Source organism: Rosa chinensis, chromosome 6 (genome assembly GCF_002994745.2).
Source record: "Rosa chinensis cultivar Old Blush chromosome 6, RchiOBHm-V2, whole genome shotgun sequence".
Taxonomy (NCBI): domain Eukaryota; kingdom Viridiplantae; phylum Streptophyta; class Magnoliopsida; order Rosales; family Rosaceae; genus Rosa; species Rosa chinensis.
Genome location: NC_037093.1, coordinates 55990884 through 56042400, shown reverse-complemented (window position 1 = coordinate 56042400; position 51517 = coordinate 55990884). Strand labels below are relative to the sequence as shown.

Here is a 51517-nt window from a genome sequence, read left to right as displayed (position 1 = left end):
AAAATAATATAAATTCAAAATGATCTAAAATAGAGAGCACTGATACAGACGTATTTCTAAAGTGGCTAGCCAAAATGAATTTTAAGCTACTTTAGTTAAAATTTGACTAAAAAATGGCTAGCATTGCTAAAGATGCTTTAAATGAGTACACTATTTTTGATTTGTGAAACAATATAAGGTATGAGAAATTCTACAATGTGTTAACGTTAGAACTGATGGCTCTAGTTAGCTTTAGAGAATGGGAGAGAGAGAGAGAGAGAGTAAGACACAAAAAGTATAGTGGTTCGTCTCCCGCCTTAGTGGGACTACGTCCACTAGAAAGTTTAACTAGTGTGTTTGGGCCTTGTGGCCCAAAAGGGATTACAAGAGATGTAATGGGATAGATCTTTAAGTGGGAGGAGGGGTCCCTTTTATAGGTAAGGGAACTTCTCTCTTCTACATTTTCTTAGATGTGGGACGCAAAACCACTATTCTAGTCTTAGAAACCATGTTGGCAAGGCCGGGAAGGTGGCTTCCTGGCGAGGTATTGGCCGTTTCTGACTACCGTGGCGTAGCTTGGACATCGGGCTACGGGATGCATGTTGCAGTTGGGTCCCACCATGGATTGTGGACCCCCCTAAGAGGGTGTTACTTATGCTTGGTGAGATAGCAAACTAGCTTACTAGTAAAGGTATCTACAAGTCCCCAAGTAAGAGGAACTTCTTAGTTGGGGAGTTATAAACATAAAGTCATCAAGCATAAGTGACGTCCAGGCGGCGCCCAGCCCCTACAAGTCCCCAAACTCCTTAAACAAGAAGGGACTCTTTAACTTGTAAAACAAATATAGGAACATGCGCACATGGAATGCTTGTTGTATTGAGCAATGTATGTAAGTTGCACGGATATGCATTGGCATATACGAATGTACGATGTGCATGATACATGTTGATGTATATGTGTGAATGACGCCGAGTATGATCGATTATGACGTATAAACTCGAAAACGCGTATGGTTGTGTGAACATATCATGCATAAGCATATGAATTGCATATGATGTGCGTGGTGCTCACAAGAGAACAAACGAGGTCGAGTTGAAGAGGTTATGCTCGATGTAAGTTGCATGATTGCCATGAAGGCAAGCGTTTGTAATTCGTGAACGATGAATGCGCGAACGCTTTTGTTTGTTTGGTTTTTGCTCCTATTAATGGAATGCGAAAAGAATTCGATTTGTTGCAAACGACAAATGGTAGAAGAATTCAATGTTCCATTAACATGTAGTATGTCGAGGAGACATGAGTGTAAAGCTTGAGAATGCTGGAAGGCAAGAGAGTGAAAACTCGGGGATGTCGGGAAGGCTTGAGCCGGAAGCTCGGGGTTGCGGGGAAGGCGTGAGCGGGAAGCTCGAGGTTTCCAAGAAGGCGTGAGCGGAAGTTCGGGGTTGCCGGGAAGGTGTGAGTGGGAAACTCGGGGTTGCCTGGAAGGCGTGAGAGGAAGCTCGGGGTTGTCAGGAAGGCATGAGCGGAAGCTCGAGGTTGTCGGGAAGGCGTGAGCAGGAAGCTCGAGGTTGTCGGGAAGGCGTGAGCAGGAAGCTCGGGGTTGCCGGGAAGGCGTGAGAGGGAAGCTTGGGGTTGCCGGGAAGGCGTGAGCTGGAAGCTCGAGGTTGTCGGGAAGGGGTGAGCCGGAAGCTCGGGGTTGCCGGAAAGGAGTAAGCAGAAGCTTGGGGTTGCCGGGAAGGCATGAGCGGAGGCTCGAGGTTGTCGGGAATAAGTGTGCGGGAAGCTCGGGGTGTCGGGTAGGCATGAGCGGAAGCTCGTGGGTGCCACGGAAGCATGAGCGTGAGATCTTGTGAGCATGAGATCTTGTGAGCAGGAAGCTTAAGGTTGCCGGGTAGGCGTGAGCGTTAAGCTCGTGGGTGCCGCGGAGGCATGAGCATGAGAGCTCGTGGTGGATGGGAAGCTCAAGGGTGCCGGGTAGGCGTGAGCGTTAGAGCTCGTGAGGGGAAGCTCGAGGGTGCTGGGTAGGCGTGAGCGGGAAGTTCGAGGGTGCTGGGTTGGTGTGAGCGTTAGAGCTCATGAGCAGGAAGCTCGAGGGTGCTGTGGAGGCGTGAGCGTGAGAGCTTGTGAACGGGAAGCTCAAGGGTGCCGGGTAGGCGTGAGCATTGGAGCTCGTGAGATGGAAGCTCAAGGGTGCCGCGAAGGAGTGAGCACGGAGCTCAGGGGTGCCGTGGAGGCGGTGGGCGTTAGGTAGCAAACCTAATCTTTAACCCTCAAGCATCGGGGGTTAACCGCCGGATTAATGGCTGCCGTGGGTTGCGTTAACCGGTCCCTTTACCCTTTCCCGGAAGAGAAAAGTTTGACTGTAATGCTGCATAGCGGTCATTGTCATTATGAGGCGTTGCCTTACTGCTTGGCAGTTGGTTGTAGACCATAGACTCGTGGAGTCTAGACCCGTTTAGGTCTATTTCCCGTGGGGAAAGTTTGACAAAGTATGGTGTCCGGAGGCTAGACCATATGTTTGCATGAAGTATATGTAAAGTTTGTAATTGTATGAACAATGACAAATAAGTATAGCAAGTAATAATATATGGATCTTATGGCCATGTGACATGCATATTAGATAATTACAAGTGTGATGGTTGTCCATATAAAATTTAGGAGTAGCTCTCGATGAAAGCTATGAAGCATTGTGAACCTAGAGTTTAACTAAAGCATGCAGGATATGTTTGAGCGCGTCAAATTGTGTTCGAGCAAGTTAGGTGTAGTTGAGCGGGTAGGTGCTAGGTGAGCATGCGAGGCATGGCCCAAGCAAGTCGTGGCCATGCTCGATACCCAAGCAAGTCGTTATCCGAGCATGTTTAATTAAGTCATGAGTGTCACAATCTTCTAGATATGGCATAGGTTGTTTGAGTGTGACATGTTTATTTAATTTTTCAATTAAATAGAAGCATGGCATGCGTGTATATCATGTGCTTGTAATTAAGTTGCTAATAACATTTTTGCATTTTGTAAGCATGCTTAAGGATCATTGAGATCAATATTTGAAGCATGACATATCTAGCATGTAAGGCCTAGAAAGTATTGTCAAATCTACGAAATGTTGTAGGCATGCTCAAGAGTTATGAAAGCATGGCATTGGCGTGGCACTAGCTCAAATTGAAAGAGCGTAAAAAAGAAGATATAGTTACTTATCTCGTGCAGGTTTGGAGTAAGCCGGAATTGAAATTAAAACAACTGCCCAAATCATGTTGGAGTTGTCCAAGCATGACGCTCCATTGTTTTGGCGGATAAGTATTCCGATAATGTACGTCAACTCGTAGTTGCGGTTGAATGCTTGATAGAAATAGTTGAATTCCTTAAAACAAAATAGATGATTAATATATGGATTTGTAAAATCAACATCAATAATTTGCATATGTATTTTGATAAAATTGTAAGCAAAGTAATAATTGATGACAAATAACTTACATATATATATATCTATTTTGTTTAATAGTCATGTGGTTGTGTGCGTAGCACATGCATGACATAGTGGGGATGTTCATTTAATCACAAAGGATTATAAATATTGACAAGCTAGCTGGCACAGAAGCTAAGCATATGTATCTATATAGGCATATATATATATATATATATATATATATATATATATAGCTAACCACTTGATAACTAATCACAATACTACGGGGGGTGTATTGTATTTGGATTTGTGCAGACTTTTTGAAAAGTTCACAGACTCTTTAAAAAGTTGATAGACTGCTATTGATTTCTTAAAACCTGTGAGCCCCTGAAAGTTTTGTTTAATTTTTAAAAGGCAATTTCAGCCAATAAGATTTTCACATGGTGATTTAAAGTGAAGAAATCGATTTTGGAAATTGTTTTGGGTGTCGAGACCACCTATTAGGCCTTATAATTTAAGTTTGGGCCAGAGTTCTTCATTTTGGGCCTAGAAGGTTACTAAAGTTCATTGAAGCAAAAGATCGTCGAAGCAAATTTGGAAGGAAGGCGAATTGAGTTGAGGTGAAGATTTGAATTTTTAGTTTTTACGAAATTGAGTTTCGGATCTAAGACAGAGTTGAGAAATCAAAAAAGAAGTTGTTGGCGAAAAACGAATGAAGGAGCGAGCTCAAAACCCAACACAATTATTGCAGGGGTAGACTTGTCATTTCACCAGCACCCAAATCTGACCTAAGCCCGAGCCTTATCATTGACATGCATCGCCCACAGCCACCGTACATGACCACCACAGTTGCAACACTACTGCCCCTCTTCGTTCATCGATTTTCGACCATCACCTCGCCACACCGACACCACCGTCAGACTCAGCAAGCCCTAGAGAGCAAAACCCGAACCATTGCCTTAAGCTCCGACGCCGGAAAAAGTTGAACACACATCGCCGGAACCTGAGACTCTGCATGTCGTCGTTTTTCAATTCCTCGGCATGTTTGAGTTACTCGACTACCAGGGATGAAGTCAGCACCTCAAAGAGAATAACCCTCTAATTCCGGCAAGAGCCGCCGTACGCACCGCCGTCGAACTCCCAGACCTTTTTAACTAGGTAATTTCGTCCTCTCCCTTTAGCTTTGAGATTGATTGGAATTCGAGAATTGTCAATTTCCTTTTAGGGTTTTAAAAGAAAGTCAACAAAGAATGAATTGAAGCGAGTGTAAATGACTAAATGAGTACACTGTTTTTGATTTGTGACACAATATAAGGTATGAGAAATTCTATAGGCTTATAAAGAAATGTTATTTTGATAGTTGATACTTGATAGACAAAGAATGTGACTTTCCTATACTCATAAGAGTCACAAGTACATGAAGAGTTAAAGTCTCAGTTGGAGGATAGAAATATATAAAAAAAAACCTAGAAAAGAACGCGCCTCACGCACAACCTACCTTGTCCTTCTCCCCTTTTGCTTTATCACTCGTCCGACTGCGCTGCCATACCTGTGCGGGCCTCTGGCCTCGCTAGCGTGTGACGAGCATGGTCGGATGGGTCTTGTGTTCATGGGTTCCTCCATGGTTGAGCAACGAGTTCTTCTAGCGTGAAGATGACCAGGAATGGGTGGGCGGCTCGATGGATTGGAGACCAGATCGGATCCGGTCTGGGTTGCTAAAGGGTGATCGGATTTCTAGGTGGAAGCGTCACATGGTTTGGCATCGACTGGTGGTAGATTTGGGTAGTAGGAGGTGGCGGCGACTGGATCTTCTTGCCACGAGTGCAGTGGTGAAACTTAAAAGAGATTGAGGACATTGATCGGGCATTAGCGCGGACTAAGTCCAGATTTGTCCTACTCTTTTGGTTTTTAATGATAGGGATGCTAGTCATCACCGGTTGCCAACGTGGTGGAGGTGGTGGGAGAGTGACGCTGATCTGGTGGCGTTGGATTTGGAGGGTTTTGGGCCTGGTGTATCTGCTGGGTTTTTGGGCTGGTTGGTGGGCCTGGGTCACGTCATTAGGTTCTTGTTGGGCTGTTTGTGTTTTAGCTTTGTTGTGTTATGAGTTAGTTTTAATTTTTTCGTCAGTTTTGATTATAATAGAGTTTTATCAAGTTATTGTAGGGAGAGTCGAGCTGAACGCCTGAATGTCGGTGTGTGCACTCAAAGTGCCTTATCTGTCCTAAAGAAGTGGCGAGTCATTATCACATGGACGCAACCCCCTAGTGGCAAGATGAAACTAAGTGTCGTTGGAGGTTGTTCTAGTTGACAACATAATGGGAAAGCAGGTTTAATTGCTTTATGGCTTTGTATGAGCTTTATCTTTCCATTGTGTCACTTTTGTGAAGCAAATGGAGTTGCTCAGATGTCTGGTATGTCAACCCTTGCTAGTTGATGCATGTTTGAATATATAAGTTTAGTGGAGGCTCCTGTTATTATTTAGGATGTTCTCTCGTTGTTAATTATTCGGGTTTAGGCTTTATGTCCCCCCCCCCCCCCCCCCCCCCCAATTGTATTCAACAGTTTCATTAATGAAAGCTTGAGGGCAGCTGCACCGGCCCTTATTTAAAAATAATAATAATAATAATACTAAATAAAGAAAATAAAGTCACAATTTCTTAATTAGTATTATCTATTTTTCATATATATTTATACTACTCAGCAATGGTAGTTAGTCCGGAGAAAGTAGAAACAAGGTCATTTATGTGACAAATTTTCGCAAAACTTGGCAATTACTATGTAGGCGAAGTTTGACAATTTAGAATCCCAAATTATACTGTCGCCATGCACATGATTTCTTTATATATACAAATATAGCGATATAGATACCCTTCAGCTAAACGATATCAACTTATCAAGCACTACTGCTGTGGGAGTGGTCAAATTCTGCTGGGCCTGCAATTAAGGCGATTAACTCCGCAGTTAGTATGGCGTTAAATTTCAGTCATGAATGCGGCGATTATTACGACAATAACTACGCACAGTGATTATGATTATAAGTGCGCAATGAATGACTATCATAAATACGCAATGAATGATGGTTTATGATGGTTGTAAGTATGCAATGATTAACTGTTATTAGTGCGGCAATAATTGTCATTATAAGTGTGTAAATAAATGCAGCCATCAAAGCAGAAATAATGGCGGCTTGTTCCTGAAGTAAGTCATCACCTATATAAAGGAGGCTCGACGTCCAGGTAATCCATCGAATTCCAATTATTTCTACTCCACTATTGAGAAACATACTGACTTAGGCATCAGAGGGTTTTCTGCAGGTACCCCCCTCCTCCTCGAGCCGACGGTCAAACTCCAGGTCAACGCTTGAGGGAAGCTTCTCGATTGTTCCCAGGTCAGCTCCCACTCCAGTCCGCATTAATTGTTGGGTCAAACTCCTCTACGGAATTTTTCACCTCCAACAAGTGGCGCCGTTTATGGGAAACACTTATCCCTAAAAAGTGATGGCGGGAACTGCCCCCTGACGGGATTCCATTTTTGTCACTAAGGACTGGGAGTGATGGAATACAAGCCCCAAAGTGACAAAAGTCTGGGTAACGTAGACTAGCGTTTCCTTTAGTAATCATATTCTGACTTTTTCCTTTTATATTTGAAATATATTTGTGGTCAGTGTTATTGAAATGTATGTGTAAGGCTGGTGTCCAGAGTAAATACCCAAGGTCGGTGGCCAAGGAGAATAAAATGTTGTTGATCAGATTCAAAGGGAAATGGGGGCAATTCCATGTCTCATGCTGAAAATGAATCTTCGCCTTGAGGAAAGAATCGAGGCTGCTAGGGCCCGAGGAAAGATTCAGGGCGGCTAGGATGGCCAGGGCCCGAGGAAAGAATCGGGACGGCCAGGGCCTGAGGAAAGAATCGGGGCGGCCAGGGCTCGAGGAAAGAATCGGGACGGCCAGGGCTCGAGGAAATATTTGAGGCAAGATTTGAAGCAGCTAGAGAATGGAAATTTCTTCTTAGGACCAGTGTCCAAAGAGAAAATTTGGGGGCATTGTGGGAGTGGTCAAATTCTGCTGGGCCTGCAATTAAGGCGATTAACTCCGCAGTTAGTATGGCGTTAAATTTCAGTCATGAATGCGGCGATTATTACTACAATAACTACGCACAATGATTATGATTATAAGTGCGCGATGAATGACTATCATAAATACGCAATGAATGATGGTTTATGATGGTCGTAAGTATGCAATGATTAACTGTTATTAGTGCGACAATAATTGTCATTATAAGTGTGTAAATAAATGCAGCCATCAAAGCAGAAATAATGGCAGCTTGTTCCTGAAGTAAGTCATCGCCTATATATAGGAGGCTCGACGTCCAGGTAATCCATCGAATTCCAATTATTTCTACTCCACTACTGAGAAATGTATTGACTTAGGCATCGGAGGGTTGTCTGCAGGTACCCCCCTCCTCCTCGAGCCGACGGTCAAACTCTAGGTCAACGCTTGAGGGAAGTTTCTCGATTGTTCCCAGGTCAGCTCCCGTTTCAGTCCGCATTAATTGTTGGGTCAAACTCCTCAACGGAATTTTTCACCTCCAACAACTGCCATTTAGCTTAGCTAGGCACAGCATGCTAATGGCAGCAGAAGACAGAAAGGTGTACGGCGACCTTAATACACCGGACACCTTTAAGGTTTTGGATTGCATTTACAAGCAAAGCAAGCATAACCCCTGTTTTACTATGGCATGCAGTTGTTATTCAGTAATCAGCAGCATCCATGTTTCTGTCGAGAGTCCGAGTGTGACAGGCCAAAGAGTTAAATTGTAATCCGAAAAATACAGAAATATCATCATTGTTGATTCTCTGATTTTCTACACAATTTCTTGGAATTCTCTCTCTCTGCCTATCAGCAGTTTCCATTATTGAATTGGAATGTTACTGTTTAACTCATTGCAGTAAGTTTACTGTGATGTGAATTTCCAGTGCTCAGCTTGTAGCATGAGTAAATGGCAAACACAGACTTCAAACACCCAAAACAAATTGTCAAAGCTGACAAGCAAAGGCAGAAGGCATCGAATTTCACATGGAAGACGAGAGATAAAAGCTCAAAGGCGTACAACAAGAAGTTCTAAACACTCTGCTCTAACTTAATGGAGGAAATGAAAAGGCAAACACATATGATGCCAGGACACAGGTAACCATTGAAGATATGGGACTGTCCAGTAGTGAGCTACAGCAGTCTTTAGTGAGCTCTCATGGCAACGACTTTTTTCCAAGCAGGCCTTGCTGTGATATCAGCTACCCATGCGCTAACATTTGGGCGGCACTCGAACAGCTTCTTGACTTGTGTTCCCATTAAGTAGTCTGTGGTTGGAAGGTGGTGAAGATCTGCCAAGCTGAAGCAATCACCTCCCAAGTATTTCGATTTGCCCAGACGAGCCTCATAGACATCGAGAACTGTACCCAACTTAGCTTCAAATTCCTCCACGACTGTGAAGTCTGTGGCCAAGCCAAGCATCAGAGGTTTTATAACTAGCTCAAATGTCAGTTTTGAAGCTACTGGGTCGTATTTTTGAGCCTCCACCTCTGTCCACACTGATAGAATTGCCATCTTCTTTGAGTCTGGGAAAATCAGCGGGGTTCCCTTTGGAGCATACTCATGGGCAATGTATTGTGTAATTGCTCTTGACTCTGCATTTCACAAGGTGCAAATCTTGGTTACACAAACACAATTTTATATATGGTGTGTGAATTTGACGTGGCTGAGCTAAACACAAACTTACCAAAGAGCTGAAGATCTCCGTCTTCAAAAGCTGGAACTTGACCAAATGGCTGGATTGAATTGCAAACAAAGAAACGTAAGAACATAAAAGAGAGAATATGTCGAAGCAATTCTATCTTCATTTCAAGATACTTACATTGAGGGCAAGGAAGGACTCCTTTTTATGTTCACCAGCTCTCATGTCTATCGGAACAAACTCGAATTCAACCTCTTTCTCATAGAGGGTAGCCAAAACTCGAGCTGCTGCCGTTGAGAAAGGGGTTCCATGGACTTTGATGCCGGCCATGATTGTGGGGGTGTGTTTGGTTTGGCAGATGAACTGACAAAAAGATGTGCTTTGATTTGGACTCTGCTATGAAGCTTTGGATATATGGCCTAATATTTATAAGCCAGGAAAAGAGATGAATGATTCAATGCCATCCAATAGTACTTAAAGTCTACGGACAGCCGCAATATTTAATATTTAATATTCGGCCAGGCTCCAAGAGGAAGCATCTTGACAACTACCCGGTGGTTTCATATGCTCATGCATGATGCATCGCCATTCACGGACCCTCTCCCACCAATAATGTAAGTCAATAAGGACTAAGTCCTTCCAGCTGGGTTGCATAATCACACACGTCACAAGTAGTTTGACTAACAATTCCTGGTTAGGTTGAGGCGTGCATCTATCTTAATTCTTCTTATCATTTTTATATTTTGAGGCGTTAGTAAAGTTAGTTGTAACTGATCAAGGTACAATCGAATTCAATAGAGACTTGCAATTCAATTCTTGGAATTTTTTATCCCCTTTAAAGGTTCTGAAAAAAATCGACGGAGAATGAATTGAAGCGAGCATATTCTTCTCCACAATTGAAATGATCAAATCGTGTAAATGAGTACACTGTTTTTGAGATTTGTGAAATAATATTAGGAATAGGTTTATAAAGAAATGTTATTTTGATAGTTCATAGGCAAAGAATATGACTTCCCTATACTTAATGGGAAAAAAAATATAAACAGTACTCCAACTATGACCCATTCTAAATTTTCATACCTAACTTTCCGAAACTATCACAATGGTACCCCAAATAGCCAGCTCGACCCAATATATTTGTCGTCACTTTGGTTTTTTTAATAAAGGGGGGTTAGGGTTTGAGTTGGTTGACATCCAATTAAATTTGGGGTTGCTAGGTTGGTGATGTTATTAAATTTGTTTCCAATCTGGAAGTGTGTTCATTATATGGGGAGGATAATGTTTAAAAACAAAAAGAATGATTAAAAACAGAAACCGAAACCCAGTTAATGCTCCCTTAATGCTTGGTTTGGTTTATAAATGATGCTGGATAAGACAAACGTGTAGGTGAGAATGAGAATTTTTTTGTTTGCTGACATTGAGAATGGAAATTGTTGATTCTGTTGTAAATGATAATGACTATTCATGCAATAGGTATTGCTTAATGTATGCGATTGACAGACTCGTAATGTATGCGATTGACATACTTGTAATGTGCGATTGATTAGTATAGCTATTATGTATTGCCTTTTGTATACATGATGTAACCCTATATAAAACTCATGGTGAGATGAATACAATACAATTATCCAATTCTCTACAACACGTTATCAGCACGATACTCTAACCCAAGGCCTATCCAGAAAAAAATAAAACCCTAACACCCGAAATTTCTTTCACCAAAAACTGCCGCAAGCTCCTAGCCCATGCTAGCCATACCGTGCGCTGCTCCTGCAACCCTTGAGCACCCGTGTGCCTCCTACTGCCCCTGCAGCATCGTCACACGCCTGTTGCCCATGCAGCACAGCAGCACGCTCGTTCCTGTCCAGATCATCCTATGCACGCCTCGAAACATGTTGATCAGGACCTCAGATCAAAATCCTTCCTTCATTAAAGTTGTTCGTCTCTGCCTCTTCTATCTGACCTCCAAATTTCGGCCCTATTAGAGTCGTTTTGAGATTTGTACACCATTCGAAGTGGGAGCTGTTCAGAAGCGAATCTGCTCCGAATTTCAACAAGTAAGTTTTAAATATTAAAGTTCTTGCTTTCTAGTCTTTTAAATTCCTTTATTTTCTGCAAGATTTTCAATATACGAACATGGGTTCAATTATTTAATAAAGCGGAATTATGAGGATTCACGCTTAACGAACTAAGAGTGTTCATAATGCTCGGACTAAGAGCGTCGTAAGCAGCATGAAATTGTGATCATATTAAAACATTATTGTTTGGTCTAATCCAAAAAAGATTCTTGGAAATTGTTTTCTTGGTAGCATAGCTCGGAAATCTTATATTTTAGTTTTCGTGGAAGTTTAGCTCCGAAACTAATATATCTACTCTTCTTATTTTCAAGATGTCGAATGAACCTAGACTCGACTTTCCCATGCTTGACTCAACAGGTTCGGATTACCACAGTTGGGTAGCCGATGTTGAGAACCACCTCACTTCAAAGGGAATATTACCCATAATCCAGGCACCTAACTCGGATCGTGTGTTCGTGCGAACACCTACAAAGCATGCTCAAGCAGTTATCTTGATGCGACGCCATATGGACAAGGCACTCAGATTGGAGTATATGTCGATCAAGGATGCAAGAGAGCTATGGGTAGCGCTAGAAAAGCGCTTTGGCAATGTCCAAGATTCCCTCCTCCCTGACTTAAAGGTTCAATGGAACAATCTGTGCTTTGCTGATTTTAATTCTGTTGCTGAATATAATTCAGAAGCTCTTCGCCTACAGTCTATGTTGAGGTTTTGTGGACAACCTGTCACAGAGCAAGAGCTAATTGAGAAAACTCTCTCCACCTTCCCCGTTTCAGCCATTGTGGTATCAAAGCAATACCGCACTGAAGTCAATGCTGGACGGATCACGAGGTTTCATCAGCTTATCAATCTCATATATGTAGCTGAGAAACATGATAACATACTCATGAGGAATTATAATTCAAGGCCCATTGGAACTAAAAGCGTTCATGAGACGAATTATAATGCACCCAAAAGAGGGCGCAAGGAGCGGAACCCTAAGAATAAAGGATATGAGGGACATATGAGTCCATATAACCGCCCTAATAAGAAAAGAAACCGCAGGTTTGGTGCGGATACACGTGGTGGCAATGCCACACATGAGAGAGGTGGTCGTGGTATCCCTGGTCATGGTGGTGGCGCCATGGCTCGTGGTGGAGGCGCCATGGGTCGTGGTGGTGGCACCAACCCTCCTAGGGAACGCCCACAACGTGCACCTCAGTTAAAAGGAGGCAACCACAATGACATGTGTCATCGATGTGGATCAAGTGAGCATTGGTTCAAGCAATGCAAGGCAAGCGAGCAACTAGCTTCAAGATACAGGGACATGAGGGAGCAAGAAGTGTACCTTGCAGAAGAAGAAGAAAATGGTGGAGACATCCATCTCACCATAAAGGACTTCAAAGTTGACGATAAAGTGCAAAAGGATGCCGCAGACTTTGATTAGATTAGTCCTTTTATTTTCCAAGAATTTTTGTAATGGCAATATGCCTTAGTCAATAAATGACAATTGTATTAAACTCTTTCTTATGTGGTGCACCCAATGAAATATGATGTCTAGGAAAGTCAATGAGATTAATGATACTTAAGAGAGCCTCGCTCCACCAAAATCTCTCTATACTTTTCTGGTCATATTTGATTGGAGTTACCAAACGGATAGAGTGACTACAATGTGTCTTAGTTTGATTTTATTTTGGATTAGACTTTTTGGGACCTTTGATGTAATCATTGGCTATCTTTATTAATAAAGTATCGTATTATTATTCGATGTCATGGACATGTTTTAATTTCGAACTTTATTATTTTTCAGTATGCTTCCTGGAGAGTTGGAATGCCTTGTTGATAGTGGCACCACACATACTATATTGTGACATAGGCAACTATTTCTGGATGATGCCTAGTCTATCTTCTGTGACTACGATGGCTGGACCATCACAATTGATTCATGGTCGAGGACCAGCTCAATTTATGTTGCCAAATGGCACAAGTACTAATGTCACCGAAGCTCTATATGATCCTAGGGCTGGAAGGACCCTATTGAGTTTTAAGGATATAAGAGCCAATGGTTTTCATGTGGAAACACATTGTGAGAATGGACAAGAGTTCTTTTGCATCACCTCTAATGACTACGGACATAAACGAGTATTAGAGAAACTTATGTGTCGATCTAGTAGGTTGTATGCAACCACTATTTGAATTATTGAATCCAACCATGTCATGAGAGATGACTTATGGGATTCTGACACATATAGGCTTTGGCATGACTGTTTGGGATACTCAGGTCGTGATATGATGATCCGTATATTAAAGATTTCACACGGACATCCATTTTTCAAAACGAAAAGAAGTCAAAACCAAAATTCGATCCAAGGTAGGGCTGGCGCCGCCTACCCTCTGCAGCCCAAAAGTGGTATTGACGCCACCAATACCTCCTTGGTTGCTTTTTCTACTTCTAAAGTCAATTGTGACTTCGTGGCTCAACCGGATACTTCCCTGGTTGCTTCTAAAGCCCATCTTTCATTTTACAAAGCCTGCTCTTTAGCAAAATTAGGATCGAGACCATCCTATGCAAAGGACGTACACTAAAGAAAATATTCCATTCTTACAAAGAATCCAAGGTGATATTTGTGGACCTATTCAACCAACTTGCAGACCATTTAGATATTTTATGGTGTTGGTTGATGCATTGACACGATGGTCACATGTCATGCTATTGTCCACAAGAAATGCTGCATTTGCTAAACTCCTAGCACAAATCATTAAATTAAGGGCTCACCACCTTGATCATCCCATTAAGTCAATTCGTCTTGACAGTGCTGGAGAGTTTACATCAAAAATGTTTGATGATTATTGCATGTCCATTGGGATTGAGGTTGAACACCCTGTTCCTCATGTTCACACCCAAAATGGTCTCGCAGAAGCTGTCATTAAAAGACTTCAAATGGTCGCTAGAGCATTGGTTATGCGCACCAATCTCCCTGTTTCTGCTTGGGGCTATGCAATATTGCATGAAGTTGTGCTCATTCGTCTGAGGCCTACTGCCACTCAACCCTTTTCTGTGTCCCAGATGGTTTACTAGATATGAGCCTGATGTCTCAGACTTACGCATATTTGGGTGTACAGTTTATGTGCCAATTGTGCCGCCACAACGCATCAAAATGGGACCTCAAAGACGATTAGACATTTATGTTGGATATGACTCTCCAACCATTATTCGTTACTTAGAACCCTTGACAGGCGATCTATTTACCGCTAGATTTGTGGATTGTCACTTTGATGAGACAGTCTTCCCGTCGTTAAGGGGAGATAGGAACAATAATGTTCAACAGGAACGACAGGAATTATCGTGGTCTGTCCCCACTTTGTCTCATCTTGATCCCCGAACCGCACAGTCCGAAATTGAAGTGCGGAAAATTCTCGATCTTCAGAACGCAGCAAACTCTATGCCTGATGCGTTTTCTAATATCGCTAAAGTGACAAGATCACATATACATGCTGCAAACGTGCCTGCAAGGATTGATGTCCCTAAAAATCATGGACATGGCGCCACCCCTAGGGGTATTGGGCATGGCGCCTGCACCACTAATAGTGATGGCAATGTGGCTCAGATCGGGCTCCCAGCAAGGAAACGTGGGAGGCCTAAAGGTTTGATGGATTCTCGCCTGAGAAAGAAAGTGAGTTTGGCACAGAAATATCCATTAATCATCGACATAAATAACCTGTCTCATGAAGATATTCTGGATTATAGTTATGTCCAAGAGACATCATTGGGGGACGCTCCAATGTTAGAACTAATTCCAGGGAATAGGGAGATCTCCATGAATTACACTAGTGTACATGAGACGTTGAATCGAGATTCTATTATCCTTGATGATGTGTTTGCATATTCTATTGCTCAAAGAATTATAGAGCACGATGATATCGAACCTCGCTCCATTGAGGAATGTCAACGAATAGCAAATTGGCCTAAATGGAAAGATGCGATCCAAGTTGAATTGGATTCACTAACAAAGAGACAGGTATTTGGGCCTATAACGCTAACACCCCTAAGTATAAAGCCTGTTAGCCATAAATGGGTATTTGTTAGAAAGCGTAATGAGAAAAATGTGGTTGTTAGATACAAAGCCCGCCTTGTGGCGCAAGGTTTCTCACAACGCCCTGGAATCGACTACGAGGAGACATATTCTCCCGTAGTGGACGTTATAACGTTCCACTACCTTGTCAATTTGGTAGTTTCCGAAAAACTTAACATGCAGCTTATGGATGTGGTTACAACATATCTCTATGGGGATATAGATTCAGATATATATATATATATATATATATATGTGTGTGTGTGTGTGTGTGTGTGTGTGAAGGTTCCAAATGGACTTCAATTACCCAAGTCAAGTGGCTCTAAACCACGGAGCGCTTTTTCAATAAGATTGAGACGCTCACTATATGGATTGAAACAATCCGGACGGATGTGGTATAACCGTCTAACTGACTATTTGATTGGGAAGGGATATGTCAACAATGAAATATGCCCATGCGTGTTTATAAAGAGGACAAGTTCCAGATTTGCAATTGTAGCAGTTTATGTCGATGACATGAACCTAATTGGAACTCTAGAAGAGTTAAAGGAAACTGCTAAGTACTTGAAATCCGAATTTGAGATGAAAGATCTTGGAAAAACACAGTTTTGCCTCTGACTAGAACTCGAGCACCGTAGTGATTGGATTATGATCCATATACTCAAAAATTATTAAGGCGCTTTAATGAAGATAAAGTAAAGCCTGTGAGTACTCCCATGATCAGTCGTAGTCTTGAGCCTGAAAAAGATCTGTTTCGTCCAAGGGATGAGGACGAAGACTTATTAGAGGCTGAAGTGCACTATCTAAGTGCAATAGGCGCATTATTGTACTTAGGTCAATGCACAAGACCGAACATCTCATTCGCATTGAACTTGTTAGCTCGACACAGTTCTGCGCCAACACGCCACCATTGGATTGGCATAAAGACAATCTTTCGATACTTGAGAGGTACGATTGATATGAGCTTGTTCTATCCCTACAGAGAGAAGAAATAACGGAAGTGTGGGATCAGACTCCACAAGGCAAAACGCCACCTTCCATGCTCCTCTTCCCTTCCATCAAAATGACAACGATGTCTTGATGGGTTTTGCTGATGCAGGGTATCTCTCTGACCCTCACAAAGGTCGCTCCCAAATAGGTTATGTCTTTACCATGGGAAGCACTGCGATATCTTAGAGGTCTACAAAGCAGACCCTTGTTGTTACTTCCTCAAATCATGCAGAGATTATTGCTCTACATGAAGCCATGCGATAATGCATATGGCTAAGGTCTGTAGTTAGACACATTCGAGGAACTTGTGGTTTGAAGTCTACCACAAATGAACCTACATGCATTTATGAAGATAATGCAGCTTGTATTGAGCAAATGAAGTTAGGTTTCATCAAGGGCGACAACACCAAGCATATATCATCTAAGTTCTTTTACAATCAGCAACAACAAACACTTCTAAATATTGAAGTGAATCAAATCCATTCAAAGGATAATGTAGCGGACTTGTTTACCAAGTTGTTACCTAAATCCACCTTCGAGAAACATGTGAAGAGCATCGGATTAAGAAAGTTATCCGAACTCCCATAATTGTAGAAATCATGGGGAGACCTTGACATCAAGGGGAGGTATGATGTCTACATGTTCGATCTCGAAGAGTGAAGGATGTGTTGTGCTCTTTTTGCCCTTCGACCATGGTTATTTTTGTCCCACAGGGTTTTTGTTACCTGGCAAGGTTTTTAGTGAGGCAACGATCAAAACGTCATCACCGAGTTTGAGCGGCATAAGGGGGAGTGTGGAAGGATGTAGACTACTCCACATTCAAGCGCGTTGTGCTCTTTTTCTTCTTCGACCAAGGTTGTTTTTTCCCATAGGGTTTTTATTACTTGGCAAGGTTTTTGACGAGGCAACTTAGAAGCGCATAGCAGAGGCAACACTATTGACATGGAATATCCAAGGGGGAGTTTTGTAAATGATAATGACTATTCATGCAATAGATATTGCTTAATGTATGCGATTGACAAACTCGTAATGTATGCGATTGACATACTTGTAATGTGCTATTGATTAGTATAGCTATTATGTATTGCCTTTTGTATATATGATGTAACCCTATATAAACCTCATGGTGAGATGAATACAATACAATTATCCAATTCTCTACAACAGATTCAATGTGTTTTGGCCCATGTGTTTTCTGTGTATGTAGTTAGTGACATTTATTATTGCTACAATGTAGGTGATGACTTATTCACTGTGTGTATACATCATGGAGGCCAGTTTTATTCAAGGAATGGAGTGAATAAGGTTTACAAATGAGGGGAAACAGTGTATGTTGATGGGGTAGATAAGGATAAATTATCTGTGACAGGATTCAATTACTGGGCACATGATCTGGGATATTTAGGAGGGCCAATTGCTTACTGGTTTAGGATACCAGGAAGTGAAAGTGGGACTGGTTATTGGCCAATAGTGACTGATGCAGACTGTATCGACATGGTCCAGTTCATACCTAAGGTTGGGAAGTTAATTCATGTGTACATTGTTTGCTCAGTTGGAAGAATGTATTTGCAGGATTGGGAGTTAGATCACTATGATGATGAAATTGATCATTTGTCCTACTTTGGACATGCCATTAATGACTTATGGTTGGAAGATGATACACCAGAAGATGTAGAAGAGGATGTTCAAAAAGCTGAAGATGTTCAACATGAGGCCCAGAAGAGGTGATACTTGTGCCACAGACCCAGCTAGTTGGAAATGGGCCTGTAGTAAAGGAGAGTGTTGCTGAAGATGGTACTAGGCATAATGGGCTTGGCCCACAGGAAAGACAAAGAAGAGGCCCACCTTATAGGCATGCTTCCACTTCAAGGAATAAGGGTGATAAAGGGAAGGAGAAAGTTGTTGAACATGAGGTGGAAATTCCAAAGAAGAAGCGGGGTAGACCAAAGGACTTGAAGAGGAGGTATTCGACTAGGAGCAGTGGTGAGGGGTGTTCCTGACCAGTGACTTATTCTAACAATGATGATTCAGACGATCCAAATTATGAGGGGATTGTAGATAGTGATTTTGAGTTGGATGATGCAGATTATGAGGTGGAGTTTCATACGCATGTTGATGGTGATCCTAGCAATGTCAAGGAATGGGATTCAATGGAACAATCTCGGAGGAGGATGGGACTGCTTCTGATAGCTTTCCCAGTCTGCATGGTTCTTCAGATGAAAGTGGGGAGGATATTGGGATGTTTCCTGTGAAGGGTAAAAAGAAGTTTTCTAATTGGAAGGAGTTCAATCAGTTTGCTGACATGAAGAATCCTACATTTGAGCTAGGTATGATCTTCCCTAGCTCTACAGTGTTCAAGAATGCCATGAGGAAGCATGCAGTTCTTACAAAGAAGGAACTGAGGTTTCAAAAGAATACAAGGCATAAGGTAAAGGTGGTGTGTATTACAAGTCCAGGGTGTCCATTCACAGTTTATGCATCTACTCCAGATAAAGAGAACCCAAACATTCAGATCAAGACCTTCAGACCAATGCACAAGTGCTCAAGTGTAGAGGGAAAGGTGTATCACTGTCATGCTCCCTTTATTGCTGATGAGTATGCTAATTTTTTTCATGAATGATCCCAATTGGACTAGGGAATGGGTCTAGAATGCAGTTGGAAAAGATTTTGGAATGGATATAGGGTATCAAATGGCTTATAGAGCTAAGAGGAGGGCAGTTAAGTTAGCTCAAGGGAGTCATGAGGATCAGTATAATCTGCTTGAGAGCTATGCACATGAATTGAAAAAGAAAAACCCGGGTACCTCTGTATGGATTCAAACAGAGCTAGATGGAGATGTGACAAGGTTTAAGAGGATTTATATCTGCTTGGAGCCTTTGAAGATTGGTTGGAGGGCAAGTTGTAGGCCAATCATAGGGCTGGATGGGTGTCACCTTAAGGCCATGTTTGTTTCACATAATCTGGACATTGGGAAAGGAAAGTCTTTCATTTCCTGTATTTTCATGCTTTTGAGATGGCCAAGGAAGGGAAAATGATTCCCAAAGGAAAGGAAAAAGAGGAGGAAACTGGTTCCCCCCCCCCCCCCCTAATGCCTTGTTTCAAAAGAATACAAGGCATAAGGTAAAGGTGGTGTGTATTACAAGTCCAGGGTGTCCATTCACAGTTTATGCATCTACTCCAGATAAAGAGAACCCAAACATTCAGATCAAGACCTTCAGACCAGTGCACAAGTGCTCAAGTGTAGAGGGAAAGGTGTATCACTGTCATGCTCCCTTTATTGCTGATGAGTATGCTAATTTTTTTCATGAATGATCCCAATTGGACTAGGGAAGGGGTCTAGAATGCAGTTGGAAAAGATTTTGGAATGGATATAGGGTATCAAATGGCTTATAGAGCTAAGAGGAGGGCAGTTAAGTTAGCTCAAGGGAGTCATGAGGATCAGTATAATCTGATTGAGAGCTATGCACGTGAATTGAAAAAGAAAAACCCGGGTACCTCTGTATGGATTCAAACAGAGCTAGATGGAGATGTGACAAGGTTTAAGAGGATTTATATCTGCTTAGAGCCTTTGAAGATTGGTTGGAGGGCAAGTTGTAGGCCAATCATAGGGCTGGATGGGTGTCACCTTAAGGCCATGTTTGTTTCACAGAATCTGGACATTGGGAAAGGAAAGTCTTTCATTTCCTGTATTTTCATGCTTTTGAGATGGCCAAGGAAGGGAAAATGATTCCCAAAGGAAAGGAAAAAGAGGAGGAAACTGGTTCCCACCCCACCCCACCTACCTCAGGAAATTGATTCCCCGGCCCCACCCACTTGCAAAATTATATGACTAAATTGTCTCTGCTCAAAATCATTATTTGCTAATATAACCAACTGTACTTGTTGTTTGTATGATAGTTGCACTACCCCTGCAATGAAAACTAAAATGTGTATTCTGATTACATTCCTAGTTTTTCCAAACACTGGAAAGGAAAATTGCTGGGAATTGCAATTTCTCATGCCTATGGAAAGAGCAAGGAATTGATTTCCTTTCCTTTCCTTTCCGTGAACCAAACGCGGCCTAAGGGTGTTCACAAGGGGCACTTGTTGATAGTTGTAGGCATTGATAGGAATAATGGAATTTATCCCATTGCCTGGGCCATAGTGGAGTCTAAATGCAGAGATAGCTGGACATGGATTTTGGAGTTACTGAGAGTGGACCTTCAAATATACCACAGTGTGCATTATGCTTTCATTTCTGATAAACAGAAAGGTCTAGAGCAAGCTTTCAAGGACATGTTCCCATTCTCTGAACACAGACATTGTGTTCAACACCTCCACAATAATTTCAAAGGTGATGGCTTTGGTGGTTTGGAGCTGAAACAAAAATTATGGGCTGTTGCAAGAGCCTATGCAATGAGGCAGTATGAGCATGCAATGGAAGAGCTGAAGATATCTTCTGTTGGGGCATGGGGATGGTGCATGGATAGACCAGCAAAACATTGGTCTAAGTCACACTTTAAGGATACATTCAAGTGTGACATACTTCTAAATAACCACAGTGAGTCATTTAATAAGAGTCTGCTGCAAGCTAGGAAGAAGCCTATTCTGGGGTGTTTGGAGGATATTAAGACAAGTGCAATGGTTAGAGTATGTAACAGGAGAAACTCAGGGCATAATTGGAAGGGTAGGGTGGACCTAGGTTTGAAAAGTTGTTGAAGAAGAATGCTGAGTGGAGCCATGGATACAGGGATCTTCAATCAAGTGAGATGAGGTTTGAAATTTAGGGAAGAGGAGTTGGTTGTGCATCTGGTGTCATTACTCAGCACTCAGTGCAATTGGACAAGAAGAGCGGCAGTTTTAGAAGATGGGATGTCAGTGGAATCCCTTGTGGTCATGCCATTGCAGCCATTTATTCAAAGGGCTGGTCACCAGATGAGTTTGTAGATGATCATTATAGGATGGAAAAATACTTTAAGGCTTATGAGCTAGTAATCAACCCCATTGCTGGTGTCAGTGAATGGGAGATCATCCACAGGCCTATTGCAGCACCCTTATATAGGGCACAACCTGGAAGGCCCAAACTGAAAAGAAACAAAGAGCCAGGTAAACATTGAATCCTAATTACACCTTCATAGTCTTTTTTTTTATGTCAAAACTTCATGATAATTGCTCTTACTTTAACCCTTATATTTATGCAGGAGAAGAACCACCACCTGCTGGTACTGAGAAGCTCCCAAGGAGTTTTTATTCGCAGGTCAAGTGTGGGAGATGCCATAAAAAAGGACACAATGTTAGGACCTGTCTTAGGAGAAATCAGGTTTAAAATATGCATTCTAAAACTTCTTTTCGACAATTATGTAACTGATTTTATGGACTAATAGGAGCTAAGAGAATGAATGTGAAAATAATATGCCTCAAGGGAAGGCTGAAAATGAGCTGCCTACAGAAGATGGTGCAAATGTTCTGCCACCAGAAGATGGTGCAAATGTGCAGCAACAGCCTGAACATGAAAATGTTCAAGTCCCAGATAATGCAGAGGTGCCCTAAGTCATTCATCAGCAACCACAAGTCATTTCTGATAATTTAAGTCAGAATGTCACAATTGATGTGGATGTTGTCATTGGAATGCAATCACAGACTTCAACCAATATTGTTCATCAACCACAGGTAATTTTTTTTTTCCATATTTGTTGGACATGTGAATGGTAAAAAGCTTTAGTTTTTACTGGTTTAGTGAATAGTTATATAACGGTTGTGGAAATGCTGTTTTCTTTATAATCCACAGCCACAAGATTCCTCCAATCCTGTATTCTCAGGGAGGAGATTCAAGTCACCAGCAAAAAGGATCAAACCAGGAAAGAAGCCTGCAGAAGGTTCTACTTCTGCCACAAACTCTAGGACTGATTCAAGAAAGCCCTCATGGAAGTATTGAGTCAAGGCCAGTGGATCACTATAGCGTGCATTAGCATGTGTTTTTTATGTGTCCAGAACTTGTTTCAATTGAATAGCCTACTGTTATTTAGGCATTTTCTTTTGATGTTGAGAAAAAATGCCTTAGTTATTGCTTCTTCGAAGCATTTTGATGTAACAGTATGGATGTTGGTGTTGGAACATGTTTAAGACTTAATGCAGGTTTATTTTGTAGGCCATTCTAATTTACCATGTTCAATTGATCTGGGTTTCAATGAGTTCCTGCAAAAATTGCCAAAAATGCCTCTTTTGGTATTGCCTCTTTCTGTATGCATGGTTGATTTGGTGTGCTAGAAAAAACTAGGGAAATCTTTGAAACAAAGAATAATTTATTTTTTTGGCGGGGAATTGCTCTGTTACGGAGTTGTATAGAGCAAGTTGGCACCAAATACAAATTGGTCGAATTTACCCCTACAAGTACGCTATGTGGCATACGAGTTAACGCTGTCATGGACGGCGGGTACGAATGTTGGGTCGGGTTGGCTATTTGAGTTACCATTGTGATAGTTTCGGAAAGTTAGGTATGAAAATTTAGAATGAGCCATAACTGGAGTACTGTTTATATTTTTTTTCCCATACTTAATTAGAATTATCTCTTTTTCATTTATAAGTGCTTCCCTATACTATGCAATGGTGGTTGGTCTGGAGAAACAGGGTCATCTATATGAATAATTCTCGCAACACTTGCCAACCACTATGTAGAAGAAGTTGGACAATTTAGAATCTCGAATTACAGTTTAATCTCTATAAATTAATAACCTTGGGATCAAGGAAATCCTATTAATTTAGCGAATGTTAAATATTGGATAAATTAATAACTTAATAATTTATCAAAGTATTCTATATTTTCTTAAATATTGTTGTATTTTGTTCTATGTTGACTGGCGACTAGATAATTGAGAGCATCATGGGAAATGATAAAGATGAAGTTGAAGATGATAGTTCTACCATGGAGCCTGTTTCGTGAAAATGATCTTAAAGCAGTGATGACATTGAATAATTTTTTGTTGCTGCATGAGAAAACCACACCAGAACTTCTTAAAATTTTAAAAAAATTCAGAGATGAGATCCAAGCAGGTGACATCAATTTCAAAAAGAAACAAACAACGATTGAGTCACTTTTTTTTATAAGGAAAGTGAAATCTACACTCCTCATTTTACAATCAATACTGATTCTTTCCTTTTTTTGGTTGAATTTCATATAAAAAGACAAAATTTAAGTTACTAAAAAAAAAAAATGTGGATTGTAAAATAGGGAGTGTGAATTTCGGAGTCCTTTTATGAAGGCTTCATAGTCGAATCATAAACACTAATACACTACGTATCAAGAATTTATTAATTTAAATATTAAATGTGGTCTATATGAATTTTTTAAATGTATTATATTTTAAATTTAGCATGTTGTCCCTAAGTCGGAACCGGCCTAAAATATTATTTAATCAATTGAGTATTAAATTATCGAGATTCTACTGTATACCATATGTATATATGTGTGTGTGTACATACATACATATATATAGTGATATAGATACCCTTCAGCCAAACGACAGCCAAACGATATCAAATACTAATGGCAGCAGAAGACAGAAAGGTGTACAGCGACCTAAACACACCGGACACCTTGAAGGTTTTGTCTTGCTTATTCGAGCGTGATCTTTATTTTGAGTTTGTTCCGAATTCCGATCAATCTCGAAGCCAACCAACCAACCAAGCAATTCCTTTCTATGAGTTTAAGTTAATTATAACTTATTAGCATTTGCCTATTTATAAGTTGAATAATAATTAGTTTATAGTCGTTTCTGATATAATCAATGATAACTCGATCGTGTAGCCATTGGTCAACTGCCGGTCTTTGAAGATAGAGGCATCACCCAATTTAGTAAGCATATACACTTCAAACTTGAATGGAAGTTTTTGATTCGTTTGATAAATTGGTAATTAAGGCATCATCTGCCACATAATTAGTGAACCAGCTAATGAAGTAATATGTTGTTGTAGAATCCAGAGCATTAATAATAAGATGCATGGCTCATGAGCATGCAAAGAAGAAGAAATTAGGAGAAGAGCTTATCTTCTTGGACAGCAGGAAACAAGGTTCAGTCGCTAATTGGATTGATGTGGAAGTGAAGTTGTCAACTGCCAGGTAATTGAAACTTCCCAGCTGCGCCTCGTACGAACACATCCAGAACTTCGCTTAGTTCAGCTAATTAATTCACTATGATCAACACCATCACACTCGCCGTCGATCTTGGCCTTACTACTCGACAAAGATATAAGCTTGAGTGCTGGTAGTTCAAAGTGGTGGTCTTCTGTAATTACAGAATGGGTACTTATTCCACTATTTAAAGTGATAAGAAATCTGGCAAACAACTTCAACTTATGGTTTAGGATTCCAAAGTGGTTTCAGTCTTAAATTTGGATTGCAGAATAACTTCGCTCTCAATCGAAACCACTAATCAAATCGCAACAAGGTTATGACTTTCTCAATTTACCAAACCATCAACATAAGCTAAAAGCATCACACACAAACACCAAATCTGTTGACACAGTAAAACCCTTAGAGAAGGGAAACAACTGCGGGCACTATGCCAGTGACAAATCCACTAAAGAAATCAATACATAAAGAACTTTAAAATGATCAATCTACCTAGACGGCTAGACCCAATCTAGAAGGCAGCTCTGTCTTTGCTTTGCTATTGACTTCACAAGTTGAACTTGTAACTCCTTTGTCAATCTTCACATGGCACAACTCCCAAAACATTGTCAATCATCTCAAGGCACAAAGACATGTATGTAGCACACAAGAAGACATACACGGATGGTGTTTTAAAGGTATGGTTTTCTGGGTTTGACAATCCTTTGGAAGCTAGACATGGAACAGCTTACCAAGACACTCTGAAGGAAGATTTTTGGCTCAGTGCATTCTAGAGAGATATAAGGATAAGAGAAAACGGTAAGGAACAGTGCTCTCTGGATGCAAGTGTGTGGTTAGCTGAGTGTGAGAACCTATTTATATGGAAAGACTCGAGCTAGGGCTGACTGGGTATGTGTAATAAAGATAACTCACTTGTTTAAGATCAGACACATTAAATAAAGCAAGCTTAAAACAAACTGCCAGCTCAACTTAGACACACAAGATTGAAACACAAGTCTCATCCTAATCTAGGATAGATAAGAACCTTCAATCCTAAAAATAGCAAGCAATGTAAATGCAATTTATACCTAATGATGTTGAGGAGGGAAGATCCATAGAACTTGAAGCACAACATTCTTCTGAAGATCAAAAAGACAGAAGCTAAAACTAGATACAAGAGAGTCTTAGGCCCAGTTTGGGATTGCTGTGCTGCGAGAAGAAGCACTTCTGATGTTGCTGCGAGAAGAAGCACTTCTGATATTGCTGCGAGAAGAAGCAGCTGATGTGTTTGGTAAACTGTTTTTAAAAGTGCTGTGTGAACCAAAAGCAATTTCTGAGTGTTTGGTAAATTGTAAGTAAAAAGTGCTTTGGTTTGGTATAATTACCAAAATGGGCATAGATGATAAAAGATACTACTAAACTACACATCTTTGTTTTATGATTATGTAACTATACCAAATTAAATAATTTCTCATGTATTGTCCTTGTACACCAGTTTAAATTATCAATTCATCACTTTTATCTCAATATGTATATTAATTCTACAAATTATATAAACAATTTTAGTTTTTTGTAATTTATTTGCTTATATATTGCTTCGATCAAATAAAAGATTACATTAAACCCTTAAATATTATACAAATGAGTTGAGAATATTACACAAAACATGCCCCCACCATGGTATACGGGAAACATTACACAAAATGTATTAAAGTCAATACAACTTTGCAACTAAATGCTAAGTAGATGCATTCATTAGACTTTGTGCAATTGTATTTCTTAACATCTCCATTTCTTGTCTTCCCGGACCATCTTCTTCATATGCATTGTCTTCCATCTCTTCATTGTTGTCTTCACTTGAGTACAAAGATTGATTACAAGAGAAGCTAGTTACTTATAATAATATTGATTACAAAGATTTCCAGCAAATACAAACAATAAATATATCTCTAATCAAATATATCTCCATCGATAAATTTATTTCTTAAACTTGAATAAGCACAGCTCATAAGCACAGTTCAAAAAATAATTGATAAAGTGAGGGTACCATCATCTCAAAATGCAATTCATATTTCATACCTACTTGACATAAAATGAATTGCTAATTACTGCCCTGGTCTGGGGGGGGTAAATAACAACTTATGTACTATATGCAGAGCAATGTATGAGTAAGACTGTAATTTGACCACCTAGAACAGTAGCTTCTAATGTAATGATCAGAAATACTGCTAATATGCCTGAATATTATTCGAATACTGTGGTCCATGATACATAACCGAGATATTCCTATTCAGAATAAGAACAGTATCATCAGTCAGTCACTTATGCCATCTTATTCCTATTCAGAATAAGAACAATATCATCAGTCAGTCATAACCGAGATATTCCTATTCAGAATAAGAACAGTATCATCAGGAATTATTTGAACCAGAAAAGAATGCAAAAATATTTCGAATATATTAATCCTACAAACCATGTAACCTGCCTACAAACCATATATTAATGCCATTTCGAATATATTAATCCTGCTTCCATAGAAACCCAAGAAAGAAAAAGGAAATGTACATGTATCGCATATACATACATATAATAACACATATTCAATAGATAGAAAAGCTGCAGCTATCTTTTATGACAGGAAGTCACACCCATAAATCCTTTACTTATATGGTAATGCAAAAGGAAAAGGTAATACAAAAAATTAGCATATCCAGAAATTATACATCACTCTTACAAGGAGATCATTCTGCATTAGAAATCAAGAAATGATATAAACTAAAGCGACTGCAATTTCTATTTTTTATCTCTTAAAGAACAAACTTTTACAAAAAACAAGAATAAAAAGTAATAAAAAAGGGACAAGAAGTCTCCTCTGTAAAAACTGGAAAATTCTACAGGTGTGAGCTGTCTGAAACAAATGAAAAGGAGACCAAAACACTACAGAAAACCTGTTATAACAGATAGGAAAACTGCAGAACAGTAGCTTATAATGTAATGATCAGAAATACTGCTATTCAGAATAAGAACACTAGAATAAGAACACTGGAAAACTGGAGATATTCCTATTCAGAATAAGAACACTAGAATAGAGATGAGATAAAATCCCAGGTAGCATCATAAAATCCTAGATGAGAACTAGGGACCAGAATGCATCAATTTGACACTAAATACAAAGGTTGAAATATAAACATATAAACGAACCAGTAGCAAAAAAAAAATCCCAGGTAGCATCATAAGCCCAGAAAATTATCAAACTATGAAATTGTGGAGAAACTGGAATTGAATTGAAAGAGTGAAAAAAAAAATTCCCATGTAGCATCATAGAGGCCCAGAAACGAAATCAAACTATGAAATATGTGGGGGGACTGGAGTTGAATTGAAAGACTGAATCTTACCCTATCTCTGCCTGCCGAAATTGAGTACCCAGAATACTACAAATCGACCAACTATAGAAACAGGGCCGCAGCTCTTGTTTCGATCTGTGACTGCTTGTTCTGCAGGGGATGTATATAGAGAAAAGTAAGAACTTTAGAGGAGAAAATAAGAAGAGCAGCGAATCGATTCGGTTTCATCAACATACTACAAATTTGGGGAGAGATGGAGAAGGAGGACTTACAGTGAGAAGATGTTGGAGAACAGATCGATCTCTGAAGATGTTGGAGCACAGATCGATCTTGGAAGATATCTTGACGGCCGCCCAGATAGAGAGAGAGAGAGAGAGAGAGAGAGAGAGAGAGGTGGTGACAGAGCGATCTTGCAGCGCAGAACGATCTCTCGAGTTGTTGGAGCACTGATCGAGCTCTCTCCTATGTGTTGAGGCTGTTGACGGCAACCCGCGTCCCCAGTGCGTTAAGAGAGAAAGAGAGAAAACCTATTGGCAATGTAATTGTTACAAAAGGATGAGGACATTATGCGTCATTTCGTAAATTTCATTAAACAAAACACTGTTCACTCCGTGTTTTCCCTAGAATCAGAATCCAAAAGCTACTCCGAAGGTGCTTCTCACTTTTAGCTTCCATGAGAATCAATTTAGCCTAAAAGCAGCTTCTATAAAATTTACCAAACACTATATGTTATGCCCAAAAGCAGAATCTATGTCAAAAGCAGGTCTAAAAGCTATCCCAAACTGGGCCTTAGATAATGAGCTAGGAAATGCCAATTACAAAACAGTTTTTGCACTAACATCTTCCACATCAATCCAAAAGCGAGTGTGATGTATAAGACCGGAACATTGATGTGTAAGGCTGGCCGATGTTTAAATCAATCGGTATTTTACGAATCAGACTACCGACCGAACATGGACGGATCAGCAAGAAAACAGGAACATTGGCTTAAGCCATCAGGTATCGCTACCTGGTACAGGGAATTTTGCTACCTTAAAATAGTTAAGAGTTACTGTTATCGTCTACCAGGAATTCCATTCAAAGCTTATGAGTTACAATTAAGTTGTAACACTTCTCCTTTCCATCTTCCAGTACCAGACGGGTGTCGGACTTCTCCGATTTCAGTTGATATCAAAGATCGGAAGTATATTATAGGCACAATTTGTTCAAGCCGGAAATGGCTGTTTTAATCGTTCGTTTTTGTCAATTATTCCAACAACAGCTGCCAGTGATGAGAAAATGTGTTCAAGAAAGAGATGGACAGAGCACCCAACATTTTAAATCAAATTAGTTTGGATACAATAGGATATAGAGCAATGCATACTAATTTGACTCAAAAGCTATCTTCCATCCAATACATATATAGAAGAACTCAAAACCACTCGATTTCGTTCTCACTGATTCTCACCAAAAGTCATACCCTCAGCAACTTTCTTCAAAGCAGGCCTAGACGTAATGTCATCCCACCAGGCCTTAACATGAGGACGATCACTGATCGCTGAGCCCCAAGCAGTCTTCATGAAATAAAAAGTGTAAGGGAAATGGTGAAGATCGGCTAGGCTATAGAAATCACCAGCAAGGTACTTGGTGCTGCTCAGCTTGGCCTCGTAAACGTTGAGCACCTTCTCTAGCTTCTCCAAATTTGCATCAATCACTGCCTGGTCTGGTTCCAAGCCTTGTACTGGTTTTCCAAAAAACTCGTATATAATGGGACAGATTGCTGGGTGGTATTGTTGGGATTCAACTTCTGTCCATACCTTCACCAATGCAGCTTCATCAAAGCTTTCGTGCCTTATGAGATCAGTTCCGGTTTCCTTGAATTTTTCAGCCACATAGGATGTGATTGCCCTAGATTCTGGTGTAAAAAATCAAGCAGATGGTGAGGCTAGCTTGTCCAAGAACTTTAGTTGAATGTCAAATCATCAAAACAATGCTTACCAAAAAGTGTGATGTCACCATCTTCTAATACTGGAATCTGGCCAAAGGGCTACACGATAGAGGAATAAGAACAAACATAGGGATTAGATGACCGCATTAGATCGACGATTGTACTGTTGATATTTATAACCTTTCATTTATCAAGTTAAAAGAAATATATATCAAGCTAATACGTATTTCATGTGAAGATCGAGACGGTTTAAGTACAATCTTATTTTCTTTCTTTAAAGAGGATCAAAGAATTTCACTCATACCCCTATGATAACTCGAACTCAGGACCTGAATCCTAGGTAGTGGGTGCTCTAACCACTAAGCTAACACCACATCGTCCTACAAGTTTACTTGAAATGATTAGCACAGGCTGAAGGATGGATCGATGTTTTGGAAACAAGACCTCTTTGAATCAGAGTAATGATATTTTGTTGGACAATTTACTAAAAACTCAAGAAATTGGTCTAACAATGTGTATCAAACTTGGATACACAGTCAAAATAAGCTCATATGATGATATGCAAATTGAAATTGTAAGTTTGTAACTCAAGGGAAGGAAACTTACATTCTTGGCAAGAAAAGAAGGCTCCTTGTTTCCACGGGCAAAAAGATCAACCCGGACAAGCTCGAAATCGACATCTTTTTCATGGAGACAAGCCACTACGCGAGCTGTGTTGGTCGACACAGAAAGTCCATGCAGCTTGAGCACCATTTTTAGATCAGTAGCAAGAAACTAGCTAGAAGAAGTAGTTCTATGTGGTGAGGCTGTGTTAGAGACCAAGGTCGCTTTATATAATTTGGGGACTTTGGGGCTCTTAGATGCTCTGTGTCGTGCCCATTGAATAAGTACTACTGTAAATTAAATAATTTGAACTTCGTTTCAGAAATAAGAACAGTACTGACCAACCACAGTCCATCCAGATGAGTAATTAAGCACACCTAGTCCATCCAGATGTGCTTTATTTAATTAGGATCTTTCACATGGTTTATTGTAAACCCCAATACTAGCTATGACGCTACTCTGTGCCTACCAAAAAAAATGGTTTGGTTAAACCTGTAATAGTTGTGTATATTATCAATCAAGATCAACTTTGGACCATTCAGAATGGCTTTATTTGATTTGTAGCCATCACGGGAGACTGTGCTCAACTATGTCTGTGTAGACTAGTAGAGGCAAAGTAATTTCACAAGATGCAGCCTGTCACCATTTGATCGAGTTACGTAAGTCTGTCCTTGAATTCAACTCACGAACACACAATTATTGAGACCATTTAATGGAGTTACATAAGTCTGTCCTTGAATTCGACTCACGAACACACAATTATTGAGACCATTTGATGGAGTTACATAAGTCTATACACAAACAAACAATTTCTGGAGTAATCAAAGGCATCATTTGATGCAATCATATAGGAAGGAATCTAACAAAAAATCAAGATAAGGTGGACACATTGCCTTCAGATTTCGGATGGGGTAACGCACCATGCAGTAGAGCCCAGGCTTCAAAATAATTGTTGTCCTCTGCATTATTCAATGTGTACTATTTTCATGTTCATCAGTAAAATATCATCCAGTCAAACAAAGCTTTCAGCACCCAGATATTAAAATGATTGGCAGCATCTTGAGATTTGATCTCATTTTTAAACACTACACAGAAATCCAAGTGAAAAAGATTAGCAAAATCAACAATGGGTGACTCATTCTAAATAAGAGTCAAAATTGAGTGAAGAACCTAGGAAATAATAAAACTGAAAAACCAAACAGATTCCTGGCCGATACTGTGACCATCTACGGTCAATTACAATTTCCCACCCAAATGAAGAATAACTTCTGAAATTTACAAACACAACTTGATATTATTGAATAGCTCGGGTCAGAGATAAATATATACATGTTCTTTATTGATTATTTTTTTTTTCTTTTTCAGAAGTTGGTACAGCAGTCACAAATTTACAGTTTTACATATTTATATGTACTACTAATATATATATTTACAACATGATTAGAACCGTATCCTAGAGCTAGGGGGAAAAACAATACAGCAGACAAAGCAGTAAAACGAACACTGGCCATGTAGATGAACTCGGAAAATACAAATGATCAACTTCAGAAGGCTTCTTCTGGCTTTAGAAAGTTGTGATATTCCAGCTGGGTCATCTCACCTCCATTCACCGGGTCAAACTGGCACCGATAGAAGCTGCATCGAAATTCAAATAGCATATCAATTCACATTCCATACCCACTACCTATGTACGAAGTCATGGGTTCGAGTCATCATAGGGGCAGTAGTGAAACCCTTTGATCCTCTTTTAAAAAAGAAAAAAAAAAAACTCACATTCCTTATTCAATATATTCATTCTGAATGTAACTTATTAAGATGAGATATGCTTGTACATTCATAGATATGGTCCGGAGACCACCAAACTGTGGAAGCATTCGAGTTACGCGAATCAAATCTTGCTTCTATACTTTCCATAATCAGTAGTCCGGGAGTCTTTTCTAAATATAGTTTAGTTTCTCACCTTCCATCCATGCCAAGAATGACCACTGTATTCTTCTGGTGGCCAAAAGCAACAAGGTATTGAGAACCCTCAAGCAAGCGAAACTGAGCAACAGACCACTCTGAGTTAAAATATTTGGGCAAAACACCTGCACGTAGAAACGTGACTCAGATCCAGTGGTGTAAGAAATACATGCATCAAGTGTCCTACACGAGCATACCGGTTTGTATTACAACTTAAAGAGAGAAGGCATAGAAAAAGTCAAAAAACAGAAAGACTGCACCATTTAAATGTCTAGTAACTTCTGAGAAAAATAAAAAATAAATCAGGGTATCCTTAGCACGACCCCACAAAGGTCATCTTGCCCTAAAAATTTAGGTTCAAGATAAAAAAAATGAACTTCTCCAGGTGATTATAAGTTCAAGTGAGATTGTGCACAAATGAACATAGTTCTTACTTGGGTGATATTCCCCAAATTAATCCTTAGAAAACAAATTATTGTGGTTTTAGTGGTATATGAATCACCAATATTTACACCGAAAGAAAAAACAGAAATCATCGACCCATTTGTCTAAGTGCAAATGAAATAATAGAGATAAAAAAATTGTCATGAGAAATAATAGGGGAAGGTTTACCTCTGATGAAAGAAAGAGATGAGTTTGATGATGAAGTAACTATATTAGAATCAGCGGAAGTACGCATCTCATTTCCACTTGATCCGGAATTAACCTTCAGATTGAAAACATGGACTGTTCCCTTATCACTCGAGACTGCTAGCCACTGGGCAGTAGAAGAGAATGCCAGACTATAGATTTCTGCTCTGTCTGCTCCCCTCCTTACCTGCATTTGTATCCAATTAACTTTTATTCTGACCCAATAATCATATTTCCTAAACCAGTCCAGAATTCAAAGAGAGGTTTCCTCCTTGAAATTCATATAAAAAGCACACAGCTTGGAAAAAAAACATGTCGAACATACAGAGACACATACAAGGCCATAACTTTGTATTGAATACTGTTCACTCTAATCCCTGAACCAACTAGGAAAGTGAGCCATGATGGGTGACTACGAGCACTAGTCCCTGGTTATGGTAGAGGACTTCCTCCCCACTTGAGAATATAAACTTAACTTAGGGCTTACAAAACAAGCAAATTCCCTCCTATCAAAATTCGATACCATATATGACAATGATAAAAGAACCAAGTTCATAAACTTGATGCTAATTCGTATAAGAGAGAGAGTGCATTGAATTATCAAAATCAGAATGCCACATTTATCCTACTCTCGTAATCTCAAATAGTGCAGTCACACATTTCAGAATGGATTGAATTGGGACAATCTAAAGCATACCTCTTGAAGCAAACTCCCATCAAGTGTATTGAAAATCCGAATGAGGGTCCCCTTGCTGCTGGCGGTGGCCAGTAACTGGCCGTCCGGCGTCAGAGCAAAGCAGGCGAGCCTTGAATCATGAGCCATGATGAATTTGGTCCTCTTGGAAGCATAGTGCTCAACCCTAACCTGCCCTTTCTGCAACCCCGGGCAAACCAGCACCAGCGACCCGGCCACTTGCGACACCGCGCAGAGCCCCTTGGGGTTCGCAATCGTCTCAATCTGGTGGAGCAATTTCAAGTCGGCGAAATTGTACACGAAAATCTTCTGCTCCAAAACGACGACGATTCGGTCCCTGCGGAGGCGCACGGACCGGACGACGGAGCGGAACGAAAGCTCGCCGATGCACCGGCCCTGGTGATCGTCCCAAATCATCACCTTGTTGGTTGGGTACTGAGGGTCGGGCCCACCGCCGACGATGGACAGGATATTGCAGCGGAAAAGCATCTCCACGACGCCGATTCCGCCGCCGTTGTCGAAGTCGCGGCGGAAGAGCTCGCGGAACGGGTCGCAGTTGTAGATCCGGAAGCCGTGGTCTGTGCCCACGGCGAAGCAGGCCTGGTCCTGATTGAACGAGAGGTGGAACAGCGACGGAGGCGAGCGCGACGTCGCAGGGGTTGGGTCCGGCGGCGACGGCGAGAAGTTGTTGTTGTTGTTGAGGTCAGGGTTTGGAGGAGGCGATTGGGGGTCGTGGTCGTCGGCGGTTGCGATCGAGTCGGCGTCGGTGGTCTCGGAGAGGAAGGTGGCGGTGTTGGGGTCCGGCCAGGAGGGCGGTGAGAAGGCGGAGAGGGTGGCCATCGGAGGAGAATGTGGATTGAATTTTGGAGGTTTCCGAGGGTAAAGTTTGAACTGATCGAGAGAGCTCAGAGAAAGGGAACGGAGATGAAATGACTGTTTGCGCCTATTTGGGATTGTGCAGACTGCAGAGGAATTAGGAATTTCGGGGAATATGCAGGGAAGTGAGGGGCAATTCCGTCTTTCAGGTGCTTAGCCTATGAAATTGTGGATTTGGGTTTTATTCGTTGATTGGAGTATACGATAAAAGCGGGTGTCCTTCGCGGGTGGACCACGCTGCGGAAAGTGAATGGAAATTTAGAAGAAAAAGGACAAAACAGGAGTGAGCAAAATAAAAAAATAACGCCGTTGCCGGGGATCGAACCCGGGTCACCCGCGTGACAGGCGGGAATACTTACCACTATACTACAACGACCTTGCTGTTATGAAATTCCCATTTTGCAATACTTTCTCGTGATGGAGCTCGAGACTCTGGATGAATTGAAATGAAGATGGTGGAATGGTGGTAGCGAGATATATGAGCATATATCGTACGTGTGCAACTGTGTGTCACAATTCTGAAGAAGAAACATCCATACTCAAGAATAAAGAGAGAAGATGGTAACAGTGGATTTCAAATGTTGTGAAGAGTGGAATCTAACAGAAAACAAAAATTATTATTTTCAAACGTCCTCATTCAGAGATTAATATGTACACAATGTAACTGACAGTGATGCAGCACCACATTCGCACCAGCATCTATGTAGAACCACACAATTTTCTGAGTAACACAACAAATCATTCATGTGTTGCCAAAGGAGATTCCTTAAACCCTGGCTTCATGGCAAGCACCAGAAGCAACTGCATTAGACATTTAACCTGGCTAGCCACAGGAGGTGAGAACCAAATTCATTCTTCTTCTGGCTGCATCACTTTGGATAGCCGTGACGTTGTTCATGCAGAGGATAAGGTCCCATCAGGAACGGGACATGCAAGTGGAGGTTGTGGATGAACAACCTTGAAAACTGATACTCAAACTCAACCGCCTTTGTAAGGCCTGCTCATCAACATGTCCACGGATGGGCGGGAGTTGTGCAATGCTTCGTGAGAATTGACAATTGAGATCCTAGAGAAACATGACCTTCACATTGAAATTTCAGAGAAATATGTCGACAGGATTATGTTTTGAGCAGTGCCGACACGGATGTCCCTCCTGCACAGAATTTATCCAACATGCTTCACTTAATTTATTTGTACTTATAATGCAGTAATGTGATACAAAACTAAGCATTAACCAAACCAAGTAAACTGTCGGGGACTTGGGGTGGTACTTTTGATCACTCAATGCAGTAATGCAGAAAACACATGAATCATACCATGGAGGGTGTATACGAATCCATTTCCCAATATCAAGGTCAATATCATTGCAAACTCGTGGATTGAAAATAATAGTCCTTTCCGGTCCTTCGTCAACCATTTCTTCGCAGACCTCTGGCGATGGGAGGCGCTGCAGAAATAAACATACATTTTCAGTTTTTCACCCTAAGAAAACACATTTACCTGCATGCAATCATAAACATGCAGCTAGAAGAACATCTAAGAAATGCCATGTAGAACTACTAGCAGTTACTAGGATTTTACTGGTTATAAAAAGTAGTTGGACAATACACATTTAACTGCCAAGTTAGTAACAGAACCTTTGAGTTATTACCGAAGGAGCAGTGACACACGGTAAGCTTTGCATCCAGGTATTTTGAAAGAATCTTCACATCCATGCAGTTTGGGTCATCTGAGGTAAAATAAGAAACAAGAAGATTATCAACAGGTACAAGCATATACCTAGCAAAATTATTACAGTTAGAAGTACAAAAGTTACTACCAAAATTTCTTCAGTAGTCTATGCATATTAGTTTTCATGAACAAAATATTTCTCTAAAATAAAATAGAAAGAAAAATAGAGCCATTGCAAGGCACTACTACTTTCGCTAGCTCCCTCCTGGATCTTCTTCAAGAATTCTATATCAGTTTCTTTCTCACTCTGCACCACCTGCTGCAGTTTCCCAAATAATCCACTCCTGCAATCAGCACATTCACTAATAAGTGTAATTCACTTTTTACTAAGATCAACAGCAAACTTGTAAGAGGAAGAAACTGTTTACTTTAAAGTTTTGGGCACTGCAACAAGGAATCTGTCACTCATAGCTTCCTGAAATCGATCTACCAATGTCTGCCTCTTCATTTCTGGATCAGCAAGCTTCAAAATTTGATCATCAATCTGTTAAGAAAATACATTAGATATAGTAGCGATTTGAACAGAAAGATATTATAAAGCAGTAACAGCAAAGAACTACCTTGATATCACTTGGCAATCCATGACCCAAGTGCTCAGGAGAGCTTTCAATGTCAAAAGTTCCATCTCCCAGAGGAGATGCACACTTTACAACAGGCTGCTCCTTTTTACGTCGTTTTCTACTATGCTGAAGCAAACACTGGATCAAATGGGGAAAGAGAAATGTAACAGGAGAAAGGAAGCAAAAGACATAATAGAAGAAGACAAAAACCTTTCTAGAACTTTTTCTCCAAATAGTCGTCTTATCTTGAAGGCCATCTAGAAGCTCAGCCATTGACTGCCCCATACATCCATGCCGAATAGCCTTGGCTTCAAAAGGCACAACCTCTAACAAACTTTCCTCTTCCCCTGAAATGTCCTCAAGAAGTTCAACATCTGAATGTTCTTCATTTCTAAGCACAATCTCTGATTCCTCTTCCCCCTGAATATCCTCAATAAGTTCAACATCTGAATGATCTACATTTCTAGGCTCAATTGCATCCAACCTTTCAGGCAGTTCTTGAACCCTGAATGACACATCACTATCATTCTTAGATATAGAATGGGACGAGGTTCCTTCCTTGTGTGTCGGAAAACGGAACAAAAATTTTGGTTTGCCTTTGCCTTTGGCTCCTACAACAGTCAACTCTCAAGTTTAACAAGACACTTACCATTGTGACAATGAACACAAAACACCAGTGATAACCATTCAAACTGAGGACTCTATACCTTTAGACGATTTCTTTAAATTCGAGTAAGCAGACAGTGACAATGAGCAAGAAGTTTTTTCATTCAAACGCATGAGTGCCTCAGCTTCTTTACTCACAGCAGACCACGAGTGTAATTCGTCTTGTTTATCGCTCCAAAAGCTATGAACATCCTCTTTTTTTCGCAACTCTTTAGCACTGCCATTAACAGAAACTTTTGACACCACATTGTTCACCTTTTCAAAAACACATTGCAAGCACAACACTGCCTTGTAGTTAGGCCAAAAATACACAACACAGAAATGCCACATCTCTCAATTTCACAATCTAAATACCTACCTCATAGTCAGAGCTAACTTCATCTTCCAAATTGCAAGCCTTCGCATTCGCACCTGTTTTCGAAACAAACAACACCGCTGTTCTAAAGATCCAAAACCAGCAAAGACAAAGCTAGCAGCGATTTGCAAAATCAAAATACCTTTGAGCATTTCTAGCCGAGATGAAATTTGTAACAATTCCTGTTAAGTAATAGAAATCTATAAATGCATAATCGATTTTAAATCACAATCTATGAATACACTAGCTACATTCGCACAATCACACATCATGAAATTTGACCTAACAGAAAATTGAAGTGGAAAAAAGACCTTTTTCTCTGTGGTTCCGCCGAGCGTAGCGCATTTGTTCGCCCAATTTTGGTCCGGTTCTTCCTCATCTGCGCAGGGTTATGAAACAAACACTCTTTACCCAGTAATTCCTATATATAATTAATAACATAATCGAACAGGGGGAATTACCAGAAATGCTCTGATCAGAATCTGGAATTGTCTGATACCAGGCCATAAGCTCTGTCTGCTTTTAAGTCTTTCGGAGCCGGGAGGTTTTTGTTCCCTTTTTTTTTTCTTTTTTTTGGTTTGTGTGTTGTGGTGGGGGGAGGGGAAGGTAGACGTTTTACCAGAGGAGGGTTTTGCCGCCAAATACTTCTCCCGGAAAGTGTGGAGCTGCTTTGGTAGTCACCGTTTGATTGACTGAACGTTGCTTGGCATAGTTTTACCGGGGCTCTGGCCCAGTCATCAGTCATCACAGACATTTTACCCGGTCCATTTTTTTTTAATTATTTTTTTTTAATATTATTTAAAAATATATATAAAAAATATGATTTTTGTCAATTTACCCCATTTCTAGATATTCTTTTCCCACTTACCCCTTTAAGTTTTTTTAAATATTTTTTTAGACTATTTTACCCTCACCCATTTGTTACTTAGAGAGAGAGAAACCATAAGAAACTTTGCCGGAGCCCCTTCATCGATAGCCCGATTCTGGTCACGGGTCACCAGATTCCGGTCACCTACCACTGGAATCAAGCCAACTTTCGCAAGAATCTGGTCACCAGCCACCGCCCATCAGATTTTTCTGAAAACCTCACCGGAGGTCCCTAAAGAGGCTGCCGGAAAGGTTTATTGCTCTCAATAGACATCTATTGTCTCTAGAGAGACAATAAACTTATATTGTCCCCTAATAGACCCCTATTACCCCCTAATAGAACTTTCGGTTGGCGAAATGGGAACTAATCTTCCTAAAATTAGACAGATAAAACTTTGATTAAAAAAAAAAAGGAGATTGCATCAATTCAAAACGTCTATTGCCCCCCAATAAACATTTAAACTTTTTCTTTTTTCTTTCCTTTTGTCCCATTACTTAAAAAAAAAAAAAACAGAATGAAATTGATTTGGGCATCCGGAGAAAAGCTCTGGCCACCTAATGATCGTTCTCTTCCGGTACCACCATACCAGCGCCAGAGAATATTGGTCCAACGCTGGAGAACCTTGGTCCAGCGCCGGAGAGCCTTGGTCGAGCACCGAGGGGCTAAATCTAGCGCCAGAGGGCCTGGGTTGAGCTCCGAACGCCGAAGGGGCTGGGTCGAGCGCGCTTAGGTCGAACGCCGAAAAGGCTTGGTCTAGCGCCGGAGGGGATAGGCGAATCCGGCAGGGCCTAATTGCAACGCCAGAGGGCCTGGAACGTTGCCGTAGCCGAAAGTCAATTGGGGGGGAGAGAGAGAGATTAGTGAGTGGCAGTGTGTAATTCATTAATTAAGCTGAGGGTAGAATAGTCATCTTCTTTTAAATTGGGTTAGTGGAAATAAAAATCTGTTACTGTGATAACTTTGGCTCATTTTGGTGCTTTGGCCAATGACCCAAAAAAATATATAAAATAAAAATAAATAAATAAATAATAATAAAAAAAGGTATGGTGAGCTTGCAAACAACATTTATGGGATATATAGTCCTTAGCAAAACTAACAACATTAAGAAACTGGCTACTGTTTTTACTCTATTAACATCAAACACGTGTACAGATAAGCAAACTATACAGTTGACGCTCTTGCTATTTAGCATATTGGCCTATCTATAGACATAGATAGCTGGTTGATAGGATTGTGAGAATATTGGAGTTACGTTCGACTTTAATATGATTATGTTTGTAAATTCTTACTGGATTCGACCTAGCTCTCAAGACTAAAGCTTCAACCAATAAGGCATTGCGATATCTAACAATTTTAGCAAAGGCCGAAATAGCCGAACAGGAGATCCTTGATGTCACAAATCATGAAAATTACCGCTACTCTATAATCAATGTTTACAAAACCACTAGGGTTCAGTTTTCAAAAGTTAGAAATAGTAAGGACATATTTGATCTCTGATTATGGCAATGCATCTGATCTTAAAATTAGCCTTTATGGATGTGATTTGTTATTGTTTTAGCTTTATATGTGGTGTAAGTAGTTATCCTCACTTTCAACTATAAAGTGACATCAACCCTTGATCAAACAAGTGGTTGAGTTGTGTCATATTGGTTATTTGAAATAGCCATTACTATATGCACGTAGATAAGAGTAACCGTGCAAAGGGGGAGGAAGAAAAAGAGAGTGGTGTATTTGCGTGTGTGCGGAAGCCATAAGTAATTGAGCTTTTGAGTTTTTAGAGACATGTTTCAACGATTGGAAAAACAGTTCTTGTAGCTCATTGTTTAGTCGTTCCTCTTTTTTTTTTTTTTCTAATTTTTCAAGATTTTGTGTGTTGTACATTAATGCTCACATTTAGTCGGCCCTCCGGAACATACAAACAAATATTGGTATAAATTGAATTAAAGAATTTGAATGAATGTCATCCAAAAAATTGTGTGCTTAGTGCTTACAAGTGAGAGAAATTCTTAAGTGGGTGGTTTCCCCACCACGTGGCTTTAGGGTTACCCAATTAGAAGAACGAATTTTTTTTCCTCTTTTTCGAAACTGCCCCTGCTCCCTAAATGTACAATACCCAAAAGACTCCCATGTTGGGCAACGATTAGTCTGCCGCACCACGTGGCGGTGACAGTGCCCCACGCAAGTCTTTCTCTAGAAGTGATCATCATCTTTAATATATATCTAAACGACTCTCGAGAAAAGATATCTCGATTCTTGAAAAGCAAAAAGCATGATTCGGCCCAGCAGGTGTGTCTGGATATGCCACTCTTGCAGCCCACTATGCACTAACCCATCTCTGCTGGAGCGCTGGCTGGATCCAAACATCAAATAAAATAATGATCTCCATCCTCGGGTACCGCGCACTAATTTTGAAATGCTTTTACTTCCCTCCAGAGCGGGCAAGGGCCCATATCACTCTGCTACGCGACTCACCACATATTAACCTATTTCTTCACATCAAGCCACTAACCTATTTCAAAAGTCATCAATTCACCTCTGACCTCCAATTCAACGGTCAAGATCAGTAGATCCAATAGGTTAACAGTACATCCTGCTCCACCGAACCACTCCAACTTTAGAAATATCCCGCGCGATTTTAAATACATTCCACTACTGAAATTTACCCCATAAATCCCACAATTTTAATTTATTTTCTTATATTTTCGTTTCTTTAATATTTTAAAAACCCAAGAGAAGCCAGAGCGGTGAAGAAGGACACGGAGAGTGGAGTTTGGGTCAAAAGTCAAAACCCTACCGGAGCTAGAAGGAAGAAGAAGATGAGCGCCATGAAGGGACCACTAGAAAGGCTTCACCTAAGTGAAAGCCACCACCAATCACCGTTCCCCAATTCCGACCCAGCTCGATTCCAGTGCCTTCTGGACTCCGTCGCCTCCGACCCCAGTCTTCCTTCTTCCTCGTCTCTCGGTGCTGACCTCGATCCCAATTTGGATGACAAGGATGGCATTCTCAGCCAGGACTTCTTCTGGTAAATCTTTCTCATCATTAATCTTAATTTTATAAATTATTTATCTTAATTTTTTTTTTTTTTTTTTTTGTTCTGATTAATGCAGCACTCCAGATTATATCACCCCGGAAAATCAGAATACGTTTAACGGGTTTGATTGCAGTAAGGTATCATGGATTGGGTTTTTCACTAGCTGTAAATTCAAGCTGTTGGTTTTGAATTTTTTTTTTTGAAGTTATTGATTGAATTTTTTGAATATTTTTACCTCGATTGTACAGGAAAACATCCCTTGCCCCAAATCTCCGGAGAAAACTACGGTTAAATCCAAGAGGCGTCGACAGGGGCATTGTAAGACTAAATTGTAAATTGTAAATTTCACTATTTATTGTTTGTTGGAGACTAAATTTTGTATGGTTTGATGAAAAGCTATTGGGTGATGTGTGATATTAGCAATTGGGTTTAGTGACTGAACATCAATGGTTTACGCAGATGTTATCTCATCGGATCCTGTTCTTAGCCCCACTTTGTTTGGGAATCAGGAGGTGGGGAAAGATGCAATTGGAATAGATGATATTGAGATAGAGAACACAACTGTAAGTGAAGTGCGGAAGACAACAAATTATGTATCCCAATCTGCAGTTGCTCTGCGCTGTCGGGTTACGCCTCCTCCATGCTTTAAGAATCCTTATTTAAAGGATGCTTCACAAATGGAGATTGATCCTTTTGGCAATCAAAGGTCGAAATGTGCAGGTACTCTTCTGTCAGTTTTTAAAGAGGTGTTGTTCACTATAATAGTATGAAGACATTATTAGAAACCCTTGATTTTATTTCCATTGTGCTAATAGAACTGAAGGTTGTCCTTTTGCTGCTAAAGATACCTGATTTTCAATCTCTATATTCTAATCGTGTAATGATGCAATGTCCAGCTTTCTTACCTGCAATGAAGGATGGAAATGGCCTTTCACGTTATCGTGCTGATTTTCATGAGATTGAGGTAGCTATTGAATCCCACAAAGTTAAGGAATCGAGAACCACTGTTTTTGAATTGAATCTAAATTAGTTAGTTTTCTCTCTGCTTGGTTAAGCATTTTTTAATTTTCTGTTCTTTTCCAGCAAATTGGGAGGGGGAACTTCAGTCATGTATTTAAAGTCTTGAACCGAATTGATGGTTGCTTGTATGCTGTGAAACAAAGCATTAGGCAGTTGCATCAGGACACAGAAAGGTTGCTTACTCATGGTTTGGGTATATCTTTCACTTATTTAAGCTATTTTCCTTTTATGATGCATAAGGTATTTGTATTCTTTACAGGAGAAAAGCTTTAATGGAAGTTCAATGCTTAGCAGCTCTAGGTATGCTGTTCTTTACTTTTTTGTATTTGTGCTTTCATCTATCTTATAATATATCAATATCTTTTGCTTCTTTAAACTCTCTGCCTTTTTTCAGGATCCCATGCAAATATTGTTGGGTACTACACTTCTTGGTTTGAAAACGAGAAGCTCTACATTCAGATGGAGCTCTGTGATCACAGCTTATGTGTAGACAGTTTTTCCAGACGTTTCACAGAGGGAGAGATTTTAGTAGCCTTGTATCAGGTTTGTGCGATTTTGTTGACAAGTTTCTCAGTTGAAACTTCATAGTAACCCATGCAATATACTGTAAACATAAACTGGCACCAAATCTACTCCTAGATATTACATTGAAGGATTATTTTTACTACACGGGAGAAATCATAGATCTTCACACTTCAAAGAAGTAGACAGGATTCCTAGGTTTGTATTTGATATCCAAAAATTCATATGCCTAACTCCCCATGCGGTTCCTCATCACCTGAACATATGTTGTACGGTTCTACCCCTGGCATGTATATGATGTTGTACATGTTAAGCTTTGGTTGTTTGATTGTATAGACAGTATCATAAATGAATGTTACAGTGATGCTGGACCAATTGGCTAAAATGTAGAGTTTAGAGGGATTGAGAAGAGAAGAGGAAGTTAGGGTTGAAAGATGAGTAGCAAAAGACAGACTAGGGTGCAGGAAAAATTATGCAAGGGGAGAATCTAAACAACAATAATGTTAATTCATTTATTCAAGTATGATAATAATGTTAAAAATTACAATTTATAGAATCCTAAGTTAATTCTAGACCCTATCTTAAGATGCCAATATTAACGCTAACATTAGAAACCCTAAGATAAATAGGCCTGATAAGCCTGAGCATGATGATATGACAGATATAAATTAAAAAACTTAGAGATATGAAATTATCAGTAGTCCATTCTGCACTGCACGGTTCCATGATTAACAAAGATTAATGTAATGTATACTCATCACAGAACTCAGGCATGCACATATACAGTAATAGAGTCATTGACATGTATGTATACTTTTTTAGTCTTTCAAGGTTTCTGCTTCTGTTGACATATACAAGTTTCTGATATAAAAATATATACAGATTGCAAAGGCATTGCAGTTTATGCATGAGAGAGGAATAGCTCACTTAGATGTAAAGCCAGATAATATATATGTGAAGAATGGTATTTATAAGCTTGGTGACTTTGGATGTGCAACACTACTTGATAAAAGCCTACCAATTGAAGAGGGTGATGCTCGCTATATGCCTTCAGAGATCCTGAATGAGAAACATGACGATCTTGACAAGGCTGATATCTTCTCATTGGGAGTTGCTATGTATGAGCTTATTAGAGGTTCACCGTTACCAGAAGAAGGACCTCAAACCTTAAATCTTAAGAAAGGAAAATTGCCACTGCTTCCTGGTCACTCCTTGCAACTTCAGAACTTGCTCAAGGTACTCTATGTTTTCTTTTCCTTTAGTTGTTGGCTTTGCTTTATAACTGTGGAAGCTGTCACTTATGTAGTTCTTCTGCTTATGAATGAACGTGTTCTTCAGTATATGTGAAATGGGGAAATGCATAAACAAAAGTTTTCAGCTTCTCTTTCCTTATAACTTTTGCTCCAAATCTTCAAATGGGAGATGAAAATGTTGTTTGTTGATCAAAACCACCCCTTATCATAGATTCACAGTAATATCTTTCATGTAGTATGGTTTTCTGAAATTGCAAGTAGATATAAGATAGAAAGAATTGCTAAGAAACTCTGAATATGTGTTTCATAACTAGTAATGTTGGATCCAGTAAGCTTATTTCATAAGAAATCTGTTTCAAAGGAAAGATGCACTTAGTATCCTGCTTTTCTTAAGTTGGTTTGGTCAAATAAAAAGGACATGTGATGGAGTTGCTGATTGCATCATATTGTTTGAATCTATCAGGCCATGTTGGATCCAAATCCAGTCTGCAGACCATCAGCTAAAGAGTTGGTTGAAAATCTAATGTTCCACAGGGTGCTAAAAAATGCATGGGCCTAGGACAACCACGATTGCGAATTGAAGAGATTGGGGTATTGTATTATAGTATATGCCATCCTTTTGTGTCTGCCAGCCCAGTAAAATAGGCAAAAGTATGTGAATGGCCAATTTTGTATCTATAATTCTCCCTCATGTATTAATATGCACCTAATTTTCCTCCTAATGCGGTGCATTTTTTATGAATCCTGAGGATTCCTTGGTCATGGACTCGAGTATTTTACTGGTAATGGAAAAGTCTAAAGCCTTTGTTGGGTGCCTTCTCTACAGATTTGGTTCTCTTTGTATACATCTGAACAGATTGTTCATTGTTGTGCACCTTATAACGTAACCAAGGTTGTAGACTTGTAGGTCTTGAAGCCATAATCGACATCTACAAACTGAGGTTGTGATACTATGCTAAACAATCACTAGATTCTAAAACTCATGAAAAGAAATGAACTAATGTATATTAAGTTAACCTTCTTATTAACTCTATGTTGTCTACAAGGGCGGAACTACCATATCACATGAAGGATTGAAGGGATATGGACGACTCCGTATAGAACTTGGCTTAATTCAATCACTGGACCCCTCCCCTACCCAATGGCAGCAACAACAAGCAATGCAAAAATAAAGAAAATAATTCAAAATTAATAGTACTTAATGTGTATTAATTATTCAATTTATAATAAGAAATATAAAAATGTTGCTTAAGTTTAGAATATTTTGCAATAAATTAATTCTCTGGCTTCTTCAGTTGTTTTATAATTAAAAAACTTATAATTCATAAAGTGCGTTACATTTAACATTATTATTTTCTATACTCTCATGTACATGTTTTATATTTCGACCCTCAAGTTTCAAATTATAATTTTGCCTCAATTTGATGGAAGAGGTAAGTAAAAAATTTACGTGCACATGCAACCCAGATAAACTAGGACTTTCGGCAATGTAGAGTTTGATATTACGTAAAAAAAAATCAATAAAACCAAAAGTTTATGTAACTAGGCAACAAGTGATTGGCTAGTCAACTGGACTACTCTCATATGGATCTCGTGCATCAGCAGCACGGTTAACAATATATCAGAGCCGTATAGAGGAGAAAAGTCTAATCGCATAGTCCAGATTTACATTATTTGCTGAACTCAGGTGTGAAAAATTGTCCAGAATACTTTGTAGCATTTGACTGCAGGTTTTCGATGCCAAACAGAAATACACGTGGCTCTTTTGTTCTCGAGCTGGAATATTCTCGCATGGTGAAAATATGTGCTTCTGAAACACAAGGTATACGATAATGACGATTGCTATTAGACTATTACTTCTTTTTGGTTATTGATTGAGCCAACAAGTCAACACACCGATTTTACGCGTAAATATTGTATATATTTGCTATTACTAGAAGTTGGAAGATCTGTATTAGATACAGATCGATCATGGAAATCTTATATTATTCAATTAAAGCGTACTGATTGCTATGTTCTGCTTGCTAAAAAGGTTCGATGATTGTTACATATACCTGAAATATTGAACTTTTTATAAGAATTCAGTATTATTATTTCAAAGTCATGTTCATGTTTTACGTAGTGTATCTTGCATTTGGCTCTTGCATGTAGATTCTGACCGGCATGCAATAGAGGCAACTAGATTAGTCGAAAATTAAATAAATTAAGCAGTACTAATTGGACTGGCAGAGACTGAGAAGTAGACTGATAAGAATCAACCTCATATAGTACAAATATAAATGTATCAGTTCAATTCAATTTTTATTGGTTTATTATAAACACTAACCGAAAACTGCACCACAAGTTTCCGGTTAATTTTTTCGATTCGGTTCGGTCCGAAATATTAGCTTTCGGTTTTAAAACGTCCACCTCTGCGCTCCATCTGCGCTTGAGCTCACGATTTAGATAGATTATAGTAATATATATATATATATATAATGTTTTTTTTTTTTTTAGTGTTGGACGTCAGTAGTAACCACACACACACACTCAGGGGCGGACCTGTTATCAGGCCCGACGGGGTCCGGACCCCCCAGCCTTTTTCACTTAGCTCTTAATTATGCTTAAGCTTTATAATGAAAACAGCAAAAGTTGAGTTTGCTAAGGAAAATCTGCTACTGGACACCCCCCCCCCCCCCCCCCCCCAAGCTATTTAACAACTCAGGTGAGTACTGATAAAAATAGTAGTAGTATTTGATTGATTGACCATAGGAGTATTTGGGATTATGATAAATAACATAACCATAAATAAATATACAGAAATAAAGGATGATTAGTGATTAATTCTTTTTTTTTTTCCTTATTTGCTGATCGTCAAATTAGTTTTGATACTTGGTTGATTAAAAGTCATCTTATCTTCATTTATTGAGCTGTTCATTCGAGTTATCATTGGTTTAGTTTTAATTATTGGCTTATGAATTATATACTACATAATTTATTAAATTATTGTTATAGTTGTATTTATTTACAAACAAATTTTTTATATTAATTTCTTTCCGATAATTTATACTTCTATCTGGACTTTCCGCCCCTGCACACACTCATGCAGTGTATCACAGCTTTGCTAGACTATACCGTAGACGCACGAACCCTCGTGTTAATGAACAAAGGTCCATCAAATCTGCTGGCCACGTGATGGAGTTGGGAATCGAACGCTAGACCTAGGGGTTCCAGACTCGGCCGCTTGACCAACACACCACGTCACGTGGTTATATATATAATGTTAATATTATAACAACCAAGTCAAGTCTGACCTGTTTTCATGGCTTGATTACTAATGCAATCAACTTCTATTAAAAAAAACAAAAAACAACCAAGTCAAAGTTACCAATAAAAATGTACTCAACCTCTATTTAAACCTCACATAAATGGTGATGATAATCAAATTAAGCAAAATGAGCAAATTTGTCGGCTAGTGTATTGCGTTCTCGAAAAGTATGCTTGAACATATCGATCTAACAACTTGATAAGCCTAATATTCAAAACTTACCACGGAAGCTCGAGAATGACATCGAACCATGCCGATCATGAGATTAGAATGGTCAAAAACTTTACAAAGTTGTACATGAAGCTAAAACCTTGAACTTTGCTTCACACTTATCACACACAACCAATTAGTCCCATAACGTTGCAAATTAGGTTCATTGACCTTGATTTCTGTTCGTGGTCAAGATTATTAATCAACGGCTTATATAGGATCATAGAAGGGCTAATCGATCAGCATATTCAGATCGGGTTGTTAGAAACTGGCAGAAAACAATTATCAAAAGTTGGCACGAATTGCCAGCTGATTGGCCTATTAATATATGGAAAGAGCTAGCATCCATAATAGTTTATTTAGTTTGCCTAGAGTCAAACAATTGGAGCCTTCCTGTGATAGAATCGATCTGGTAAAGGCTTTACTTGTAAAAACAATACACATTCTGCATGTGACGATGACGGCGACTATGACGACGACTAAAATATTGCACGTGAACATTTTTCTTCGATCAGTTGGAAATTAACTTCTGTGACAGTGTGACTTGTATTTGCACTAACCTAGTTTAGTTATGTATACGATTAACACCAATTAAGCACGTCAGCCAACAATAGTAAACACTCTCTCTGTACTTTTATATTAAGCGGTGAACCAATAATAATTTCTCTATTATCATAAAGTTAGCTAAACATGATTTCCGTGTCGTACATTTCATAAAAATGTTTAAAATTCTACTTGATAAAATAAAAATGTTTAAAAAGTGTACTGCTTAATACAAAGAAACTAAGTTATTATTATTATTTTTTATTTTTGAAATAAGGACCGATGTGGCTGCCCTCAAACCTTGATTAATGAAACTGCATAATACATGGCGGGACATGGTGCCTAAACCCCAGATTACAATTAGCATCATAAGAACTTTCTGAAATAATAACAAGAATCTCAATTAAAACAATATATTCTAACAAGCACCAACTAGCGAAGAGTGCTCTAATGACTACTCCATTCGCTTTACAATTGTAGTGACATACCGGAAAGATAACTCCATTACGAAGAAGCATCATTACCAATATCACAGCTTTCCCACTATGTTGTCACCAGAATATAAATCCGGTAACACTTAGTTTCACCCTGCCACTAGGCGGCAACTACTTGTTTTGTTACCTTTAAGTTATTATTGTAGCTAGTAGTTTTGTTACCTTTAATTCAAAATAACTGATTATATTTTGATTAGGTGCTTTTGCGTGGATTAAGAAACTAGTACTAAACTAAATTATTATAGTGTTGGGTGATAACTGAAATTAGATCAACAAGATCTAAATGGTGGATATATACATCAACATCAATGGCTTTGGACATCATGTTTGGTGTTCTTAGTTTTCACTCGTTTGAGGTCGCATATGTGTTGTCCTGGTTCCTAACCCTACAATTTCGTGGTACCCTAACTAGGTTAAGCTAATTTTTTTTTTCTTAATTTCTTGAAAGAAATTTCGATCATGCGTGTGTATGACCGTATAGAAACGAGTACGTGGACTCTTCCTCGTTTGCTTATAAATATCAACATCCTCATCCTCAGTTATTCTAGGAAATACATCTCCCCCATACTTTTGATTCTCACAACACCCTCAGATTTCCTCTCTCTCTCTCTCTCTCTCTCTCTCTCTCTCTCTCTCTCTCTCTCTCTCAGAGATGCCTGAAGATGCAATATTAGAAAACGGTACAGATCAGGATCCTAAAAGCCATCACCGCCAAGAAGAAGTAGTAGTACTTCCTCATCATCCGGATCATCAACAACTCAAAGGCAAGAAACTTTCATGGCAAAAGTTACGTAGATTCGACTCCTTGGACATCGAGTCACGCAGTGTCAACGGTCACCATGGCCATAGCTCCCAGGTCCGGTTTTTAATTATCATGATCATATCTATAAGTTACTTTTTAAATTTCTCTGTGTGCTTAATTAGAAACACACAAATACAACCAGCTGGTTACATTTGATATGCATATTAGCTAGACTGTTCTTGAATGAAGACAAACTACCAGAACTATCATTACTGTTTCAACTTGTAAATTTTTATTCAAATTGTTTTCATTTGTTTATAGGGTGCAAGTTGGTCGGTGATACTGCACCTAGCATTTCAGAGCCTTGGAATAGTCTATGGAGACATTGGTACATCACCTCTATATGTGTATGCGAGTACCTTCACCAATGGCATCAAGGACACAGATGACATCTTGGGTGTTCTTTCTTTGATCATATACACCCTCACCTTAATCCCCTTGATTAAGTACGTCTTCATCGTCCTCCGAGCCAACGATAATGGCGACGGTAAGATTGATCTCTCAGAACTTAGATCCATTTTTATTAATTAATCCTTTTCCGTTTTTGTACTAGCTAGCCAACTACTAACACAATTGTTATTTATGTATTATTTCAAATTTCTCTTAGTAGAAGAATCTAAGTTTTACTCTCTGTTAATGATAGTTGTTTAATGATAATTAAAAGAGAGATAAATACAAGTTTTAGTTAATGTAAATCGGGACAATTTTTAGAAACTTCTAATAATTTAAGAGAATAAGTTTTTTTTTTTTTTTTTCCGGACAAAGTTTGGCCAAAAACCTCCTATCTAACAAATAAAATTGGTCAAATTAAGTTTTGTATGCATGCAAAGGTCCGATATGCCACCATTATTGTAAAGCAAATGGAGTAGTCGGTGTGACACTCTTTGCTATCAGGTGTATGTTTAAATATATTATAGTTGTAGAGACTCCTGTTATTATTCGAGAGGTTTTCTTGATGTGTATTGTAATAAGGGGTTTAGACGTCATGCCCCCTATGTATTCATCCGTTTCATGCATGCAAAGGTCCGATTTTCAACCTAGATATGTTGGCGTGTATTTTGTATTGACGCGTGTTTGAATAGAAATTCAAATCCAGTGCCACTACCAGCCGGAATTATATTCATAAAGCTCGCCTTGGTACTATATATAATAACATTTTCATACGATGATTTAGATATATATTCCATTAATATTGTCAGACTATTGCTTATCTTCCATGCATGTGCAAAAGTCCACTTTGATGTATCAGATATTCAATGCAAAAGTCTAAAGGTAAAGACAGAGAATTAAGAAGACACCTTACTGGGAACCAACAACATTGAGGCACAAACCAGGGAGAAACTTATCTGACTAATTTTCAAGTCATGTATCATGCATGATGCAATATTTATTCAAAATAGATTCATTATCATTGTAGATATCGACTAATTTCTTAACTATTTAAAAAAAAAAATTATTTTTACGACCTTATTTCTAATTTGGTAGGAGGGACGTTCGCACTTTACTCTCTGTTGTGTCGATATGCCAAGGTTGGTTTGACTCCGAGTCAGCAAGCCGAAGACCGCGATGTTTCAAATTTCCAACTTGAGTTGCCTAGCAAACGCCTAAGGAGGGCATCGAAGCTTAAATCAAAATTAGAGAACAGCAGATTTGCCAAGTACTTTTTACTATTCGCCACCATGCTTGGTACTTCTATGGTTATTGGTGATGGCGTCCTCACTCCTTGCATCTCAGGTAACTTAATTGAACTTAGTCCTCTAATAAATGAAATTTAGTTTCACCTCTTATTCACTAGAAGTTCTGGG

At 39.5% G+C, this 51517-nt stretch overlaps 7 protein-coding genes, 1 long non-coding RNA gene and 1 other non-coding gene across 19 annotated transcripts in view; 3 read left to right on the top strand and 6 right to left on the bottom strand.

Moving 5' to 3' along the window:
- Positions 1-8248: 8248 nt before the first annotated feature.
- Positions 8249-9547, bottom strand: LOC112173387 (glutathione S-transferase). The gene is made up of 3 exons (XM_024311000.2): positions 9288-9547; positions 9153-9201; positions 8249-9060 (listed from the first exon to the last, which is right to left on the bottom strand). The coding sequence occupies exons 1-3, from the start codon at positions 9435-9437 to the stop codon at positions 8612-8614; spliced, it is 648 nt and encodes a 215-aa protein (XP_024166768.1). The 5' UTR covers positions 9438-9547; the 3' UTR covers positions 8249-8611.
- Positions 9548-18897: 9350 nt separating this feature from the next.
- On the top strand, positions 18898-22139 carry LOC121050041. Its single transcript, XM_040508593.1, has 8 exons — positions 18898-19219; positions 19600-19811; positions 20474-20854; positions 20992-21310; positions 21406-21426; positions 21627-21745; positions 21845-21874; positions 21993-22139. The coding sequence occupies exons 1-8, from the start codon at positions 18898-18900 to the stop codon at positions 22137-22139; spliced, it is 1551 nt and encodes a 516-aa protein (XP_040364527.1).
- A 3762-nt stretch (positions 22140-25901) lies between these two features.
- Positions 25902-28217, bottom strand: LOC112172778. Of its 2 annotated transcripts, none has more exons than XR_002925352.2 (3): positions 27928-28217; positions 27707-27805; positions 25902-26167 (listed from the first exon to the last, which is right to left on the bottom strand). It is a non-coding gene; the product is annotated as an uncharacterized LOC112172778 (long non-coding RNA). The 2 variants fall into 2 exon arrangements; XR_002925351.2 differs by having other exon boundaries at positions 25902-26162; positions 27928-28215.
- A 700-nt stretch (positions 28218-28917) lies between these two features.
- Positions 28918-30512, bottom strand: LOC112172058 (glutathione S-transferase F13). The gene is made up of 3 exons (XM_024309226.2): positions 30189-30512; positions 29633-29681; positions 28918-29549 (listed from the first exon to the last, which is right to left on the bottom strand). The coding sequence occupies exons 1-3, from the start codon at positions 30333-30335 to the stop codon at positions 29089-29091; spliced, it is 657 nt and encodes a 218-aa protein (XP_024164994.1). The 5' UTR covers positions 30336-30512; the 3' UTR covers positions 28918-29088.
- A 984-nt stretch (positions 30513-31496) lies between these two features.
- Positions 31497-34529, bottom strand: LOC112172057 (autophagy-related protein 18a). The gene is made up of 4 exons (XM_024309225.2): positions 33475-34529; positions 32760-32964; positions 32146-32272; positions 31497-31820 (listed from the first exon to the last, which is right to left on the bottom strand). Exons 1-4 carry the CDS (start codon positions 34309-34311, stop codon positions 31730-31732), a joined length of 1260 nt encoding a protein of 419 aa, XP_024164993.1. The 5' UTR covers positions 34312-34529; the 3' UTR covers positions 31497-31729.
- A 122-nt stretch (positions 34530-34651) lies between these two features.
- On the bottom strand, positions 34652-34723 carry TRNAD-GUC. Its single transcript has one exon. It is a non-coding gene; the product is annotated as a tRNA-Asp (tRNA).
- Positions 34724-34884: 161 nt separating this feature from the next.
- Positions 34885-38371, bottom strand: LOC112172730. Of its 9 annotated transcripts, none has more exons than XR_005801641.1 (12): positions 38121-38371; positions 37971-38038; positions 37802-37841; positions 37663-37715; positions 37346-37559; positions 36849-37249; positions 36639-36764; positions 36447-36562; positions 36265-36362; positions 35999-36076; positions 35664-35794; positions 34885-35500 (listed from the first exon to the last, which is right to left on the bottom strand). XR_005801641.1 is itself a non-coding variant. In XM_040508368.1 (12 exons), the coding sequence occupies exons 1-12, from the start codon at positions 38164-38166 to the stop codon at positions 35431-35433; spliced, it is 1434 nt and encodes a 477-aa protein (XP_040364302.1). In that variant the 5' UTR covers positions 38167-38371; the 3' UTR covers positions 34885-35430. The 9 variants fall into 9 exon arrangements, 6 of the variants coding, with proteins under 6 accessions (XP_040364302.1, XP_040364303.1, XP_024165966.1 ...); XM_040508368.1 differs by having other exon boundaries at positions 35985-36076; positions 36447-36541; XR_005801642.1 differs by having other exon boundaries at positions 34887-35500; positions 36268-36362.
- A 2887-nt stretch (positions 38372-41258) lies between these two features.
- Positions 41259-45181, top strand: LOC112173049 (wee1-like protein kinase). Its single transcript, XM_024310595.2, has 10 exons — positions 41259-41552; positions 41638-41698; positions 41810-41879; positions 42021-42281; positions 42458-42525; positions 42645-42754; positions 42841-42881; positions 42976-43124; positions 43986-44339; positions 44820-45181. The coding sequence occupies exons 1-10, from the start codon at positions 41344-41346 to the stop codon at positions 44913-44915; spliced, it is 1419 nt and encodes a 472-aa protein (XP_024166363.1). The 5' UTR covers positions 41259-41343; the 3' UTR covers positions 44916-45181.
- A 4289-nt stretch (positions 45182-49470) lies between these two features.
- LOC112172797 (potassium transporter 5) overlaps positions 49471-51517 on the top strand; it is a 4669-nt gene continuing 2622 nt past the window's right edge. For both annotated transcript variants that reach the window (XM_040507819.1, XM_024310283.2), the window contains exons 1-3: positions 49471-49766; positions 49974-50199; positions 51198-51446. In XM_040507819.1, the coding sequence (XP_040363753.1) occupies positions 49563-49766; positions 49974-50199; positions 51198-51446 (679 nt within the window). In that variant the 5' untranslated portion in view covers positions 49471-49562. The remainder of the gene's footprint in view (positions 49767-49973; positions 50200-51197; positions 51447-51517) is intronic.

Bases quoted from the DNA above. Each gene is read 5' to 3' on its own strand.
- LOC112173387 (XM_024311000.2), bottom strand. From the start codon at position 9,437: ATGGCCGGCATCAAAGTCCATGGAACCCCTTTCTCAACGGCAGCAGCT. The intron at 9,202-9,287 runs GTAAGTATCTTG...AATTCAATCCAG, and splicing joins AGTCCTTCCTTGCCCTCAAT to CCATTTGGTCAAGTTCCAGC. The intron at 9,061-9,152 runs GTAAGTTTGTGT...TGTGAAATGCAG, and splicing joins CGGAGATCTTCAGCTCTTTG to AGTCAAGAGCAATTACACAA.
- LOC121050041 (XM_040508593.1), top strand. From the start codon at position 18,898: ATGGATATAGGGTATCAAATGGCTTATAGAGCTAAGAGGAGGGCAGTT. The intron at 21,427-21,626 runs GTACTGAGAAGC...ATATGCCTCAAG, and splicing joins AGAAGAACCACCACCTGCTG to GGAAGGCTGAAAATGAGCTG. The intron at 21,875-21,992 runs GTAATTTTTTTT...TATAATCCACAG, and splicing joins ATATTGTTCATCAACCACAG to CCACAAGATTCCTCCAATCC.
- LOC112172058 (XM_024309226.2), bottom strand. From the start codon at position 30,335: ATGGTGCTCAAGCTGCATGGACTTTCTGTGTCGACCAACACAGCTCGC. The intron at 29,682-30,188 runs GTAAGTTTCCTT...TCTATCGTGTAG, and splicing joins CTTCTTTTCTTGCCAAGAAT to CCCTTTGGCCAGATTCCAGT. The intron at 29,550-29,632 runs GTAAGCATTGTT...TTTTTACACCAG, and splicing joins TGGTGACATCACACTTTTTG to AATCTAGGGCAATCACATCC.
- LOC112172057 (XM_024309225.2), bottom strand. From the start codon at position 34,311: ATGGCCACCCTCTCCGCCTTCTCACCGCCCTCCTGGCCGGACCCCAAC. The intron at 32,965-33,474 runs GTATGCTTTAGA...ATACAAATGCAG, and splicing joins ATGGGAGTTTGCTTCAAGAG to GTAAGGAGGGGAGCAGACAG. The intron at 31,821-32,145 runs GTGAGAAACTAA...ATTTCGATGCAG, and splicing joins ATTCTTGGCATGGATGGAAG to CTTCTATCGGTGCCAGTTTG.
- LOC112172730 (XM_024310198.2), bottom strand. From the start codon at position 38,166: ATGGCCTGGTATCAGACAATTCCAGATTCTGATCAGAGCATTTCTG. The intron at 36,563-36,638 runs GTAGTTCTTTGC...TTTTCTTAACAG, and splicing joins GATTGCCAAGTGATATCAAG to ATTGATGATCAAATTTTGAA. The intron at 35,501-35,663 runs GTATGATTCATG...AATTCTGTGCAG, and splicing joins ATTCGTATACACCCTCCATG to GAGGGACATCCGTGTCGGCA.
- LOC112173049 (XM_024310595.2), top strand. From the start codon at position 41,344: ATGAGCGCCATGAAGGGACCACTAGAAAGGCTTCACCTAAGTGAAAGC. The intron at 42,282-42,457 runs GTACTCTTCTGT...TGCAATGTCCAG, and splicing joins TCAAAGGTCGAAATGTGCAG to CTTTCTTACCTGCAATGAAG. The intron at 42,882-42,975 runs GTATGCTGTTCT...GCCTTTTTTCAG, and splicing joins TCAATGCTTAGCAGCTCTAG to GATCCCATGCAAATATTGTT.